At 32.5% G+C, this 72089-nt stretch overlaps 1 protein-coding gene across 1 annotated transcript; it reads right to left on the bottom strand.

Annotated features, from left to right (window-relative positions):
- Window positions 1-40022: 40022 nt before the first annotated feature.
- LOC134721060 (uncharacterized) lies at window positions 40023-69608 on the bottom strand. Its single transcript, XM_063583768.1, has 6 exons — window positions 69554-69608; window positions 55555-55806; window positions 51782-52905; window positions 45586-45740; window positions 44127-44445; window positions 40023-40611 (listed from the first exon to the last, which is right to left on the bottom strand). Exons 2-6 carry the CDS (start codon window positions 55791-55793, stop codon window positions 40418-40420), a joined length of 2031 nt encoding a protein of 676 aa, XP_063439838.1. The 5' UTR covers window positions 55794-55806; window positions 69554-69608; the 3' UTR covers window positions 40023-40417.
- Between the last annotated feature and the right edge of the window lie 2481 nt (window positions 69609-72089).

Raw genomic sequence — 72089 nt, 5'->3', positions numbered from 1 at the left:
TGCCTAAAATATAAGAGATTAAAAAGGGAATTGCAAACAGATATCAATGATAATTCAACAAAGTATCAAATCTTATGATATAGAACGAACAATAGATTCGTTTTGCGTGTTGTTATACGTTTCATATACACTGAAACATCTCTGTCTGTTTACCAATTCCTTTAAGACATCGTAAGTTGTAAAAGCGGACAATGCCGGGTCATACATGTTACCCGGACGTAACTGATCTGATTCTATGTCCCTAAAATATGTCACAAATACATCAGCTGTAAAATAAATAAAAGATGAGTTTTGTTGCATAAAACTTACTGTTAAACATATAAAATAAACTTGCTAATCAAAATACCTAGGTGTCATGCAGGAAGTTAATCGTTTTGGACAAAACAAAAAAAAGAACTGACCTCACATTAATGTTGTGTTGCACAGTAGATGCGCCAATACACAATATGATGTCTGCGACAGCGGCTGTACTTATATATGGCAAGAGGTCATCTACGAACTAGTTAAACGGTATTTTAAGGATTCTTTATCATATACGTGCACAGAGCTTAACTCTATGAATCTAAACAATTTACTAAGACGACGGTCCATTAAAATGGCAACATAATTATTGAAGGACTGATTAATGTAAACTGTATTATCGATGACGTGGGACGGCATCTTGGTTTATAATTATAGCTTCGAATGCTGGAAATAATGGGTTCGGATCTAGCCAGGATTCAGCTCAAAAGCTGATAGGCTCGAAATAAATTGGCGTGGTGGGGTGGCATGTCTTCCTGCGAGCTTTATAACAATATGGAGTCTGTTATGAATTTACTGAAATGCAGTCGACTTTAGCGTTTGATAGTTCATTGATAACACTCTGGCGTATCACAAACAAACAACTTGTGACGTCTCATTTTATTGGCCGAAAGATTTATATACAACAACAATGTAGTCAGTGTGCACGTGAATTGACACAGGTAACCGACAATGGAATTTACTATGTTACTACGAACGTGAAAACATTGATTTGTATAGTTTACAAACCTTTGGTCAAAATAAATAAATAAATGTTTTGTTACTTCAAATAGTGGGGTCGAAATATTATACTAATATTTTGTTTTAAGTAATATTCTAAGTTCTTTGCATGCAGCAACTCAATTATCTTGTACCCGACATGATGAGAAATATAAGGATAAAATAAATACATGTGCCGCTTTTATACGGATGAATATATGAACCACTTTTAATTTCTTTCATACTGACGATAGGTTATAATCCTAACAATGTCGTAGTCACTAATAATAAGTATCTCATAATACTGATCCATTACAATAATTAATCAGGGGTTGCCCTGACATTCCTCTTTTATAATTTCAGGCTATAAAACATACACACAGTACAAAAAATAGTTATAAGCGTACCATAAACGAAGGGAATTGTCCCCCAAAGATAGAAACAAAATAACTTAAATCGTATCATTGGTGCACCTGAATGAATTCAGTGAAGGCAGGTTGTTGTAATAAATTGAAATGTTACATCGGCGAAGATTATTTCTTATGCATGTGTAGAACTAAATAATAAATTAATAAATCGTGGTTTATAAGGAACAATTCTCTTGTTGGAATTCGGGGCCTTTTATAGCTGACTATGTGGTATGGGCTTTGCTCATTATTGAAAGCCGTACGGTTACCTATAGTTGTTAATTTTTGTGTCATTTTTGGTCTCTTGTGGAGAGTTGTCTTATTGGTAATCATACCACATCTTCTTTTTTTAAATATAAATGTACTATTTTTTATTTCAAATGGATGAACATTTATCTTTCAATTTAATACTGTAAGAATAGAGTTGCATAACATTGTGGAACTATCCGTTAAAGTATATGTAGTATGTATTCGTATTTAAAATGAAATACAAAACGAAACGAAAAGAATAAACTGATAAACAAAATATCAAGAACTTAAGGATGACTAAATGCATGTAGAAGAAGAAACTCACCTTTTTATCGATACATTTAAATGATTTAATAAATAAACACTTTTTAAAAAACTGTTTGTTTCTATTTACATATATATAGGTAGATGTGGTGTGAGTGCCAATTAGAAAACTCCCAACCCAAATAACAATTTATAAAAGTAAACCATCATAGGTCAATGTACGACCTTCAATACGGAGCCACTGAACATTAAGCTATAATGGTCCCCAAAATATATCGTTGGAGTTGATAAACTACATTTAATCATCCCTTGTGCCATACTTGGCCATTTCCGTTTTTTCTTAACAAAGCTTGGTTGGTTACAACTTATAAAGTTACTTACAATTTCGGGATTTTTTTTCTTCTTTAAGTAAACGGAATCAGAAAAAAAATTGCTATCCTATGTCGAATACACAAAACTTGGAAAAGAATATGAAGGTGTTTGTAGTAAAGTACGGTTTCATTTTCAAGTACAACGTTAATGTTAATTCATAGAGTCCATTGAGTAAAAGAAAATGCAGGATAGGCAACTTGGGGGTGGGGTGGGGTTAAATGAAAAAAATATGTGAATTGAGGTTTTTTTTATCCTACATTGAACTTTTGATGTCGTCCCTTGATCTAGAGGAGACATTTAAATTGAAAATTTAGATGTGAAAACTGTTAAGATTTTAAAGTTTAAACTTGACTACCAATTGCAGACAACTATAAAACCAATGAATTTCACATGCACATTTATAAAAGCTAGAATTGTGATTGGAATCATGTACGAGAATACGTCGATCGAAGCTTTAAACCACCTTGACCAGATACGTGAATATTAATCAGTCCATTCAACGTCATAGAATGTGTGTTCTATTTTCGAAGGTGTGAGGTCGAAGGTTTGAATTGACCAATGGAAACGATCGTTTCTTAGAGAGTTAATCTAATAAAGTTTGTTTGACTGATTACATCGCACTTCCTTTCGCTAAGCTAAGCCGCATTTGAGTATAATTCGTTCCTATATATGTTGGCGTTTGTTTTTGTACCAGTTCTGTTTTTCTTGTGTTTCGTTGTTTTCCTTTTATACTTGATGTATTGGGGGTTTTTTTTCAGATTTGTTTCAGTTAAATTTATTTATAAATATCGGACAGCGGTATACTACTAATAGTCTTCTATTGCCTGTATGTTCAATTGTTTTATGTGAAAGACTTACAACCAAGTTTCTGAGCAGCTTTTACAGTCACGAGCTTCTTTTGGCCTAAGTCCGATGGATTCTCTAAGATCACATTGCGGCTATTGAAGTCGACAAATACAAAAATGTATCTTGCAGGTGGAATAGTTAGGATATCTTCATCTCTCTCGATCAGATTCTGGATAACTTCTAGGTTGTTTCCTCTTCTGCTTGTTGCTAGAGCCGATTCTACCAATTCTTTGTGCAATTTCATAGTTTTAGAGTGAAAGCTCAATACACATACTTTGTTATCTAAGACCGGCACTCTGTGAATCATATCCAGTATACTAGAAGGCTTCTAAAAAAATAACGAGAAAACTCCATTCAAACAGGTTGTATGTTAAAACTTTTAAGTAAAAGAGGGCCGAAAAATACCAGAGGGACAGTCAAACTCAAAGATGAAAATAAAACTGACAATGCCATGGCTAAAAAATAAAAAGACAAACAGACAAATAATAATACAGAAGACACAACATTGAAAACTAAAGACTTGGCAACACGAATCCCACTTTTATTGTTTATATGTTGAGCTTTATGTTACAGATTAGAACTAACAGATTTTCTGTTGCAATTAGTTTGAGTCAGTTTAATCCTTAGTTTGACTTTACTATATTCTATTTTAATACTAAGCACAAACATAAAACGTGTAATCCTGCTGCAAATGTTTGCACCTGTCCTAAGTCAGGAATCTGATGTACAGTAGTTGTCGTTTGATTATGTAATTTATACGTGTTTCTCGTGTCTCGTTTTTTATATAGACCAGACCGTTGGTTTTTCCCGTTTGAATGGTTTTACACTAGTACTTCTGTGGCCCTGTATAGCTTGTTGTTTGGTGTGAGCCAAGGCTCCGTGTTGAAAGCCGTACATTCATTGACCTATAATGGTTTACTTTTATAAATTGTTATTTAGATGGAGAGTTGTCTCATTGGCACGCACCCCACATCTTCCTATATTTATTGTATGCATTCATCAAAAGAATACACCAGGCTGGTATTGTCTGATTGACTAAATACTATAAGGACCATTGAACAATAAAATGTATTAGTGATACACGCATGAATGAAAATAATATCTGTGAAATTGTGCTTTTGTATGTTGTTATATACACATATTCATATATTTAGCATCTTCATATATTTCTTAAGACATTTATAGACCATGAGACTTGCTGATATTTTATCAAGAAATGATTTGTATGTAAAAGTCTTTCTTATTGGTAATTTGAATCAATACTACTTTTTTTTAGCAAATATCGTGTGTACGCGGTTAGAAATTACTCATCTTTTCATTAAACATAAAAAGTGCACACGAAGCTTTGATACTGTAATCTTAATCATTAAAATATTTTTTTAAATAGATGTTAGATAAGGTTCTCTCTCGTTTAAAAAAACCCACATGTAAACATTCTCATATGATAAAAAAAATATATGTCTACAACAGCAAATTGTTCACAATGGATTGAATTTTAACAGCCCTTTTTGACGTAAGTGCATTGATGTCTATATAGTTTATGAAGCTAAAGTGAAATTAAAATACAGTCAAAATGACAATTTTAAACATAGTGCACCGTCGAAAATAAACTGTATTTCAAAGAATATTTATAAAGCCAGTAGAATACAAAACATGAACGAAAACAAAACAAAATATTCACTTTTCTGATGATTGAAATCCAATAATAAAACAATGCCGGTGACGATACACAGCAAAAGTTGTTTCGTGATTATAATTGTACATTCTAAAGAAATTATTTGTTAAACTGTGGTATTTGAAATATACAAGCAAATACCTGATGTTTGATGTTCAGAATTTTTCGAGATAATTGCATTTGAAGTCTGTGAAATTGAAATTTAACAAATGCCAATATTTGCTGTAAAAGAAATATGGAACAAAAAATTATATATATACAAAATTTAAAGATATTTCAGGTCACCAATTTTTAAAAAAGAACATCACATGTTACAATTTTTCAAAATATACTTGTTTTCTACATTCTAAGTTTTCGAGTACACCGGTCTTAAAGTCATAAGAAACGAGTGAACGGTGAAAAATAATGTTCTTCCAATTTTTAAACCAATGCATACAAACATCATAAACTTAGTCTTCTGTGCTCGAATTTATCATTTTTTTCGTGTAAATTTCGTATAATCGTCAATTTTTTTTTCAATCGGTCAGTGTTGTTGTGAAAATATGGCAGGTAATTAAAGTTCGTGTTTTGAAGCCGAAATTTAACGATTGTCACCTGTTTGTCAACAATTGACGAAAAATAAACAAAAAAGCATGGACATTGAGCACGTGTTTAACATGTAAATTCAGATAATAGTTTATTTTAAGGACATCCATGCGTATTGCGGTCACCGGATTTTTACGAGATGGGTCACACTGAGGTCACCTTGCATACGGAAAATCTATCGGGGGAATTGCTTGCTGGAAGGAAGCAATTCAAATAAAGTAAACTTCTTCTAAATATGAATAAATTAAAGAATTTTCTTCAGAAAAAAGTATTTGTACATAAGTTTTACAATGAAAACTATCCATTAAGTTATAAAAAAACATAAGCATTATTTTTTTTGATTTGAGGTTTCTTATGACTTTAACTTGTCACGTTAAAATTTCATATAAAAATATTGTCTTTTATGGATATAACAATATAAAAGTCTGTCTATGCAGGTTAAAAAATTCAAAGGTAAATCTTCTATAGTTTGTTCAATTTTAAGAAAAGGTTGTCTCTATTGTTTCACAAGCATTTGCTGTCTTTTCCCCTGACTTTCATTAATCTAGCTGCATATAGATACGGACATAGGCATATTTGAGAAAGTAATAGAGCCCGTAAAGTAATAAATTAAAGTTTTTACAACAGGAACTCATTCACATCGCAACATTTTTTAAACCAATATTCCACGAAGCTTTTTATATCTGCTGTACTTTAAAAAGAAGGAAATGATAACATTAAATGGAAGTTTTATCTTTATTTCAACTTATTTCTATTTTCATTATTCAACATAACGTTTTCCTGTGAAATTATAATTGATAGCGGTCTTGTTTAAAAGGGGTCACACATTAAAAAGATTAAGTTTTTACAGGGTATGTAATATTCTAATGCAATTTGGATGTAACATATGTTTTCATTGGCTAAAAGTTTCCGTCAAATCCACAATTGACCAAGCTTTACTAAGGAGGGACCCGCCATTTTGAATTGATTGAATCAACAAATGTTTGATAACTACTATATAATCGAAAATGAACAACACCTTCCTCGAATTCGCCGTTTAATGTAATTTTATCCGAATTTGAAGAGTTCAGGTAACGTAATAACCTCCAGATTTTAAGTTTTCATTTGTACGACGTCGCGTTTAGCCATGACATCTTTGTGCTAAAATCTTTCATGAAGTTTCGCGTTTTTTTTTCTTTTTGTCAAATTTAGACATTTTTTCAAGTTTTATCGTATTTTTCTCTGTTGGAATACGCGTCGCCAGTAAAACTGCATTTGAGACCGTCAAATCTACAATTGACGGAGTCAACTCTTCAACTGCAGTACTGTTATGACTTAATTTTGTCACTAGATTTCCAACTGTAGTCTCATCTATATCTGAATTATCACTATTTAGTTTTTAAAGAATGTAGTAGGTCAAAGCATATTTGTAAATGTTTATTTACCGATAGAAACACTAATACTAAATGACATATTTTAACTATATTTAGACTGGCACGGCACAAGGTTCAGGAAATGATTTTTTCACTTCATACATAGGAGATGTACATATAGGCATCTTTTTTCTGGGAAATCGTAATTTATCAATGAGATATAGGAAGATGTGGTGTGAGTGCAAATGATACAACTCCCCATCCAAATAACAATTTAAAAAAAAAGTAAACCGTTATAGGTCAATGTACGGCCTTCAACACGGAGCCTTGGCTCACACTGAACAAGCTATACAGGGCCCCAAAATTACTAGTGTTAAACCATTCAAACGGGAAAACCAACGGTCTAATCTATATATAAAAAAACGTATAAATTACATAAACAAACTACTGTACATCAGATTCCTGACTATGAGTCGATAAAAAAAGCACTCAAATAAAATTTCTGTTCATTAGATTAATTTTAAACTCAACATTGTCTAAATTTGTTTATGGTATTTAACTATTGTAACAAACTTACCTGTGGCATAAAGGGTGGAGTCGAATGCGATTCTGTTCTCTGATGCGTTCCATCATTATCATAGCGATAATATGTCAAATAAAAAAGCACAGCAATCAATATGAATGCCAAAACTACACATATATTGATGGGTTGAAACAGTCCTACAATTAAACGTTTCTTAAATTAGAAGTATTTGACATTCTGCCACGTTTTTCTGATATGACCTTTTCAAAATTGAATTCGATTCAATAAATCTTCGAGTTATTCTCTGTCTTGTAAATGATAAATCAAATGAGGAATACTTGCGAAATGAGTGCATGAAGATTTCAAACCGATTTTACGATGCGTTCTAACTCACTTTTGGAAATTTTAAATATGCATGCAAAAGTTAAAACGATAAAAATGTATAATTCATTCCTGCATTGCATGTCCAACTTTAAAAAAAAACCTGTTTGATTATTGTTACATTTCAACGTAATCGTATATAGTGTCTACTGACAACATGGTTTCATGGTTATTCATGAAATTCAATATAAATATAAATACTTTTAAATGATAACAGAATGGGAACAATATGATTGATCACCCTTTTTTTAGATTTCAACTGTTCTATTTATCCTTGCATTTCTGACGCAAAATTTATACAGATAAAACAAAAAGGACGCACGAAAGAATGTTGCTATTGATAAATGATGACTGCAGCAGTTCATTTTAAAAGTTCTTTATAAATTCTAAAAAAAATCAGTGGGCAGTTAAAGAGAGATGAAAGATACCAGAGGAACAGTCAAAGTCATAGATAGAAAATAAACTGACAATGCCATGGCTAAAAATGAAAAAGACAAACGGACGAATAATAGTAACCAAGACATAACATAAAAAAATAAGATTGAGCAACACGAACCCCACAAAAAAACTTAAGATTATCTCAGGTGCTCCAGAAAAGTACCAAGATCCTTCTCCACATGCGGCACCCGTCGTGTTGTGATTAGAAACCCGGTAATTAGTCTAATTCGATAGGTCACATTCTTGAAAAGGGAAAGGGATTTAGTTACAGGAACATATCCGATATCCTAGCCCTAAAATATTATGATCAACTTGAACAGCTTCCATCTGACAGATTGCTTAGTGAAATATATAATATAGATCATTCATTATATGCTGATGGACACAGATCTTGGCACAAATTTATCTCGAACTATATTGAAAAATATAATTTTAATTAATCTAAAAAAATACGTTCTTTTGCACAAGACAATATTTACAATTGTATGCAAAAACTTAGTCAAAACAATTTAAATTGCAAAATTATCTATCGTATAAATGTTCTCCTAATGTAACAAGAAATCTTACAAAATTAAGAACTAATTCCCACCCTCTTTTGATTGAAAAAAGTAGATATTTCAGACCAAAAATTAAGAGAGAAAACAGAATATGCTTGAACTGCAATCAAATAGAGGATGAAAAACATTTCCTTATTTATTGCAATAAAAATATAGAATACAACTATTCAATAAACTAAGTAAGTATTTATTCACAAGATCTGTGACCTAAAAAAGTTATCAAATCAGTTATTAACCTATTGATGATACAAAAAATATATGCCATTACATACAATCATGCTTTGTGTCTTTGTAATTTTATTTATTCAAGCTTAATGTGATATTTTGTCATACATAATATATATATTTTTTTATCTGATACAACGGGTTTTTTTTAATGGACCTTTTATATTATGGAAGGCATTTTTGTTTAATATTTAATGTTAATACTTGAATCTTATACAGTGTATGTTTTATGTTTTTGTCTTTGAATTGTTTTATTACCATGCAGAATGTACAGCGCCTTAGAATAATTTGTATTTAATACAAAGGGCGCTCTATAAATTATTATTATTATATTATGTTAATGCGGAGGAAGACATCATTAAACTTGTATTGATTTTCCTGATTTAATAAAAACTTGAAACTTGAAACTCGATATCATCTGTGAAACGTTTATTCCATAACGGTCAACCAACTCGTGATGTCGTCCGTAAACTTTACGAAGGGATGATTTCAACTTCACCATTTAGAACTCTTGGTTTAATAGCTTCCTTGTAAGCAGCAATCCTCTATCAAGGAATCATGATAGGAAATACAAGCCCAGGAATATCGTATCAATTGGGAGTTTTATACTCCGTATACAGGTGCTGCTGGAATGTTGCTACGTCGAAATAGAAAAATCACAATTGGGAAGCTTAAATCATATCTTTTGTCATAAAGTTTTGTTTTCAACCGACCCTCATTGTCAATTTTTAGATGTATGTTAAGAAATGAGGAACACATGACTTTATCTGTTGCAACCTTTATCTCTAGTTCGATGGGATAGATGCATTCAACATAGTCAACAAATTATTAATTATTTCGTGAGAAAACATCATCTTTATAGCGGCAGGTAAATTTAAAGGATATTGCTAACTTCTTATCTTTCTTCTTAAGAAAATCGTGTATGAAGTCAGCCTCGTATTTATAAAGAAACAATTCGGCAAGGAAAAGGGCACAATTGGATTCCCTTGAAATGTCGACAGTCTGTTGAAAACACGTCCTCCAAATGTAACAAATAAATAATAAGTTGCCAATCAAGAAATCAAGCATCTTGCTAATGTCAGTTTCAGAGAATCTTTTTTTTCAACCAGAGTGATATTTTACAAAGTAGGACTTATCCCTCTCTAAGACAACATACTGGTATCTACGTTGGTCATTCTTTTTTAATGAACAATAGCAATACTAAGTCTTTAAATTTGTCTTTTAGTTTAGAATAAAGAAAACTTTACGTGTAGAAAAGTAAAAAGTGTTAATAGTATTGGAAAATGCAAGAGTCTTAGATAGAATTGAACTATAAAATTATTCCTGAGAAAAATAATACTTATATAACTGAATAATGAAATATTCAATTTTTCATAATACCACAATTTAGCAGTTATATTTTCGGTACGAATTCCAAGGTAAAAAGGGTAAATTCATTCAGATATGCTGGTGCTACATTGTAAATTATGCATTATCAACAAACAACATTTATTGTTAAAATTACCTATGTAAGGGGCAAAATCCTTTTTTTTTAACACTTGAATAGAAATGTATAGCACTAAAGCTAAAGGGGCAAAATCCTAATCGGCGACAACTTACAAAACATGCTCTGCCAACCGTTGCTTTCCCTGCTGATCATTTTTACTTTGAAATTTTCTCTTTATGATATCTTTAATAGGTCTTGTCTATTTAAAACAGTTTTAGAGATAAGTGACACAACTTTAATTTACCTCTTTGTCCCATTTTAAGCAATTTTGGTTGGTAGTCGAGGTCATAGGATACATTTTCAAATCCAATTAGCAAAATGACGAAAGTGGCCAAGTTTAATTGAAATTGGCCTAGCATTTTTTAAAGAAGGCCATTTTTTAAAGTTAACATACGAAGAAAGACTTCTTATTACATGAATGTGACCTAGACTTATTACCGGGATGTACAATAATGAGTACCATGTCGGGGTGCAATATATGGAACAGGATCTGACTACCGCTGGTATCTTTCGCCTCAGTTTAACTGTATAAAGAACGGTAGATAGAATCCAAAAAACTATGTTCAGTGGAACATCCAAACAAATCTGCTATACATCGTTTCAATCAAGCGTTTAATCCACCAATTTCTACATTTGAAAATGCCTGTACCAAGTCAGGAATATGACAGTTCTTGTCCATTCGTTTTTGATGCGTTTTGTTATTTGATTTTGCCATGTGATTATGGACTTTCCAAATTGATTTTCCTCTGAGTTCAGTATTTTTGTGATTTTACTTTTTTCAAAAGAGAAAGTTTTGAAGTTTGAATCCAATATCGGAAAGAACATAAGTCAAGTTTGGATAATTTTCAGAGATATAAAGGGGGGTCACAAGTTTGCTTCTGTGTGAAATTATAAGTATCATAAAAGTAATGAGGGTTTGCCAATCTAACCCCCTTTTTTAAAATCCTACTATAAACATCATTAATTTAAGAATGATTAATGCAGACAAAACAATTATAAGTTAATTGGTAATTAATGCTAAATATTTGAACGACCAAAAGCAGTTTAATAAGAACTGAAATGTAGATTGTTAAAACGACATGGGTACTAGCTTCACTGTTTTTACACAATCTATGCATTTTTTTCATTGATCATAGTTGCATATTTTTTTAATTTTGAAAATGAAAATGCCATTGTGACGATTTATTCCACCTTCATAACGCTTATTTATATTCACTTACAACAAAACTCATTTAGATGCATAAAAACATCATATGTTATAACATGGTACAAATGAGATAAAAACATACCCGTATTTTGTGACTGTAGATTTGTAACGACTATTTCAAGTTCCCGGACTTTAGAGCCAGCATAATCGACAATAGGTTGCATCTTACTAACATCAGCGCTGAGAGAATCCACATTACTTTTAAAATGACCTAGCTTCCCACTGTAGTTCTCTACTTTGACAACCATGCTTCCTATTTTAACTTCTGTTGTGGAAAGGGCAGTATTCAATTGACTTGTCGTATCTAAAATTTTACCTTCTGATGTTTGCAAATCTTCTGCTAATTTTGTCAAACTATTCTTTATGTTTTCGCCTGTGTTTGACATGGTTTCTTTTAGCCTTGTTATATTTTCATTAAACAGCTTTATTTCCTCTTCAATATTTGTCTGTTGTTCCACAGCAAGATAAACTGCTTTACTTACACTTACTGAAGATTCCTTCAAATCATTTAATCTTGATTCAGTTTTATTTACTCCCACTTCTAATTCATGAACATGAACTTTATTTTCCTCAAGGCTCCTTTGCATTAGAGGTAAAAGGTGATAACTGCTCATAATCAAAGAAACAGATTTGTTCATATTTTCTAAAGTGGGCAAATGTTTATTAATTTCAGTCAATACTATATGGACTACAGAGACAGTTGTATTGACATAATCAGCTTTAGCAATTGTTTTGTCAAGCAAATCAGCAAGACTTGTATGATTTTCAAATGCAATTTTAAGTTTGCTTTTAATATCGTTGGTTTCATTGCTGATAGAGTTAATATTTTTAAATATATTGGAAATGTCAATATCCGTTTTTTGAAGGTTTTCTGTAATGTCAGTGATTTTTTGCTGCTGTATTGGTAAATCGATTTCAAGTTTACTACTGGTACCCGATATTGAGTGTATTCTCATTTCTACATTTGTTAAGTTATCGTTTGCTGTATTTATTTCCCTTTGCATATCATCTATACGTTCATTAATTGGTTTTAATCGTTCTTTGATTTCAGATAATTGGTTATCTAAGGAAGGAACTTTTTCTGACAGTGTCTTCAATTTTTCCAAATAATTTTCATATTTCATTAACTCTGCAAATTTGTGTTCATAATGGTTTTCAACATTCCTTATATAGACTCCCAAAGCTATAATCAACACTACTGCAGGTCTGAAAAGAGAATTTGTAAAATATATCGCAAACCATTCTTATATTTCAAAAGCATTTACAATTTCCAGGTAAATATATTTATCGTACCTCCTATACATTTCAAGGAATGTGATTGGTTACACATCCGTGTAAAGACCGTGTATATTCCATACTTGGATAGTAGGGAGGCGGGTGTCGTTTGTTTTCTCTTATTTTGGAGTATGAATTCACATTGCTATAAGACGTGTCACTGTACTAATCTATCCAAAATTTCATGTATTTGGTTTTGATGTTATATTTGTTATTCTCATATAATTTTGTCTAACGCTTAGTCCGTTTCTGTGTGTGTTACAATTTAATGGTGTGTCGTTGTACTTTTCTTATATTCAATGCGTTTTCCTCAGTTTTAGTTTGTTACCCTGATTTTGTTTTTTGTCCATGGATTTATGAGTTTTGAACAGCGGTATACTACTGTTGCCTTTATTTATTTAATACACGGTTAGTAGTGGAGTTACGAATTTGGCACTGTTTGATATTCAAAAGGAATGGAAGTTCTGTTTAATATTGTTAAATCAAGGTTGTTGATGATAAAAAGTTTTTTAACATTAGTTTTTTATGGCAGACGAACTGAAGGAGGTTCATCAAAGTAAACACTTTACGGCTGTTGTTTTTTCTATTGTCGGGTTGTTGTCTCTTTGACATATTCCCCATTTCCATTTTCAATTTTGCTTCAACACTTTAATATAGAAATAAGAAGATGTGTTGTGATAGCAAATGATCCAACTATAATCTAAATTCAACAAGTAAGATTAGTCGGTAAGATAAATTTGTTACATAGTGACATAATATGATATATATGGGCCAGTCAATTCAATGTTGATTTCGAGCTTTGCTCTCATCCCATATGAAATTTACTGACCCAGTTTATATCATTTTGGGTCACTAACACACTATGTAACTAATAATATTTTCTATACTCTAGTTCGGGGAAACGACCCTATTAGAAATGCAACTGACATCGAAAAAGATGCTAAGTCAACGAGTTTAATGGTCCGGAATAACACACGGCTGCAAATTGTTTTAAATGATAGAATAATATCTATATTTTAATTTCCGTCGGGTCGTAAAAAGTTTCTATGGTCACATTTTTGTATTTTATCTCTTTAATTCGGGTACCCCTCAATTTACGGTTTTGGGTAGTTACCTTAAAATCCAAAAATATATTTCTTGGTTAAATTTCCCTCGATTTTCGTAAATACTATTTATGCACATACCATCAAGGATCATCGGAATGATAAAGACATAAATATAATACCATCTCCAAGTAAAACTTTCAAACTTAAAGTGGGATGTTTTTTAGATAGTAATTTAACGCGTTTTTTCTTTAAAAACGAGAAAACGTATAATTCAAAAACAGTATTTGACTTTTGGAAGTCAAAACATATTATTGAGATACTGCATGTAAATTTTGTTGGGCAAATTCCAAATAATTTGTTCAAAAACTCAAGAATAAAAACCTCATTTGTACCTTTTTTAATTACGGAAATTTTCTATCCGTCAATCAACTCCAGCATTTATTTTTTCCTTTACAATCAATTTAATAGTTTCGATGTGATTATGTAGATTTTGTAGGAGAAGTTAATTTATTTTTGAGTGATTTGAATATATATAGTAGTTCTTTCGTGTATTTTCTGTAAATAAGTTATATTTTTGTTAATAAAATTTTGTCTTTTCATAAAAGTTAACCAAATCCTTCGAATAAGAGTTTTTTTTTCCCGGATAATGACTATAGTTGATATTGTGTGAAAATACATTGTATGTTAATGTTTAACCTCAGAGCAATTAATATGCATGCAAGTGGTCGGGGGAAAAGTACAATAAGTTTCGCAGAGATTTGGTGTGTGACAAGGTGATGCTAAAACGAACTTTTCTTGATTTTCTGTTTTCCTTTGGCGAATCATCAGGGATGTTATGAGACTTGCACCAGAAGGCACAATTGGTGCGTCTTTAAATTAGATTGATTAATTGATTGATTGTTGGTTGCTTAACGTCCAGTGGCAAATATATCATGCGTGATCAGGACGAGAACAAGTTAACAATAAAAAAAATAATAAGTAGGTTTTGTCATAAAAGAGGCCATTCAGGATGATGGTCGGGAAAATTTAAACTGCCACTGGATAATTATGTATATAGGATTGGGACAGAAATTTTCTATTGCAACAGACCACCTACGGACCCCTCAAAGAGTTGTTGCAGGGATTTTTAACGTGCAAAGAACGTGAAACTCCCTTTACACGAGGCATCGGATTTAACGTCCCAACGAGACCGGCCGTGATACATCCCGCACAGCAAAATGGACGCCCCACTCCGGTTTCCTGCCGGTCGGGAGAATACAAAGTGACCATATTTCGTTTCCCCAGTCACCCATGGGGAACTTTAAATTAGAAACAACAGAATAGATATAGGAAGATGTGGTGTGAGTGCCAATGAGACAACTCTCCATCCAAACAACAATTCAAAAATTAAACCATTATAGGTAAAAGTACGGCCTTCAACACGGAGCCTTGGCTCACACCGAACAACAAGCTATAAAGGGCCCCAAAATAACTAGTGTAAAACCATTCAAACGGGAAAACCAACGGTCTAATCTATATAAACAAAACAAGAAACGAGAAACACGTATATATTACATAAACAAACGACAACTACTGTACATCAGATTCCTGACTTAGGACAGGTGCAAACATTTATATATGATTAAACCCATATATGTGATTAAACTGATCGACATATATCCTCACAACCTGACACTTTTATACGATCTCGCGCTCAGTTTCTTCCTTGTAGTTTGGATATGAAAACAGGGTTTTTGTGTAAAAGAAAATCCTTTACAAAAATCAGAAAACTATAAAAAAAAAAAACAAAAAAAAACAAAAAAAAAAAAAAAACAACAACAACAACAACAACAACAACAACAACAACAACAACAACAACAACAACAACACCTGAGTCCTCTAAACATGTTGACAGTCTTTTAAGTTGTGCTTATTAATGTGAGTATTACGTAAAATAGTTACTGAAAAATTGAATTTGAACTAGCTGTCAGTTCATTTATAACGATTGTTAGTGATGTGATTTGTTTTTCCATAAAATAAAGCCGTTCTCATGTAGCACATACTCTACATATACCGATCACTTTTACCCAAGTTTGTCTCTGATGCTTACCAAACTGCAACTCCAGAACAAACTTGATATTGTGACACCTTACAATTCAGACACAGGGGGGCCAAGGGATATAAAATATAGAGTTTAGCTCTGAATTCAAAATAGGGGATGCCATATCTGCTGCAGGAAAATTGAAGTCTATGCAAGTCAGGAGCCTGTAATTCAGTGGTTGTCGTTTGTTTATGTGTTACATATTTGTTTTTCGTTCATTTTTGTACTTAAATAAGGCCGTTAGTTTTCTCGTTAGAATTGTTTTACATTGTGTTATCGGGGCCTTTTATACCTGACTATGCGGTATGGGCTTTGCTCATTGTTGAAGGCCGTATAGTGACCTATAGTTGCTAATGTTTGTGTCATTTTGGTCTTTTGTGGATAGTTATCTCATTGGCAATCATACCACATCTTCTTTTTTATAAGACTTTCAGAATTACACCAAGGTATGTCTGAAAAAAATCAATGATACATTAAACGAAGAATAATTACCTCACCCTGCCACCATGTTCTTATGAGCTATGTCCTCGTTTTTGGTATTTCTATGGAAATTATGCCCACATAGCTTCTTTATATATATAGGAAGATGTGCCAATGATACAACACACCATGCAAGTCACAATTTATAAAAGTAAACCATTATAGATCACGGTCCGGTCTTCAACACGGAGCTTAGGCTCAAAAGATCATTTGTTAGTTAATTGATGAAAAAAACACAAAGGCGCGTCTAAACCGCGTATAATGTCCCTAAAGATAACCAAAATTCGTAAATGTATGGCTATTATAAAATTAATCGTTTCTGTAGCAAAAAATCGCCCCATTACATTTGGGATTGGCAGTGCAGATATATCATGCATATGTATATGGGGATATGTGTCACGAACATGGATCGAAACTTTGCACTCACATTGCTTTTGTATTTCCTATGCAAAGGTAAGACTGTATATGACGAGTTTAACCGAATCATGACGGTATTTACGCTCCAGATAACATTTGTACTCAAAAACTGTGTTTGCTTTGAACAAACTCTGTCCTGCACCGAACTTGATCTTGTAAAAAAAGGGAAGTGTCTTGTAATGCTTATACTTGTACTAAATCACTAAGAGATTGATTCATGTTTCTATTTAATAAATACTTGCGCTATTGTGTGTCGCTTTTTATATAAGGATCATGACTGATTTTGAACACTAGAAAATTGGCATTGCATTGCATAATTTTTCATCCTTCCCTTAAAAAAATAATGAGTTAACTTTTTTACCAGGATTATCCCACTAAAAAAATGTTCATGCATTAAACTGACTTTGTTTTAAACTCTTTTTTTTTAAACCTCGCATTCGCCTCGGGTGACTATAGTATATTTTGTGTTATACCTGCTCTGTCCAGGTTTGCAAAGCCACAATATATCAGCGCTTGAATTTTGATTTTTTCAAAGATAGAAAAAATATTGAAATAACTGGTGTTTTATAATTTAGAAAATAATTCTATAATATACTATAGTGAAACACCATACACAATATTAAAGTTTATAGATGTGAAGAGGTCAAGGCCACTTCTTCTTTTGCTATGCCTTAAATGGAAAAAAATCAGAAGGTTCAAAATCAACGTTATTTTGTAATTGCAGCTCTTCATAAAAGTAGTCAAATTTGTCGTTTTAACATCGTTTATAGCATATGCTTATAATTGAATCGTTTTTGTAGCATTCTACTGAATAAATATCAGAATTTTTCTCCTTTTAGTCCTTGTGGTTGAAATATTGATATTTTTCGGTCTGAACTTTGACCTCAATTTCACAAAATTGTGACCGGTCTGGATTTTTACGACCCATTTTTTCTTAGTGTACACGTTTTCCTCTTTCCGTCGATATATAATTTAGGTGTGTGTTCTTCCGGACCATTAAAGTTTTAAAAAATGAACTCTGGTTGCAGTACTTTATAGCAGTGTATTATCATTTTTATGCAACAACTATTTGATTTGAATTTTCGAGTTGGGATTGTAAACGAGGGACGAAAGATACCAAAGGGACAGTCAGACTCATAAATCTAAAACAAACTGACAACGCCATGGTTAAAAAAGAAAACAGACAAACAATAGTACACATGACACAACATAGAAAACTGAAGAATAAACAACACCAACCTAACCAAAAACTAGGGGTGATCTCAGGTGCTCCGGACGAAAGGGTAAGTAGATCCTTCTCCACATATGTGGCACCCATCGTACACACTTTGAAGTGATGAGTTATAAATAATCAATTGGGATGTCCTTCTCCTTGTATGCTACCATATACGGTATCTAAGTTTGGTTCCAGTCTATCTTAAGTCCCGGACATATGATCGATAAACGCATTTTTCTGTAAGTGATTATTGCAATATAGAGACTATCGCCTTTATATATCGACCTCGGAATCAATAGCAATCTTCCAAACATATGACCCGAACATATGTTTAGTGCGAACTAATTATTTTTCATAGCACTGGACCATCACGATTGGCAATTACGTGGTTCAAGTAATAGCGTGTCACATCCCAACTTATTCATGATCAGAAAATTAAAATGGACGACACAATTGGAGAAATATATATAAAATTGAGAATGGAAATGAGGAATGTGTCAAAGAGACAACAACCCGACCAAATAAAAAAACAACAGCAGAAGGTCACCAACAGGTCTTCAATGTAGCCAGAAATTCCCGCACCCGGAGGCGTCCTTCAGCGGCACCTAAACAAATAAACACTAGTTCAGTGATAAAGAACGCCATACTAATTTCCAAATTGTACACAAGAAACTAAAATAAAAATAATACAAGACTAACAAAGGCAAGAGGCTCCTGACTTGGGACAGGCGCAAAAATGCGGCGGGGTTAAACATGTTTGTGAGATGCCTTGTGTAATAACAACAGAAGATATATTTTCCGTTATAGACAGTTTTTCTCCTTTCACGATCATATATAAAGTGTATGCACTGTGTACAATATATCGGGTGATTTGTAATATAAAAAGTGGTATGAAATAAGTTTTTGATTTGCATTATCTATGCCTGTTGGTTTTTTTTTTTTTAATTTCATATGTTTTGACAATATTTATTTCGTTTGATCCAAATTGCGCAATCTCGTAATCACTGACAAAAATATCATAGTAAGGTGTTATTAAATTAAAAAAAATAAGAAACATTGGCTCCTGTATTCCTGAAATAACTTTGTAAATGAACAGGTTCTTTGCTACAGACAATTCCCATCAACGAACATGTTTATTTTTAAACAAGTTTTCCGTTGTATATGTTTTCAACTATAAATGAAACAAATTTCGAAGTTTCGATATTTGATATTTATTTTTTTTTAAAGAAAAATCTAATTTATCTACTGAAAACTCACACTTAAAAATAGCATTGAATTGAATCAAAATGAACCTAAGCATACTTTCTACTTGAACAGTTTAAACAAGGAATATTCTAGTGTTGACATTTGGGAAAACGGATTACAATATTCCTATGTAAAAAAAGTCAATCGAAAGTAAGAATATTGATATACATGTAGTTTTAAATGAACGAGAACACACATTACATCCCAGCTCCTTTGTTGTAACAGGGGTGATCTGAGCCGGATCGCCCCATCCAGATCACCCAGCTTGAGTTTCCTTGTTTAGCATGCTTCCTTTTGTTTTATATCTACTCATCGTGTTCGGGTGTGATAAGGGATATACATTATATACTAATATATAAAGTATATTAGAATGGTAGTATGGCGTCCTAAATAAAATTGAGAAAGGAAATGGCAAATATGTCAAAGCGACAACCACCCGACCATAGAGCAGACAACAGCCGAAGGCAACCAATGGGTCTTCAATGTAGCGAGAATTCCAGCACCCGTAGGTGTCCTTCAGCTGGCCCCTAAAAATATGCATAATAGTACAGTGATGATGGACGTCATACTAAACTCCGAATTATACACAAGAATATTATACAAGACTAACAAAGGCCAGGGGCTCCTGACTTGGGACAGGCGCAAAATTGCGGCGGGGTTAAACATGTTTATTAGATCTCAACCCTCCCCCTATACCTCTAGCCAATGTAGAAAAGTAAAAGAATAACAATACGCACATTAAAATTCAGTTCAAGAGAAGTCCGAGTCCGATGTCAAAAGATGTAACAAAAGAAAATAAATAAAATGACAATAATACATAAATAACAACAGACTACTAGCAATTAATTGACATGCCAGCTCCAGACCTCAATTAAACTGATTGAAAGATTATGTCTTCATCATATGAATATCAGGTACAATCCCTCCCGTTAGGGGTTTACTATCATACTATCATAAAATATATGAGAAGAACATAACCCGTGTCATGCCAACAACTGTTTTTTTTTTTTTTTTTGTTGGTTTTTTTTTTAACAATATTTATGATTTGTTTAAGGGGTTTTCGTCTAGTCTAAAACAGATGGGATATAAAATAGTTATCCCATTCGGACTGGGTGTGTCAGTGTTAGGTCACCCTGTTGCCTCCGACCATCGGGGTGAGCTTACACTGACACACCGCGTCCTCGTTGGATAACTATTACTTATAACGTCATTGAATAGCTAAATATGCGTTTTGAGTCTTGTATTAAGATAAAAAAAATCCTGATTGGTGGTACACATTTGTCACTATTCGCTACCTATTTAACTGTTACTTGAAAACATATTAACTTGTGTCATTTCCAAAAACTTTTATTCTGGAACATAAACATAAACATAACACATCACAATCTAGCTAACGAAACTGCTAGTTCACGTGAAAGTACAGAACAATAGTCTATCTTACTGTATTAGGATATCAAAGTTTGAAAATATTGTAATCTAAATCATGATATAGAGTTTAATAATTAATACACTTAGATACATTAACTGAATTTAGCTCGTTTAGTTTTATTTATATAAATAACATTTCTACAAATCAACTTACAACGATAATTTTAAGGTAAATACGTCTGATGCTCGGCCCAAAATCTGCTCTCCTCCTAACCTTCTCTGATCTTCGTCCATATTTCGGTTCATTTTTCTAGTTCTGTGTTTTGACGATGTCTAAAAATAAAGGCTACAGTAGTATACCGCTGTTCAAAATTCATAAATCGATAGAGAGAAAAAAACAAAACCGGGTTACAAACTAAAACTGAGGGAAACGTATCAAATATAAGAGAACTACGACACAAAAGAGACACAACAGAGACACAACACCGAAACTTTACACACAGAGAAACAAACTATAATATGACAATGGTTGTAAAACAGTTGGACTGTTTTCTTCATAATCGAATAACTCATTGCCCTGACTTAATTCTGAGTCGTTTGATGTAGGCATTCTGGTTTTACCCTTTTTTTCTCCTTTAAGGGTTGTCATACTTTCAGATTCACTACACAAAATATATAATGACACAAAATATAACAAAATATATAATGACACAATACACTAAATATATAATGACACAAAATTTATAATGACACAAAATATATACAAAATAGTATAGCGAGGTCCTATAAAACAAACGTACAAGTTGAATTTTATCAAATTGGTTAACGTAGCAACTTTATCTCAAGTCTTGGATGTTTTTTGTATATATTTTTTTATGTAAAAGCGTTCACAGAAGCACATTTAATTTGAAAATTTAACGCAATTTCACACCTATAACTTCTTTACAAAATGCCTTAAATTCTATATGTTTTTTACAACTATAATGCAACGAGATAATCCAAGCCATTTACGTTTGTTTTATGTCCATTGTTTTAACTTTTTGATTGAAAGCATATCTAAGATAATAAATGTAAAATTCCCATGTGGACGAAGAAAATTACTTTATCGGCGAATCCCTGTGCGGCAGTGTCTATTTAATATATTGTTCATCGTGTTTTTAATATAAAAAAGAAGATGTGGTATGATTGCCAATGAGACAACTATCCTCAAAAGATCAAAATGACACAAACATTTACAACTATAGGTCACCGTACGGCCTTAACAATGAACAAAGTCCATAACGCATAGTCAGCTATAAAAGGCCCTGATAAGACCATGTAAAACAATTAAAACGAGAAAACTAACGGCCTTATTTAGGTAAAATAAATGAACGAAAAACAAATATGTAACACATAAACAAATGACAACCACTGAATTACAGGCTCCTGACTTGGGACAGGTACATACAAAAATAATGTGGCTGGGTTAAACATGTTAGCGGGATCCCAACCCTCCCCTAATATAACATGGGAGTTAAATAATAGTCTGTCATTTCTCTTGAGATATTTCTTGGATGTTGAACATTGATTTTCCCAATTCGCTATTTATATCTGGTTGACTTTAGTGTTGGCTTCAGATGTCTGGTTAATATTTATCAAGACATAGATTCCTTTGTTTGATATTCCATACCTCGTTGTGATTGTAGGTGTGTGTCATTTCTTGTTGTTATGGTGAAATCGCTGATGGTTGCTTCTTCTATCCAGTACTTTTTTTACTAGTTTATCGATATCCGTTGTGGGAATAGTTAAGTGAAGGAAACCACACTTCTCATCTTTGCTGTATTAAGTTTATCACTCAAGCTGTTAAACTATTCAAGGTTGCATTTTAATAACCATAAACATGACAAAAAAATTAAAGTAGGCCTCCAAAGGTAAACACTCCATAACGAATCAACTGCAGATTTCGGCCTACTAACCTTTATTGTTTAAGCTATTATTATTTTTCTCTATCTTTTATAACATATGTTTACACGGGCTGTAAGAGTGTGTTCACGTATCTCTAAATGTTGATGAATTTACCTAATGGAAATTGATATTTCTGTTCTAAAACATACCCTAATCTTACAGTGCCAAACAAAATGTACAGCCTATTTAGTAATTAGTAATTGTATAAACTATTATTTTTCTCTCTTCCTGAATGTGCATGCAATATTTGGCAATGTAATTTATATACATGAAACAATCCATCGCTCTAATTAACATGGATATATATGGTGTAGACTACCAAGCAATTATATATCTACGCGGTAAAGCTATTCCTAAAACAATAGCAAGATCAGAACTTGTTTAAGCATAACACTCTATTAATACAGAAAAATCAGGTATTTTTATCTTTCAATTAAACGCATAGTATTTGTAAGGAGACTCACTGGGTATATGCTATCATTGGTTACTACCTACGTGCATAATAAATTTATACCTGAATTCAATCAATTTGAAATAAGGATTATTATTTCTAACAAAGGAAGTAAGACCCAAATAACTATAAAAATAATTGTTGTGTTAATCATTTTATGTGAAGTCATTGAACGCATCGTTAGAATAGACTTTAGACTAAAAAAATTATCGAGAATACAATGACGGTATTATTTCTTTATATTAAGCATTCCTCGATGCTTTATCAGAATTTGATGATGTCAAAGACTGTACGAACGATTGTATGCTTGAATGACATCTCAATAGCAGTCATAATCCATATGAGTTCCAAATATGTGTAAACCATGCCTTACCACGGCCGACACTCGGCTAACCGAGAGATAGGTCGGTTAATCTATATTGAGTATGCGGCTATATCGGCGGTGGGTCTGTTAATCGGGTTGGCTAAAGTCTGTTAATCAGGTGTTATCGTAAAATCAGTACAAGGTCAGCATGTTTCATTGTATAACTTTTTAATTATATTTATATCATAAAAACTATTCATGTCTGACAAAATGATTTGGAGTACTGAATCCAGTGGTGTAATTATTTTTTTTCTAGATTCAATAAACGATCTATAAAATGATAAGGCGAGTTACTCATCAGTAAATTTATACACATTTTACACACACAAAATGTACACAAAAATGATAAGTTGGTTGAGTTTACTTGCATGTAATCTTTTGAACATCAAAAAAAGACTGGCATTATGTTTGTTTACCATATTAACATCAATATGTGAAAAATCTACACGAAAAAATGTATTTTGGTGACATAAATCAATTTTTGATAAAAAAATATGGTCTGTTAATGGGTCGGATGTATAAAACTCGGTCTGTTAATGGGTCTGTTAAGAGTTATGAATGACATTTACAAGTATATTTTAATTGCTATATGGGGTGTTACTGTATTTGAATAAAGAGATAGGTCCAAGATTAGTGGCTAGAATAAATGGAAACAACACATAAACAATGAAACATAAGTTAGGACAATGGAATCTGAAAATTGATAGAAATGATTTTAAAAAGTGTAAAATCAAAGTAATATTTATTTCATCAAAGAATGGTCGCATATATCATGTGGACTCTGTCTCATTGATATGAATGGCACTTGTTTGTCATTTACACAGTTAACAATAGATATAGGAAGATGTGGTGTGAGTGCCAATGAGACAACTCTCCATCCAAATAACAATTTAAAAATTAAACCATTATAGGTTAAAGTACGGCCTTCAACACGGAGCCTTGGCTCACACCGAACAACAAGCTATAAAGGGCCCCAAAATTACTAGTGTGTAAAACCATTCAAACGGGAAAACCAACGGTCTAATCTATATAAACAAAACGAGAAACGAGAAACACGTATATCTTACATAAACAAACGACAACTACTGTACATCAGATTCCTGACTTAGGACAGGTGCAAACATTTGCAGCGGGATTAAACGTTTTAATGGGCCCAAACCTTCTCCCTTTTTCTGAAACAATAGCATAACATCACAACATATAAAAACATACGATAAAATATCAATTAGCAGACTTAACTCAATCAAAAAACGTATGATTACGCAAAGAACGAATAAATTTGATCTGCGATATCTGAATACAAATGCACAGTTAATTAAATATTAGAGACAAACAGTCATGACCAAAAGGCTATCAAACAAATTCAAACACACTGAGAAATATTTAACCAATCAATGTTCACTTTAGAAAAAAAACCGGTTTTTTATAATCTTGAAGTTTATACAAATGTTGTAAGAATAAGTGAAAAATAGAAGATATTACAAATAATCAAAGCTGGTATACAGCCAAGATCCATATAAATAAAAAATGACAAAAAAGCATTATAAACAGTATCAACAGGTCGAATTAACAAGAAAATACGATTTGAGAGTACTCGCAGTTACTGACAGCTAGTTAAAAGCCAAAACCAATTACTAGTAAAAAATCATGCATCCGAGACTAAAATCGACTAAAACACATCACAGGGATTTAGTATTTTAACGTCATTAATAGTCAAAGAAGACATGACTTGTGCAATGCCAAAAATAAATGTATCGACAGGTAGTAGTATAGTGAAGAGCGACTTCTATAGAAATAACAGTTAACGTGGCTGTGTCCCCTATACATCTCGCCTCAAAAGATAATGAAATTTAGTTATGTTTTAATTTGCTAATGACAAAATCAATATTAGTGCCAATGTGAACTATATTCAGAGATCTAATTACAATATTGGTACGATAACCCTTACTTATAAGTATGTTTAAAGGTTCGATGAGTTTACAAGGATCACATAGTGATTTCCTCGCTTTAAGTACAATATTACCATAAAATTTAGGATGAGAAATACCATCTTTAATAAGCTTTCTACAGGTATAGCCAAATTTACTAATCAAATCTTTGTATCTATGAAAGAATTTAGTAAAAGTTTTAAGTAATTTGTGGTATCGAAATCCCTGACACAACATCTAAAATCTATGACATCAGAACACACACGGGCAAACCGAACGAGTTGCGATATATAAACACCGTATGATGGAGCCAAAGGCACATCGCCGTCTAAAAAAGGAAAATTAACAATAGGAAATGAAAAATCGTCTCTTTTGTCGTAAATTTTAGTGTGAAGTTTCCCGTTTGAAATTGAAATGTCTAAATCTAGAAAAGGACAACTGCTGCTGTTTATGTTAGATTTAGTTAAAGTAAGTTCGTTTGGGTAAATTTCTGAAGTATATTTAGAGAACTCTGGATTATTCAACGAAAAAATATCATCCAGATAACGGTAGGTATTTTTGAATGTATCAACCAAATGTAACAATGATGGGTCTTTACTGAGTTTGGTCATAAACTGAGATTCATAGCAATATAGAAATAAATCTGCTATTAAAGGGGCACAGTTGGTGTCCATAGGAATACCTACTACCTGACGATACACTTTATCGCCGAAACGTACATAAATGTTATCAAGCAGAAAGTTTAAAGCTTCAATCATATCCTCACATTTCCAGTAAGTGTATCTAGCATACTTTCCTTTTTCGTTACAGAAAAAGGCCTTTCTCACAGGCAAACAACCAATAACTGAAATATATAAGGGCATAAATCAGAGATAAACTTTCTAATGTTTTGATTTTTTTTATCAAATGAACTGAAATATGTTTATAATGCAAACAAATATAGACAAACATTTCAACATCAACCTTTCTCTACACCACCTTGAAGGTCACTCGATAGAAAACAAGCACGTTTGCGGACTGCGAGTCGGCTAAATGACTTACGATATCATAGGAATACATCATTACTGGTTATGCATTTTTTGTGATTAACAGGAATATAAAATTGTCTTGTTTTTTCACATTAAATCAGCACCCAACACTAATATAAAACAAAAACTAACTAATGTCTTTTTCTTGTTTAGAACCACGGTTTACAACTTGGTACACACATTTCCTTAGGCGTCAGAAAATGAGAATGATGACTCGGTACAAAGGAAAATACATACCGGAAATAAACTCCTCATAGATACCAGGATTGAAATGTGATATTTGCGCCTTATATTTATGTCTACGAAAAACTCATCAGTGACGCTCGAAAAAAAATGTTTTAAAGGCCAAAATGAAAGTTGAAAAGCATTGAGGAAATACAACTAATACCGGCGTCACACATCAGCGTATAGCTCCGGCGTGTTGAAATAATTTACGCTGCCAATATGCTTTGAGCGTGTATTGGGCGTACTAGAAGCGTACCTTAGGCTAAGCGTTTATCCAGCTGCATAAAAGCTGCATAAAAATTTCCTCGGGTTGTAGCGTTCAACAAGCGTATTTACTTTCCTTCAGTGGCTAGAGGTATAGGCGGAGGGTTGATATCTCATAAACATGTTTATCCCCTCCGCAATTTTGCGCCTGTTCCAAGTCAGGAGCCTCTGTCCTTTGTTAGTCTTATATGATTTTTAATTTTAGTTTCTTGTGTATAATTCGGAGTTTATTATGACGTCCATTATCACTGTACTAGTATGCAATTTTTTTAAGGGGCCAGCTAAAGGACGCCTACGGGTGAGGGAGTTTATCTCTACATTGAAGACCCGTTGGTGGCCTATGTATGTTGACTGGTCTATGGTCGGGTTGTTGTCGCTTTGACACATTCCCCATTTTCTTTCTCAATTTTACCTTTGTATTTCGACGTACTTCAAACTGATGCAACGCGCTTTTAACGATTGCTAAGCGTTCCTATGGCGTGCAACGAACGTATACCGACTTTGTCAGTTTTCTCTGAGTGTTTGGTGCACGCTGGTCTATCCGCCAATGTGTGACGCCGGCATAAGGTTATCTATTCCTAAAGTAGAAAAGCCTTAGTATTCCAAACAAAACGCATTGAATTTAACCAGCTGAATTGCAACATATGACAGATTCATAGATGTTACAGACTTTGAACAGACAAAAAAATAAGGCTGATTTATAACATGGCGTAAATAATAAATTCATGCGAATTCGAGAGGCCAATCAGTCCATAAAACGCTAATTTGAAGTGACACACCCTTTTAATGAAATGCAGAGAAAAAAAAATTAAAATAAAAGTGCTCTTTCTATAAGGATACTGTTGCACCGTATTGTAATTTTTTCGTCATTAGTACATCTCATTTTTTTCGATGTGAAAATATAAACTCAAGGTACATGTAGTAGGACAATTGTCGTGGCTAAATAACTCTTAACTGACACGATTTAAATTGTGCAACCCATTAACAGACTGTATTCCCCTAATATTCATTAAAATGTGTAATAACTCAACTTTATATAACAATTATGAAATATTTATCATTGACAATTGATTTTTTAGAACCAAAGTACTACTTTGTGTCCTTTAAATCATATCTAAAAATGTTTTTTGACCTTTTATCTAAAATATTGCTATGCGTACAAGCATAAATACCACATACATGCTGGACGCCTTTTCGTTTTACCTAAAATTGCGCAGGCTATGCTTTTTTTTTAATGGTGGAAAATGTTCCATGATAGATATCATTTTGTCAGACACTTTTTTTTTTTTGATGTGATTCTCATAATGTGCGAAAAATTCTGTATATTTAACAGAGTTTAACATTAAATTGTGAGTTTAACTCTTAACAGACGTATAACCAACCCGATTAACAGAACCACCGCCGATATAGCCGCATTATCAATATAGATTAACCGATATATCTCTCGATTAGCCGAGTGTCGGCCGTGCTTACAATACATTTAACTTAACCAGTATACACTACAACCCATCACTTAAGCAAATAGCAACATAAAGAAAGCAGACAACCAAAACTGGAGGTTTGATCTATTAACAAAGAATGCTAAATGAAAGCAAATCAACACATTCAGAAATAATTCTTCCTGCAACTAAATCAAATTCACATATACTCTATATAAAACTAAAATCACAAATACTCGTAGAATAGTATGTAGTTTACTAGCAGCATGTTTTTATGGGAATTACGATCCTTATCAAGTAAAATCTATATCAATATATATAAAAGACAAATATTCGACCTCTCCTACCAGTAGTTAACCCAAATTCAACAAACATATATCTATAAATCTAATATAATTCCTATAGAGGAAAAAATGATTCAAAAATTTAAATATTGTTCAATAACATGTACAGACAAAGCAATAATTCAATAGGAAGGCAACGTATATATGGGTGTTTTTCGCCATCTTGGATTGTATAAAACATATAATCTAAGGTCCAGATTTGCAATCAAGATTACAAAATCTAATGCAGTAATGCAATAAAACTCATATTATAATTTTTTTTTATATGAATATTTTTCCAAGTGCAGCTTATATTTGCTTAATTTTTTAAATGTTTTAAAATTGGCATTTTAAGGGGAGATAACTCTGAAATGGAATTTTGCTATTTTGTAGTTTAGCAAAAAAACGCACAATGACCTTATCTTTTCATTTGATATTCTCAAAAACATTTTATGAAAGCTTCTAATCACATAATGAAGCTTTTTCCTGTATAATTTATACAAAATATGTCATTTTGTCAAAACCTGTAGCTTGAGAAAATGCACGGTGACCTTTTATTTTTATTAAATTTTTGGACATGTATCAATAAATTAATACTACGTTTTGGCAAAGTAGGGACACATTCTATCATTTTAATTAAGACTCCTTTACCACCTTAACAGTCTGGTTTATTAAGCCAACCAACTTGAAGTGGTCATATAGCAGTATAGAAAAAGACCGAATTCAAAAGAAAATTCAAATACAAAAAAGGCTATACAAATCTGATTTTTATAATATCATTCACTTTTGATTAACCCAGAAAAAATGGCAAACCACAGTTCAAAGAGAGATTCAGAGGTATCATAAGGTATTATCAATGCAATTATGTGACTTGGAAAGTTCTATGGCATTTCATTATAAACTACCTTATATTAGAAACATGACATTTTAGGTTCGTAGTCTTGTGGTTTAAACCGATAGCTACGATGTTGAAGGTGCCGGGCACCATTCTGACTCGGGACGCTGGTAATCTCTGTACACCACAATGGTCATTTTCACCCAACCACCCAATTAAACGGTACCAAGACCAGAGTTTAAACCTAAATGAGAATTTGATGGCCTCTGTTTCTCAAAGTCCACCTTCTTTGACCTGGTGATCAATCTTCTGATATCTGTCAGGTTTGTTTGTTCCCGTAGAGTGTCCCAGTGGTTCTTTCCAAGTACTTCGGCTTCCTCCACCATAAGAGCAGGATTCACATTGCCCCGGCATCCCCATGATCCCCTTTGTGTTGGGATGGGGATTGACCTTGTACATATTGTTGTGAATACGTTAGTAACATACTTATATTACTCTTCGAATAACGGAGGATGCAATCCAACAGTCCATACGTAATACGAAATAAAAACATCAGTACTTAACTGAGGTACTTTATAATTCATTCCGAAGGGGAGCAATGTGGACACTGCATTGCTACAACATACAGATATTTGACATAATGTAAGATGATTTAAAAAAAAAATCGACTTAGTTTAAAGGTAACTGTTATTAAATTTTTTATGACTAGTGACAACATTTGAAAGAAATGGATGCAAAAATAAATTATCGCATGTTGTATCAGTCATTCATACCTGTTGACTGTTGGTTACAATGTACCAAATAAAATGACATGGGCGCAGCCATTTTATGAAGGGAACATGACATAGAGATAAAAATAGATGGCTCTCTGTGATTGGTTGTTATATCTTTTATAAATTTTTCTTCTGGAAAGCATTATGAATGAAGTTTCATGCAAGCACAAATTTGTCCTAAAATGTATAGTATGAAATGCCGAAAATAATTTTTTTATGTTGCTCAAAATTAGGGAAAATTTTCTGCGAAATCGTCAGGTATCGTGAAAAACCCCAAAATTCACCAAGAAAAGCCATGGGACCATATATATTTGAGTGCGGTAAAATCACAAATAGATATAGAGCTTCAATTAGACAACAACAGATTTCCCATAATTAGTTTAATGAAAACGCCTTATTAGGAGATAATTGCTAAAAATAGCATTGCCGGCAACGGGGCCACCATTTAGTTCTTTATATCCTATAATGGTCTCAAAATATGTCAAAAATTGTATTTACAGAAAGATTTAGACATCAAAAACGCTTTACTAGTGTTGTGATTAGTGTGAATAATTCCGTTTTCATGCTATAGTCTGTTTCTTATTTGCTTTCAAAATACGGGTAGGTACAGGATTGCATCGCCTTGGTGTGTCTTTTCTGTTTTTATCCAAAATTTGTCTTACAGGCTTGATAGCCATACATAGGCCTAACTTTTGGCGATACTTGTTTGATCTTGTCACATCACATGACACAGAAATCTTCGGATTTAACCCTCCCCCTTTTTTGGTAAAAACGGCTCCAAGGGTATTTGCATACGCTTAACGATTTCGCATCATTCAAAACATTTACCATACTACTTGTATAGCTAATATAGACCACCAGAAGATGTTTTTTACGAAAAGAAGCTAAAATGTGCACATGTATCCGATTTATAAAGCTATAGTCCGTTTCAAAATAGTGAATTTATTTCATATTGAACTGGTCCGAATTTTTTATTTGTTTTTCAGTACAGTGTCACTCAAATTAAATTTTCTGTTGATCAATATCAGAAGCACATGATTACTTCGAAAAGGCAATACTAACAAAGAGGCAAAATATTACACCTGCAACAAACAGTACCGTAATGTCTATAAAAATCAGTGTCATTTTTTACCAATTTTTAAACAGGGGTAGGCTCCAGAAATTAATTCCTGTGTATTATACAGTTAACAATGAAATATTTTGCATAGTAGAATGAAGTCAAGCCATGTTCAAGTAACTAATGCGGCAAAAAAAATCAAATTTCAAAAATTGTTTATTACCGTATAGGTTACAATGTACCAAATAAAATGACATGGGCGCAGCCATTTTATGAAGGGAACATGACATAGAGATAAAAATAGATGGCTCTCTGTGATTGGTTGTTATATCTTTTATAAATTTTTCTTCTGGAAAGCATTATGAATGAAGTTTCATGCAAGCACAAATTTGTCCTAAAATGTATAGTATGAAATGCCGAAAATAATTTTTTTATGTTGCTCAAAATTAGGGAAAATTTTCTGCGAAATCGTCAGGTATCGTGAAAACCCCCAAAATTCACCAAGAAAAGCCATGGGACCATATATATTTGAGTGCGGTAAAATCACAAATAGATATAGAGCTTCAATTAGACAACAACAGATTTCCCATAATTAGTTTAATGAAAACGCCTTATTAGGAGATAATTGCTAAAAATAGCATTGCCGGCAACGGGGCCACCATTTAGTTCTTTATATCCTTTGTTGTCAAGTGCGTTAACGACGAAAGTGAAAGTAGAATAAGCGGAAATCCGGAATACTTTTAAATAGCAATTATGAATAAATTATGTTCAACCGATCCGGTATCATACAGTAGCCACCTAGGGAAAACTTGATTTGTGATAATCGCATTTTAAAAAAAAATATTATTCAATACACCGATGTTTTATAAATAATTAAAGAATATTTGAAAATAGATTGATAATCAGCAGAAAAATATAACTATTATTAGCTCTTTTTGGATCGTCTCCTCTATTTTCAACCGTGTCGGAATATTGAAACAATTTTTACTAGTTATAATGTTTATTACAATCTGTATAATTATATTATGGGATCTGGAAACAAGCTAGACAAACATTATAAAACTTTATGTTCATACGGTTATTTGTACAGCTATTAAATGTTATGCATTAAGAGTGTACGATGAGTATTTATCATACTTTAAAAAAAATCCTAAAATATATGATCTATAATAATAATTATGTAGTCTAAAATATGGTAAAATTAGTCTTACCATTGATTGATTATGCTAACGCCACTATCAACATTATTGGCTGTTTCGTGGCAGTCAATATTTATTGGCGAAGGAAGCCGGAATGTCCGAAAAAAAAACACCGACATCCGGCAGGGAAAATTGACATTCCTTGTAAATTCAGATTTCTTGCCACTGTCTTTGATAAGGAAGTATATATATTTTGTGTCTAAATTTTTTTTGACAAATTTGTAAATTACTTGTATTCATCTCGAACAAAGATTTGATTCTTTTGTTTATTTTTACAGACATAATAATGGTTTCCAGGTAAGGGGATTAAACGATACAAGTAATTCATATAACAACAAATCACAAAAGTGACACAGAATTTAACACCGTATTGCCTTCAACAATGAGCATTTACATACCGCATAGTCAGCTTTAAAAGCGTCAAAACAAACTACCGGCCTAATTTATGTACAAAATAATGAACAAAAATAAATGTGAAACACCAATACAAACGCCAACGATTGAGTTACAGAATCCCGACATGACGGACAGGCACATACATAATGTTGGGATAAACTCGTTTGCTACCAGCCTAGCCCCCCTAACCAGGAACAGTAGTGTAGCAGTACAACATCATAAGAACAAACTATAAAAATCAGTTAGAATAGTCTTAACTAATCAAATCGATAGAAATAGAAATACATCAAAAAACAGAGTGGACGAGGACTCCCAAGGGCACTTATGCATACATACACTACCAAAAGACACTAAGTACAGATCTGATTGTAATCGCAGTTACTGGGAGCTATTTCCGAGCCGATAAAAACTAAAACAAATCATGCATTTAAGACTCAAATATCAACCAGTACACATCGAACATCCATTTGATTTAGTATTAAGACGTCGTTACCTGTCAGAGAAAACCATGACCTTGTGTAATGTCATTTATATGAGATACAGGTATCGACAGATTGAAGAGCCATTAATGTGCATGTATGTTTATAAAAATGTTATACTTTATTAGTTTGATTTTAATTTATTGATATTAAAATCAAACTTAGTATTTATACAAATAAAAAACAGTATACAAATATCTAATTACAATGTTAAATTAGAAACATTTTGGAATAATAAGTTTATTTGAAGGATCGAAAAGTTTTGACGGATCGTTTCTAAATTTCAGGGCTACGCTAACAACCTTTTTGTAAATATGCGGATGTGGTATCCCGTTTGAAATTAGTTTTGACAGGTACAACCAAACTACAAAAACAAATATTTCTATTTATGGAAGAATTTAAACAAGAGGCTCTCAAGAGCCTGAATCGCTCACCTTAATTTTTTTGGTTAAATCTCTCATCAATGATTATTTTGGCTTTTCAATTTATTTAAATGTTCGTTGAATCGTCCTATTTTCTTCAAAAGCAAAAAAGCAAAAAAAAATAATCATTTTCTTCTATGTTCTATTTAAGCCATAGGAGCTATGTTTCTTGACATACACGGAAATAAAATATAAAATTTATACTAGATACTCTGAAACTCATTTAGCCTAAGTTTGGCTGAAATTGATAGAGCAGTTTCAAAGGAGAAGATTTTTAAAAGTAAGTCAACATGATGAACAAATTGTGAAAAAAGTCTTTAAAGGGCAATAACTCCTTAACCCTTTCCTCCATAATGACGCTTTTTGACGCCATCCCCTTTCCTCCATAATGACGCCTTTTGACGCCTGTGTAGTACCTCAATTGAAACGCTTTGAATACAAAATGTCTGCATCAGACTTTAAAAAATTTGTATCCAATATGAAAAGGACATTCATAGCAATATCTGACTTGAATTTCATTGATTAAATATTCGTTTTCACAATGCATTAATACTTTAAACCTGATGATTTTTTTTTATTGAAAAAATCCTATGCGAATCAAGTACCGGTATGTGAGAAAAAAAATTCCATGGAGGAAAGGGTTAAGGGGTCAATTGACAATTTTGGTCAAATTGACTTATTTGTAGATCTTACTTTGCGTAAAACTTTTGCTATTAACAGTTTATCTGTATCTATAATAATATTCAAGATAATGACCAAAAACTGCAAAATTTCTTTAAAATCATCAATTCAGGGGCATTATACCTGCAAAACCAGTTACCCAATTCGGCTGAAAATTTCAGGACAGGTAGACCTTGAACTAATAAATACTTTAACTTTTGTCTTATTTGCTCTAAATGCTGGAGTTTTTGTGATATAAGCCAAAAACTGCATTTTAACCTGTGTTAGCCATGACGGCCATGTTTTTTGACGAAATAGAAAATAAAACACAAACTTTATTTTATACACCCTACTGATCATTCAGTTGAAGTTCGGTTGAATTTGGTTGAGTAGTTTAAGAGGAGAAGATTTTTTAAAGTTAGCAAATATGATGAACAAATTGTGAAAAATTGTCATTAAAGGACAATAACCCCTTAAGGGGTCAATTGACAATTTTGGTCATATTAACTTATTTGTAGATCTTACTTTGCTGATCATTTTTGCTGTTTACAGTTTATCTTTATCTATAATAATTTTCAAGATAATGACCAAAAACTGCAAAATTTCCTTAAAATTACCAATTAAGTGGCAGCAACCCAAACATTGGTTGTTTGATTCATCTGAAAATTTCAGGGCTGATAGATCTTTACCTAATGAACATTTTTACCCCATGTCAGATTTGCTCTAAGTGCTTTCGTTTTTGAGATATAAGCAAAAAACTGCATTTGACCCTTATGTTCTATTTTTAGCAATGACGACCATGTTTGTTGATAGATCAAAACTTCGGATACAACTTATAAACAAGATACCCTAAGGAACATTCAGTTAAAGTTTGGAAGTATTTGGCCTAGTAGTTTCAGAGGAGAAGATTCTTGAAATAGTTTTCGACGACAGACGACGACAGAAGACGACGGACGACGACGGACGCCAAGTGATGGCATAAGCTCACATGGTTATGCCAGGTGAGCTAAAAAGTGTTTTAAAGATACTGTTATTTGTCGTATCGAAATCCTTGACTTGATAATTCACCAGTGGTAGATACAAATATTACGTTCATTGAAATCCAAAAAAGATACAACATACACTGGCATTGTGAAATAGTTGTGATATATAAACACTGTATGATGATGCTATGAGGAATATTATATATTGTCGATCCATAAATGAATTAAAGAGAAAATTAACATTTCCAATTATCTCATCACACTTCCAGTAAGTTTATCTAGCATATTTATCAAGATCAAAAGCAATTAATCAATCTAAAACTTCAAAAGAATTGTTTATAGTAATGTAATAAAATGGGGAAAAAAGATTATGTGAATATTAATATAAAATGTTGAAAAGTCAAAAGTCAAAATTCTCAACAGATTCAAAAGGACAATCAAAAGCAATCAATCTATATAAAACTTCAACAGAACTGTTTATAATCCGGAAATGGTTAACACTTTTGCATATATTATATGACAAAAGTTAAAAAATAAAAATTAAATTATTTGATATAAGTCAAGGAACTAGTTAAAAGCACTGAAAGATAGGTTTAACTGCACTTACTAGAGACTGAGATGAAACCATCATATTGTACTGCTGTTTTTATTTTGTGTAGTTATAGTAGTAGGGACCTTCAAATGTTCAGAAGAGGCCTTACGCTACTCTCTGTGGAGCGCAAAGACTTTAGTTTAAACAATATTTATTCAGATAAATCATTATATAAAATGAAATAACTATTAAGGATTCAAGAAACAAGTAAATTGCTTTTACAAACATAATATACTTATTGAAAAATATATAAATATTAATACTGGTATGCTCTGTAATAAATATATGAATATGAAAAAGGTGGAAAAAAATTAAGAGAAGAAAAAACATGACAAAAATAAACATGATGTTTTTGTAATGTATACAGTGTGAAAGGCTTTGGTGATGGAGCATTAACATCAAAGGTCAAAACGTTTACTACATAATATATATTTCTGAACCAAACTAAAAACTAAAGCAAAGTTCTTGTGTCGTCTTGGGCAGGAAGAACTGAAAAATAATCTAAATAGTTCATGTCTTAAATCAGTGAATATATGACAAGAAAACAGAAAGTGAGAATTTGTTAGTACATCACCACCATAACAAGTAGGAGAGTTAACTAAATTGCGAAGGAATAGGTTACAATTCAATGACCTATAATCCATTCTTATGAAGAACTAGATGAATTTGACAAAACGATATCATTTGTAATAAAGCGTTGGGCCTTACTATTTTGAGTACAATTTAATATTTAAATAATGATATAGATTTACATTTTCTTATGTTTAATTTTAGAGTGTTCCATAGTCTTCTTGTTGCTGGGGGAATATACTTTAATGTAGAAGAATTAAGAATATCATTCATAAGAACGTGTATGTGGTATTAAACGGCATACCACCACCCCATTATTGACTTCTTTGTCGGCCGTTTCAAAAACAAACCGCTTTGAAAATACTTGAAGTTTGTTTCTGTTTTAGAAATAGGCTTATTACATGTATGAACTAATTCATTTGTTTCTGAATAATTTTAAAATGTGATATTCGAATAATCTAAACTTAATCGATATTTGTAACTTGTTTATTTAAATGCTGTAACACCCGCTTTGATACAGGCTATGTTTACACAACATATTTTTCCATGTTTAAACAACATACAAAACTTAACTGTACTAATACAGCCCTTCATTCATTTTACTGTCATCCAAACGTATATCATATACTATCTATCTGTGCTATATAAAAAATGGTAATCTAAAGTATACAATATCTTTTGAAGGAGACATTTCTATGGAAAAGTCCTTGACTTAACAATTACAACCAACATACTGTCCAACCTTACTTTAAAAATGTACTGGATTCTTATTTAAATATGTATTTTGCAAGTCTATTTATCTTTTGTAAAAAAAAAAGGTAAAGATTTAACGAAACTGTAATACAAGTACATATACTAGTATACAGTTATGATATATTTCGTGTGTTTGCATGATAGTTTTATGTTCTTTTTGTTGTTTTTGTTATACATGTGTGTGTTTGTTTTATTTTGTCTTGATTACATTTACCCATTAGAATTGATTCACTTTGCTACAGATGAGTCTTAAACAAACGAAACGCGCGTCTGACGCATCAAATTGTACTTTTTATGAGCTTTTACATGCCACTGCTGATGGACATTTCGTCCCCTCGACTATCACAGTGATCATGTTCTATTTATTTTGCCTTTCCAAATGATTTGATGCGAGAACCGCTGGTATTTTTATGACTAACAACCACGCATCTGAATGACTTTTAGAACCCTTGCATCATTATTTTCAAAAATATTATCTGAATTAAGCGTTATTAGAAAACTGTTTTTTATGTTCCGAATAAAACTGATTCTAACCACTACCAAAGATAATTATCTATAAATGCACATTTATAATATAATCACATAGACACTATGTCTTATAAGTTATCAAAGGTACCAGGATTATAATTTAGTACGCCAGACGCACATTTCGTCAACATAAGACTCATCAGTGACGTTCAGATCAAAAAAGTTATAAAGCCAAACAAGTACAAAGTTGAAGAGCATTGAGGACCAAAAATTCCAAAATGTTTTGCCAAATCCTGGGATTCCTTATGATTGTCTGAGTTGGGTTTTTTGTGTAGGTGTTTTGGGGTCTATTTGATACATTCCCCGTTTCCATTCTCAATAAACTCATCATAGATTCCAGGAATAAATTCCATTCTCAATTTTAGCTCACTTTAGAGGTTAAGCGAGCTATAAAAGCAGGATTAATTAACCATTTCCTACATGTGACAATTCATGTATCAAGTCAGGAATATAAAGTTAATATCCATTTGTTTGATGTGTTTTAGCTTTTAATTTTGGAATTTGCTTATGAACGTAGTTTTGTTATTTTACTTTTGACATAGTTACAAAGTAATCCAAAGTATAATAGCACTAGCTGCCCATTATATAAATCTTTAAAATTTGATATACTTACTATATGTATATAGTGTTGATCGGGTATTTTAGAGTGTGAACACGAATATATGATCTCAATATTTTGTGGTAAGACGTAAAACAAAGACTTTGTTATTAATTTTTATCTTTCAAACACATTTTTTCACTTCAGGTTTATGTTTTATATATTGCATCGTTTATAATATAAGCCATTCAATTCAAATTTGAATGTCATCAAATCTTTTTTTACTCCTTCAAATCAACAGAAGAAATATCAACCACTTGACATCACGATCATTTTTCATGGTCCAAGTCATACTTGCTTTTGCTGTCAAGATATGAATTTTAAATAGTAGGAAAATATACATATTATTCATACATGTATCTGGGGTTGAAGTCATAAAACTTTGCTCATTGCTTGGAGCACAAAAATCATGCCCGAAACACGAAATCTAACATTTTGATTGGTTGATTTTTCGAGTACGAGTACAAAACAACGACTCGAAAGTTTTATGACCGCAAGGCCAGGTGTTTCTAAATTTAAAGTATGAAAACGTTACCTTCATTTAAATGGTGTAATGATTGTATTTGCATGAACAAAGACTTTTGACAATATTCAATTGTACCAAGTCAGGAAAATGGCCATTGTTGTATTATAGTTCGTTTCTGTGTGTGTTAAATTTGTATGTTGTGTTTCTGTTGTGTCGTTGTTCTTCTCTTATATTTGATGTGTGTCCCTCAGTTTTAGTTTGTATTACCAATGTTATTTCAACTGATCGAGCGGAGCTTACGTTTTAATTTGCACGAGGACAGTCTACTTGAAAATGTGTATGATTACGATGATTGCCGTTATAATTATTGCTGATTTCTAATCACCTATCAGTGACCTCAAAGGAATTGACAAAAGAATGACTGGACACTTCATTGATGAGTTTATCCTAAAACACATATCTATAGATTGACTGATTTATTATGAGCGAACTTGATAAACTCCGCCCAGTCAAGTGAAATAAATCGAGTAATAATCCAGATTTTTTTTTCTCAATCGATTTATGAATTTCGAACAGCGATATACTACTGCTGCCTTTATTATTCGACTGACATCGGTAAAAGTCATGTTTTGTTAAATGGGTGAAAAACTGTAAAGTATATTGATTTTCCATGTGATTTTCAAAGTCTTATCTAAATCTATAATTCATGGATTCAAAACTTCGAAATAAACATTTTGAATCTTTTAATATGAAAGTCAAAATCTATGAACACAGAACGCAAGCATACGTAGAAACTGCATAACATTAAGTAACAAACATGCACCCCCTCATAAGTTTTCATTTTCAAAACAATATTAAACTACAACAGCTACTCCTCTAAGCCAGGGTTTTGGAGAGATATGATTTGAATGATGCAACACATTGATATTTTATTGTTCACATTATGACGTAAAGATCCCCTTCATGTTCTATCAATTGATTATGCTTTAAAAAGAACATTTCAGTTACTTCACACACAAATCTTATGGACGTTTATCGAGAAACAATTGGCATATGAACTGACATCGGTATCATTTTTATTATAGTATCATTTTTACAATACAAGTTAGTACATTAATAGGATTCACGCATCAACTGAAATTAAAACTCACTTCATCAAAACACAACATAACGTAAGAAAACACAACTAAAATTCATGTTAAGAGTTTGTTATCTGATGATTCCTCGCCTTTAAAAATAAAATAAACGTAAAAGTAAAAAAAAGAACACCCAGTTGCCTAAAATATTAGAAAATGAAGTGTCAACACATGTCAATGACAATTCAATAAAGTATAAAGTCTCATGATATTGTTCAGACAATAGGTTCTTTTTGTGTGTTGTTAAATGTTTCATATACACTAAAACATCTCTGGTTGTTTCACAATCTCTTAAGGACATGATAATTGTCTTATGATATTGAACGGACAATAGAATCTTTTTGTGTGTTGTTAAATGTTTCATATACACTGAAACATCTTTGCTTGTTTTCCAATGTCCTCAAGACATGATGACTTGTGAAAGCTGACAATTCCTGGTTATACAAGTTACCTGGAACTAATTGGTTTGATCCTCTGTCCCTCACATATGTCACAAATACATCAGCTGTAATATAGATATTAGATAAGTTTTGTTGCATATCCCTTATTATTATATATGTATTCTTTAGTTTTCTATGTTGTGTCATGTGTACTATTATTTTTCTGTTTGTCTTTTTCATTTTTAGCCATGGCGTTGTCAGTTTGTTTTAGACTGTCCCTTTGGTATCTTTCGTCCCTCTTTTATTATACCTCAGTATGTTTTTTCTATACAAAAAGTATTGAAATAATTGTGCTATTTCATTCCACAGACTATTTGCCAGTCTATAGTTTCAAAAACTATTACCAGATTAATAGTTTCATCAATATATTTCCCGTACGTTGTCATAATTATTTTTTAGTGGAAAGTAATGATGTACCAAACTTTTTCATTTGGATTTTTGCGCTTGGCAACGTCCATATGATATCGTATTTTATTTTTATATCTGTGTGTGTCTGTTCTAGTTTAAAATTAATATATCACTAAATAAGATCTAAATATAGTAAATGGTATAATATGGGTCTGCGTACAGTACTTTAGCTAATCTAGTAGAATTTATTTTATGCATGGAAGATTTTCCTAGTGTTGAATCTTGATTACAGTAAACGAAATATTTATAAATATTACCAAAACTACATTAAAAAAAATATAGTACACCATGTGCATGTTTATATGACATTTTTTCTTTTCTTTCAGATGATTTATATGATTTTTTTATAAAGTTGATTTGTTCAGTATAATAAAACACATAATGACTGATTGTGTGGGTAATAGCAAGTTTGTTGTCCCTTCGCATACCAACTATTGCCCTCGACTTCGCCTCGAGCAATTGTTGGTATCTCATGGACAACAAACTTGTTATTACCCTCACACCCAGTCAATAGTTGTATACTGTTAAAAGATGAAATAACAAAATATTTCTAATCAAAATACCTAGGTGTCATGCAGGACACATGCATGTCTTAGACGCATTTTTTTTTTTTAAAGTCTTCACATCAATTTTGTGTTGCTCAGAGGATGCGTAATATATTTAGAACTAAGGTTAATTAGTCTCGCTCAAAATAAATTCAATTTTTATTTCTAGAATGTTTTAACTATTTTTTTTAATTTTTTTTTTTAAATATGATCATAATGATATCACAATAGTCTAATTCAGAAGGAGATTGCTGTAGCATATAAGCTATTATGTCGTCATTTCCAAAAATTTTAAATCAAACTAATGTACCACATTAAAGGATATAATTTCAAAATTAATTTTATAAAGTTGGTAATATCATCATTAAGAAGTAAAATAACAAAAATACAAAATTTGTCAGTTTAATAAATAATTTGATACTTCTTCTACTAAACCTAATTGAGATGCAAAAGTTTTAACCAAAGCACATTTTGTATAAAGGTTGAAGCGTTTCGTATTAAAAAATTAAAAAAAAAAAAAAAAAAAAACATATGCGCTAAATCGCCTCCTTACAACAATACAAAAACATAAAAGAAGATTTTCACAATTTTCTTTGCTCTAACCATTACATTAGGAGGTGCAGCAAGAAAATGCCTGAATGAAGTCAGAATATGACAGTTCGAGATTTTAATTTTGCCATTTGATAAGTGACTTTCCGATTTGAATTATCCTAGCAATTGTTTTGATTTTGTATTTTTTCGTTTGTTTTTCAGAGAAATATTTAAACATTTTCACAGAGAACACGTTCGGTCACAGCTGTTGTACTTTATATAGAATAAAGTGGTCAGCCAATCAAACTGGAGGATACCTGAAATTTATGTTTTTATACTATATGTATGTTTATGCTTGCATTAAAAATCGGAATAAAAAGTACAAAAACAAAATCATTTTTGAATATTTGCGATATACACGGTAATTTCAAACGAAAATAGATCCGGGCATTATAACGCAAAGGGAAAATTTGTGATAAAGCTGAGACATGATATCGAAAGTTGTATTGTGTTTGTTAATCAAAGCAGCTCTTTGATTCATTTTTATTAAGTACCTAAATTGTTCTCAGTAGATGCCAAAAAAAGCATTGTAAAAATTAAAATTACTCAAAATACTGAACTCAGAGGAAAATTTAAAACGAAATGTCTCTTATCAAATGACACAATCAATCGCTCAAACACATCAAACGAATAAATAACAACTTTCGTGTTCCTGACTTATTACAGGCATTTTCTTACAAACAAATTGCATGCATTTGCATAAAAGGCGTATGTAAAACCTTATGTATTAAAGTTTTATTTCAATGCCAGTTCATTCATTTGATTTTGAGTTTTGAGCAACTATATGCACAGATTTTTTTGTTTTTATAAGAATTCATTAAGAGGTGAAGACGACAAAGTAAAACAATACAAACAAGTTCATCATTACTTAAGGATGTACACCTCCGAAGAGTCAAAAATTTCTAGAATTAAACTTTTTTAGGGTTATATGACTTTAAAAAAAAATAGATGAAGAAAAAATATTCGTATTTGCTACGACCCTTTGACAGTACTTAATTTTGATGATTTTCCTATTTTTTAGCAATTTATACCTATTTTGGGCTATTATCGTGAAAAATATCACAGTTTCACAATTAAACTTTTTGTCATACTTTCAGTCAAGATAAAGTGAACCAGTTTGATTGATTTTGCATTAAAAAAAAACTATAGGTAGGTGTTAATATAAGAAAGTTTTATCATATTTCGATGCTTTTTTGTGTCAATGTTTCCCATGTTGTCAATTTTGTAAATTTGTGATTTTTCTCTATTTTAAGTACAAAATGCACATTTTTTCAACTTCTTTGTTATAAATAGTTGAAAAAATACATATCTAAGAAATCAGAGAAAAAAAAAGGGATGTGGAATATGCATGTTTTTGGTAAAACCATTTTGGTATTCTACGCCCATTTTCTCAAAATTTTGGCTAAAAAAAATGACTTCATGAGTAATAAAATTGGAAAAATTGATTACTCAAAAACTAGTAATTTGTCACAGAGTTAAGTTTGATCATAGCATTTTTTTTATTCATTGATATTTTCCACTTGTATCACATATTTTGGAAATAATTCCAGAACGAGATTTCAACGAGACTGAAACATCAGAAGAATACATCCTTAATTCCAAATTTATATTAAATTTCTTAAAGTTTACATGTGCTGTCTCTTTTTACTAGTTGACACATTCGTGTGACGCCCAGTTCATAATTCTATTGCACTGTACATTTGAACTGCCATAAATTTATTTAAGGTGTTCGTTATCATTTTGTGGTGTGCATTTTGAAATGTACTTAATGTCGTTTATTTGTGCATTTCTCTGTCCGGTGTGTTTATGCATTTATTTGTACTGTATTCCTGTCACGCAATATATATTGGCGTCTGAATTTCTAGCAGTTCAGTGTTTCTGTTGTTTCATTGCTTTCCTCTTATAGTTGATGTGGTACCCTCGGTTTTGTTTTTTTACCCACATTTAATTTGTTTCAGTTGAATTGATTTATAACTATCGAACAGCGGTATACATATATAGCCTTCATTTACAATTGTTTCATGTAGAGGACTTACCACCAATTTTCTGCGCAGCTTGTACAGTCACTAGTTTCTTATCGCCTAAGTCCTGTCCAGGATTCTCTAAGATCACATTGCGCTCATTGAAGTCGACAAATACAAAAATATATCTCGCAGGTGGAATACTGGAGATATCTTCATGTCTTCTGACCAGATGCTGGATAACTTCTATGTTGTTTCCTCTTCTGCTTGATGCTAGAGCCGATTTTACCAATTGTTTATGCAAATTCATAGTTTCAGAGTAAAAGCTCAATACACATACTTTGTTTTCAAAGACCGGAACTCTATGAATCCTATCCAGTATACTAGGAGCCCTCTGAAAAATGAACGAGTAAACTCCATTCACACAGGTTATTTTTTATAATTGTTAAGTAAGTATACATGACAGATTAGACACATTTCCGTTTTAAGCTTTCTTATTTTTCATTTTGTTTCTCCTTCTGTAGCGTTTTGGTAGGACCAATAAATCTTGTCTTTAATCGTACTTACATTATTTAATTTCAAAGCATTAGTAGTTTCAAACATATCTATCAAGTATTTTACGTAGTAAAAACACTAAGCGCTATATCTTGTCGATATCAAAATATAACATTGCGCCATGGTTAGGGTGTTAATAGGTAATGGAATCTTCTTTTCCTAAATCCATTGGAGGTGTGTAGATAAATATTTTTTGTCTCGGAAATCAATAAAACAAAAAGGATTCAAATAAAATGTATGTTACTTCGCTTAATTTCAGGTTTTACAATATCAAAAAGAAGATGTGGTATGGCCTTTCATAACAGACAACTAACGGGCTAATAAATGTAAAAAAAAAACAAAGTCAAACGTTAGGGTACCCACATTATACCTATTTTGGAAGTTGTGTCGCCTTCGTTTTTACCATTATGTGTTTATTTGATAGATGTATTCTTATTTACTATATAGTTATACCAGTTAAATCTTGTATATTGGGTCATAGAAAAATAGGTTCGAACTGAACAAATGATCCATGTTTCTGCATTGCAACCATGCTTTAATTCACATCCTTACAAATTAAATAACGGATGTTCTGTTTTATTTTTTTCAAATATTTAGAACATATTAAAATTTGTACAGGCTTAATATTCGCTTTTTTAGAAATAGATGCTTGTAAAATATCTCATTTCTTCATTTTTTAAAGATGATTTCTTGAGAACGTCGCGTGGCGGCGTTCCGTAGATTTTTCTTTCTCCAGTGTGCTTCATCTGTTGAAATATATAATGTGAACGTTTTTTTGTATATTTTAAGATAGTAACCTATGTTTAAAGACGACTACAGTGTATAATGTCTAATCATTAAAATTCAAATTATTTAGTCTCAAAGAAAACTTGTATTTTTCGCAGCGTTTTTGTTAAATATGTGCAATTTGGGTACCCGGTGCAATGCGGTACTGTAACGTTATATTTGTTTTAAAGATTTACTGGTGTACCAATATTACCTGTGATATAAAGGGTGGAGTCGAATGCGATTCTGTTCTCTGATGCTCTCTAAATTGCGTTCCATCATTCTCATAGCGGAAATATATCAGATAAAAAAGCACAGCAATCAATATAAATGCCAAAGCTACACATACATTGATGGGTTCGAACAGTCCTGCAATGAAACGTTTGTTAAATTAGATGTATTTGAAATTCTTGTGCGTTTTTTTATATAACCTTTTCCAAATTGGATTCGATACAAAATCTTCTTCTTATATCTGTCTTGTTAATGATAAATCAAATGAGGAGTAAATAAACTCATCATAGATACCAGGACTAAATTTAGTATACGCCAGACGCGCGTTTCGTCTACAAAAGACTCATCAGTGACGCTCGAATCCAAAAAAGTTAAAAAGGCCAAATAAAGTACAAAGTTGAAGAGCATTGAGGACCAAAATTCCTAAAAGTTTTGCCAAATACAGCTAAGGTAATCTATGCCTGAGGTAGAAAAGCCTTAGTATTAAATGTACTTGCGAAATAAATGCATTAAGAAATTGAATCGGTTTTTACAATGAGAGGGAACGTTTTCTAACTCACTTTTGGAATATATAAATATGCATGTATAAGTTAAACCGATAAACTTGATATAAATAAGTCCAACATTGCAATTCCAACGTAACAAATAAACTCTTTGATAATTGTTACGTTTCAACGTAATATTAGCTAGTGCTATTGACAACATGGTTTTGGGATTATTCATGAAATTCAAATAAATACTTTTTGGTATAAAACAGACTAGGAACAATAATGATTTGTAATTTTTTTGGTCAGCTGTTTTCTTATATCCTTGCATTTCTGAAGCAAAATTATTACAGACAAAATAAAATGGATGCACGAAAGAATGTTGCTATGAATCAATGATTACTGTAGTAGTTCATTCTAAGAGTTCTTACAGTGAGTTGATTATGGCCATGATGGGTATTACTGTAAAACTTTACCTATAGCTCAACCTGTTTTAAAAATTGACAATACAGTAGGGACATTTAAATTGACCAGTTGGTATTGTTAGATTTAAATACACCTTGATTCTACCTGTACATTTTTATTGACCAATTCCAACCTTACCTGCTTACAGCATGCTTTTTTCCTGAATTTTTTCTTTAACTCAGATTTTTTTTTTGTAAAATTGATAGGGAAGAAAATAGTTTTGGTTTTTATTGTTTTAATCCCCAATATATATCAAGTATATGATTTATCTAACTTTTATCAGTAAAAGATTTCATAATATTTGTTGAAAACTGATTTAAAAAAAAAATCACTATATTTGTTTTTCGTTTGAGAATCCTTTACAATTAAAGCAAATAAATATTGCAGTTACAATCTTTTAATCATTTAAATGAGTATAATTCTTATATCATTTGCATATCTATAAATACTTGAATTAGATTGGTCAATTAGAATTTTTCTCTTGGTTTACACTTCGATAAACCAGGCTTCCGAAACTACTTTTGTAATCTATTCATGCGCTATACACATTCTTGCAGGGATACTTGAATTTTCAGCAAGTTGGGATTATAAAACAATTGCATAACAGTTGTTTCTATTCTAATGCATATATAATATATAACAAACAAAAATAAATAAATAAATAAATGCACTAAAGCTTCGGAAATGTATAAAAATAAAATTCCGGGAAATTCAACGAATTATTTGGTGAATTTACGTCATGGCAAAACACGACGTCATACGATTGAAAACTTTTAGACGGAAGATTATTTCGTTACTTGTACGCTTCAAATTCGGATATTATCTAATTAAAATGAAGTTTTTGAGGTAGATGCTAGTTCATTTTAGATTCTGTTGCATTTATCGAACATTTTTAAAGTTTTTTATAAAGTCAAGATGGCGGCGTACTCCTTAGTTACGACATGCCATTGTGCTTCATATAGTAGCCATCAAAGTAATAATGTAAATTAATAATCGCGTGTGTTTGGCTGAAGAATTATAAGGATTAAACACATTTTTTCTAGAGGTTATTGATGTGTAAACCGGGTCTCTAACTCACAAACTTGACATAAAAGTCCTTCGGACTTTTATTCAGTTTGTGAGTTAACCGCCCCGGTTTACACATCAATAACCTCCAGAAAAAATGTGTTTAATCCTATAGTATTCCTAGAAATTGGTCATACAATTGCCAAAGAAACAATATTCAGAAGGAAATAGAGAGATTTCTATTTTACTGTCATTTAAAATATAGGAGTGATCAAGCCAAACAACATCTTCGCTAGCCAAGGGTTACGATCCACTCCCGCTCTCTTCACCCTTGGCGGATTGAGATAAAATTTCGGAGACACAAGGTAAGGATTTTTATTGGTTGCAGTCAAAACTCGCTGCATCTAATTAAAATGCGCCTAAAACATGATCACGTGTAAATGTAGAAAAATTTGTAAACAATTGCCACGTGTTTTTTGTGCAACAAGCCTTTACATCCCTAAACAAACGACTATATTTAGAGAAAACTTGAATGTTTTTAATCAACAAATAGATGTTCCTGTGTATGTTTCATGCACAAATGCATGAACGTTGACGTATGCTTTCATTTCCGGCTTTACCAAGTGTGTAGAATCTAGACGCTGCCGTGTTTTTACCTCCAAATTGAAAAGTTCAAGTGCTACCATTTGTCAAGACTAATGTTTTCGGAATTGGCGTGATTTTTATCTTCCGATAGATGGCGGAACATTGTTACCACAAATGTTGGCTCAATCCGCCAAGGGTGAAGAGAGCGGGAGTGGATCGTTACCCTTGGCTAGCGAAGATGGCCAAACAAGAATGTCTATATGTTATTTTCTTGCAGTGTATTTAAAATTGCATGGCCTAAAATGCACTACATTTCATCTAATGTTTTCATAGCCAGATTCTAGTTATGTTTAATATCCCAAATAATCCAGTTGTAAAACTCACTTTAATCGCTATATTATTTCATTTGTATTGTTAATTTAAATAATTCCCAATTTCATTCATTTTTCACTATGTCACTAGATTTTTTTTTTCTAAATCCATAGTATATATTCTGATTAACTTCCCATCATATACATCCCAATGAATCTTTACATAATTCAGAATCTTGTAAGTTTGTTTTATCACTTCCATTACTATATTCCAAATTCCTCACTTTACAAATATTTTGTAATATTTTATTTATATTTTTACTATAGCACTTGATTTTACTCTATCAACTGTATACATTTTTATTTCACTCCCTATGATAAATTTCCAAGTTAAACAATGTTTGATCCAGAATTTTATAATTGCTATTTCCAATTTCACATTTACTTAAAACTAATCCTCACATTACATGCATTAGGAATACTTTAGAATATATTACTTTCAATTTTACTTTTTATCACTCGATTAGACTATACACATGGAAAAAAGTATTGCAACACCAAATTGAAATTGAAATTACAAAAACACTTTTCATTTTTTTGGGATATAATTTGGTAAAATAGAAAAAGTTAAACATTATTTAAGTATCACCTGAGTTTAATCAATAAATATCGACACGATAATATTTTATCTGCACATGCAGCTACTGTACCCTTAAACAGCAAAACAGTTGTTTTATCCTCATTGTTTTCAACCCTTTAAATAACCAAATTTTTAAAGTTATGTGATTGATACTTTATAATGGGTTCTTGACAACTCTTAACTGCAGCAAGATGGCAGATTATCAGCATAATGGAAGCAGGGATGTCGCTGTAAAAACTGCACGTATTGTTGGTCATCACCATTTCACTATAAGTCGTTTTGAGAATAAATCAGGCTATACACGCTGTTAAAGACATTCCGAGATAATGAAGACCCCCTATACCATTTGCTAAGGAAAATCAAGCATAATGAAGGTTGGTCAGAAGGAAACCCATTGCATACAAGACAATCCTAAAAAGAGAGAGCTTTTTAACAAGAACTGTTCGAGGTCGACTCATTGCTACTGGTTATCGTGCGATAGGACCATTTCGGAGACCTTTGCTAACGAACAGACACACCGTTTTCAGTATCCAATGTAGTGCAGAGCTCGCCAAAGTTGGAAATTAATATCGTGGAGGAAGATCCAATGTTCAAATGGAATTCGGTTCATCTTCCTTGGCACGATCGAAGCCCGGTTTTCAACCATTTCGAGCATATTTGGGACACTTTTGGGCGGAAAGTGCGCGAAAGGACACCCCAGTTCAAACACATCATGAAATAAACAATGCCCTTCATCAGAAATGCTTGCTGGTACATTAGCAACAAATTAGTCGATTTATGGCACAAAGTACTAATTCTTTGGCGTATAACGATCAACCACGATATGAACAGTCATCTAAGGATTAATTTTGAAATGTCTGACATTGTAAAGTTCGATTACAGTAAAAGTTGTAAAATGCATTTTTTTGTACAAAAAAACTCCAATTTGGTAATTAAAATTGTGGTTATAAAAATCATTTTTTTTCAAACATTTTTTGTTCGTTTCAATGCCAATGTTATCATAAACTATGTTTCAATAATATTATACACATATTTTATTATATTTCATCCAAAAAAAAGGCTGATTGTTCAAGTTTTAAAAAAATCAAGGTGTTGCAATACTTTTTTCCATGTGTATATATCCACTGCATTAATACAACATTTTTATTCATTTCCAAGTTCCCATTTAAATGATGAATTATAGATCCCAAAATTAATAATGAATGTTTTTAAAATCACACTTAAAGCAACAGAAACATGGTGGATGTGCTCACACTATATCTTCTACTTGAATACCAATTTTGATTTTTTTTTAATCTTCAACATAACTTAATCCCATCTTGTGAAATTTAAATTTCCGAGAGTGAACACAGCATTTTATGCACAATAGTCCTACTAACAGACTATTATAATAGCAGATTTCAAAGAAAAAACACTGACAAGGTATACTCCAAAATTATTTGAAATTTACATGTACAAAATCATATGTAAGCCCCACAAAACAGTTTGAATGAATTATTTCCTCCTTGATACCTTCATGACAATGAATTCTTGAGAAGAAAAAAATCTCATTTTAAGAAACAAAATTACTTTAAAAAGTCTGAGTTGTGAATTCAAATAAAATAAATCCAATATTGTATGCACAATGATACCAATAGATATCAAACATTGCAAATAATAAAATAATAATCCAAAATGGAAATCTTGAAGGGTCATGTGAAGAAATGAACAACATATCCATCTGAAAATTTAAACTGTAAACACCTGAACAGCTATTTCTTGTTTCACTGGCAGCTGGACAATACTATGTATAAGGGTTAGAATTTTAAAGAAGCAATAAGTATGTAAAAAAGTTTAAATTTTCAAACATATTAACATGTAGTTGATTTAATCTTTTACTGATTTAGAATTTTAGGTAAAAATTATATAAATCATATAATCATGCATTTAAAACAATGAAAACCAATACTATTTTTTCCCTATCAATTTTTTAATAGAATAATCCAAGGTAAAGAATAAAATCAGGAAAAAAGCATGCTTTAAGGTTGGAATAGGTGAATAAAAAATCTATAGGTAGAATCAAGGTAGATTTAAATCTAACAATACCAACTGGTCAATTTAAATGTCCCTATTGTATTTTTTTTCAATTTTAAAAAACAGGTTGAGCTATAGGTAAAGTTTTACAGAAACACCCATTGTCAACTCACTGTAATAAAATCTAAAAAGCTTTCAGTGGACATTTCTGAAATTAAAAGTATCATAAAAGAAACCGAATTCGAGATTTAAATTCAGGATACAAACAAAAGCAATAAAGGTTTGCCAATTTTACCCCAAATCTTTAAACCCTACTAAAACATCTTAAATTCATGAATGATAAATGCAGACAAAAAAATAGTTATGTGGTAAATTTTGTTAAATATTTAAACGACCAAAAGCAATTTAATAAGATTTGTTATGTCGATTGAAATCTGTATTTGATCGATTTTCAAAAAGACATAGGTACAAGATTCATTGCTTTCAGACAGTCTATGTAATTTTTTCATTGATACGAGTTGCATATTATTCGATTTTGAAAATGAAAATGCAACTGTGACGATTCATTATACCTTCATAACACTTATTTATATTTGCTATAAATAACAAAACTCATTTAGTTGCAATAAAAACATTAAATGTTATTACATGGTACAAATGAGACAAAAACCATACCCGTATTTTGTGACTGCAGATTTCTAACGTCTATATCAAGTTCCGGTAACTTAAGGTCAGCATAATCAACAATTGGTTTCATCTTATTAACATCAGCGCTGAGGGAATCCACATAACTTTCAAACTTTCCTAGTTTCCCCATGTAATCGTCTACTTTGACAATCATGGTACCTATTTTAACTTCTGTTGAGGAAATGTCAGTATCTAATTGACTTGTCCTCTTTAAAATTTTACCATTAGATGTTTCCAAATCTTCTTCTAATTTTGTCAGTCTATTCTTAAAGATGTTTCCTGTGTTCGACATGCCTTGTTTTAGCTGAAATAGATCGTCTTGAGACAGCTTTACTTTCGTTTCAATATCTGTCAGTGTATCCCTAACATGATTAACAGTTTTGCCTACACTTTCTGATGTTAACTTTAAAGCATTAAATCTTGGCTCAGTATTATTAACCTCCAGCTCTAAACCATGGATTCGAATTTTATTTCCACGAAGGCGCCTTTGAAGTTGAGGAAGATGTTGATGAATTGTCATTATCACGGTAACAGATTTGTTGATTTTCTCTATAATAGGCAAATGAACCTGTATTTCAGAATACATATTTTGTATTTTAGATACATGTTTGTGGACATTTTCGGCTTTTTCAACTGTTATGTTAAGCAAACCTTTCAGAGATGTCTGATTTTTTTCTGTCATTGTAATTTGCTCCTTAACAGCATTTAATTGATCTTCAAATGAGGTAATATTTTTTGATATATCGGAAATATTAATGCCCATTTTATTGAGTTTATATTCCATTTCATCAAATCTTTTCCTTTGTATTGGTAAATCGTGTTCTAGTTTGCTACTGGTATCCGATATTGAACTAACTCTTGATTCTACGTTTGTTAATTTATCGTTTGCTGTACGTATTTCTCTTTGCATACCAATCACACGTTCATCAATTTGTATTAATCCTTCCTGGAACTTGGATAATCGGTCTTCTAAAGACGGAACTTTTTCAGAAAGTGTCTTTATTTTTTTCAAATTATCTCCATATTGCATTAACTCTTCGAATTTATGTTCATAGTGGTTTTCGACAATCTTTATGTAATATCCTACAGCTATTGCTAACATTAAAGCTGGTCTGAAAAGATGATTGAAGAAATATCATATAACATTTGCAATTCTTAAATTTTAAACAAAATTTCCAGTTCCAGGTCAATATATTTGTATATATATTGTATACGGCAGAAACACCGGGCCTCATTGTCATTGGTGAGCTCGGATGGGCTATTTAAATATAAAATTTGAGACAAATTTCATTTAATGAATGTTGACATCCACTTAGGTTTTATGTTGTTTTTACCTAAACAGTAGTTTTGTAAAACTTTTCAATTTGGGGGCTGTGTGTAGGACTGTATCCTCGGTAAACCGTCCTCGAGTTATACAATGATAGAAAAATAGGCTCTATTCCTTTAAAAACTTTGTTAGTGCATCGGTTCTTTGTTACAAATAATTATTCTACCATCGAACAGTTTTGTCTTGAAACATGGTTTCTTTTGTGGTAATGCTGTGTGTTTATACATGTTATACTAGTTATCAACTTATTCAAGTTTTGATATTATGGGTGTTTTTATTTAAAAAAAAGAAGGACTTGAATTAACCCACAAAGTAAGTATGTCACATTAAATTTTAACTGATCAATGCTGGTCTCCTATCCTAAGGTGTAGTGATTACCTACACGTATTGTATTGTTTTAAATATACTTTGAATTGAATCAAAATGCAGCCTACGCATACTTTATACTATAACGTTTCCACAAGTAATCATAATGTTCCAAATTAGTATATCTTAATATTATGAGCCTCACTTCATACAGGAACTTCTTAGGAAGCGAAAGAGGGACGAAAGATACCAGAGGGCCCCCGGATTGTCAAACTCACAACTGACAACGCCATGGCTAAAAATAAAAAGACGAACCAGACAAATAATAGTACAGAAGACACAACATAGAAAAATCAAGACTACGCAACACGATCCCCTACAAAAACTTGGGGTGATCTCATGTGCTCCGGAAGGGTCAGTATATCCTGCTCCACATGTGGTACCCGTCGTGTTACTAATGTTATAAATATACGGTACATAGTCTTATTTGGTAAATCAAATTTGTAACAAGGGAAGGGTATTGTAGTTACGGCATAAGGAACATATCCGATATAATATGTGTAACGTTTATTCCATAACGGTCAACCAACTCGTGATGGCGTCCGGAAAATTTACGAAGGGATAATTTCTACTTCACCATTTGGAACTCTTTGTTTAATAGCTTCCTTGTGAATAGCAATCCCCTATCAAGGAGTATATATCTCCCAATTGATACGATATTACCGGGCTTGTATATCCTATCAATTTCCTTAATAGAGGGTTGCTGCTCACAAGCTCTGCTCACAAGGATATTAAACCAAGATTTTCAAATGGTAAAGTTGAAGTTATCCCTTCGTGAATTTAACGGACGCCATCACGAATTGGTTGACCATTATGGAAAAACGTTCCAAAATAATATCGGATGTGTTCCTTTTGTCGTAACTACAATCCCTTCCCTTTTCTCGAATGTGACCTACCGAATGAGAAGGTCCAAGACCACAATTAATGACCCCGCTTTTCGTTGTCCAATATAGTTCCTTTTAATTATAGTGTATTTTTCATTATTTTTTTTCTTTCCCTTCCTCACTCATTTTAAGATTTTTTGGGGTGCAAATGAAAGAAGAGAGGTGACATAAATATTTGGATGTTGTATTTAAACTGATTTTGATATGGAATGAGTGATTAGGCCAAGTGCAAAAAGGTTATATTTACAGTATTCGGAACATCTCTTGACTTGTCAATAGGGGTATGGATGTGTATTGGCTAAATTTTCAAAGTGATTGCTTCAATCTTTCTGAATTTTGGATATATATTTGGACTAGCACTATACATTACACACACACACAAAAATGACAAAAGTGCATGGTGCAATTTTGTTAATGATACAAAACGTTATAAAGAACTGATAGAGGAATTAATTATGGTATGTGGCCAGAACATTTCCCGGGTTTATATAATAACATGAGCAACACGACATATGTTATATGTGGAGCAGGATCAGTCTGCTTACTCTTCCAGAGCATCTGAGATCACCCCCGGTTTTTGGTGGGGTTTGTGTTGCTCAGTCTTTAGTTTTCTATATTGTGTCTTATAAACTATTGTTTGTCTGTTTCTTTGTTAGCCCATGGCGATGTCAGTTTATTTTCGATCTATAAGTTTGACTGTCCCTCTTATATCTTTCACCCCTCTTTTATGTAAAATAAATAAATCACAAGTTAAAATGTTGATATAGGTTCCAAAAAACGAGAGCACACGTAATGACGTCTTGCTCAGAACAATTTGTATGTTGAGACCAGGATATCCTTATTTGAAGCCTTTAATTTGGATTATGTTACCATGGTGGTACACATTCGTCAGTATTTGTTGACTATGTGGTAAACACATTGTGCCTTTTTTAAGGGTTATTGTAAATCAGCATTACAATGTCTTCAAGGATCTAAGAATTAAAAAAGATGAACTTGCAACTTTTTCAGTTTTAACTCGGGAAGAAAGCATAATGGTATTTTCTCTCTATATAATAAAGTTTGCGTGATTAAATTTATTATCACCTGAATCAAGACAAAGAGTTTCTATTACGCCTCGATGTTAAATAAAAATTTAACTTTTAGTCTTAATAAACCATTTTATAAATTATACAAATCATACTTACAGAGATACTTTAAAGGTAAATACTCCTGATGCTGATCCCAAAATCTTTCCTTCCCAATTCCTCAATTTGTCTTCGTCAATGGAGTTTGGCAAGTCTCTAGTTCTGTCTATTGATGGCGTCTGTGAACTTGTTGAACTATCTTCATCCTCTTCGATCTCATAATCCAGCTTTGCTTTCTGGTACTTAGGTGGTGGTCTGATGTTTACATGACTTTTTCTCTGTTTAGCCATTGTCGCCATATCATCAGCTTCTCTAAAACACATATATATTAATACACAGAATAAAACATTTAGCAATATAAACCAATCAAGTGGTCTTATAAAATAAAATGGTCCACAGGGCGCAGCTTGATACAACCACAGAGGTAGAACTCTGAATAATTGAGGTCAGTATGGACACAACATTCAAGCTTGATTCATCTGTGATTTGGGATTGTGATTAAATATTTGACACAGCATAGGTTTCTGACACAGAATGAATGTGGTCTTACTAACTTTAAAATATAAAATTTACCTATTATGGTCCAATATCCAAAATCTAAATATATGGGTTGATTTAGCGTATCAAAGAATCCCAATAATTCATTTTTTTATGAAATCAAAGAAAGTTCAAATTTATACCATTTTCAATGTCATCAATCTGATAACGGGGCTTAAAAATCAAAAATCTAAATACTTGGTTAGATTTAGCATATCAAAAAGTAAAAACACAAAAATACTGAACTCCGAGGAAAATTCAAAAAGGAAAATCAAAAATCAAAAGGCAAAATCAAAAGTCCAAACACATCAAACGAATGGATAACAACCCGATATATTCATGTTTTGTCAAGAACCCCATATATTCATTTTTTTGTTAAAATCAAACAAAGTTTTATTTTAGACCCCAGGTGGACCAGTTAAAAACGGGGACTAAATTCCAAAAACCTAATTCACGGTTATATTCAGCATATTAAAAAACCAGATGCTCCGTTGGGCGCAGCTTTATACGACCGCAGAGGCCGAACCCTGAACAGTTGGGGCAAGTATCGACACAACATTCAAGCTTGATACAGCTCTAAATTTGGATTGTGATTATATAATTGACACAGCAAAGGTTCCTGACACAGAATGAATGTGGTCTAATGAACTTAAAAAATTTTTTTTTTGCTTTTGAGCAATTTACTATGCTGTTGAATATAAATCCCCTCAAAAAAAAATGTTTGAAGAAAAATATTTTTAATTTCTGAAATCAGAAATGAGAAAAATTTCCCCCTGCTCCTCTACATTTTTTCATCTCCCCCAATCCTTAATTCCAAAAATAATCTAAATTAAAATTTCTAATTAAGTTGGCAACAATAACTACTCATTTCAATACATCATATTAAAAGTATTAAAATATAAAATAACTTACAGTCATGGTTAAAATTAATATTAATTAACAGTAACTTCTAAAAAAACATACAGCTACACATCTCAAGACAATTGTCACTTCCTTTAACATAATTTTCAAGCAGTGTCAGGGAGTTAATCAAGTAATCAGACATATATATAACAGGGTTCTTTGAATTTTAATATGAATTGGATTACCTCCCTTACACTGCTTTAAATTGTCTAAATTTTTCTTGAACCAGAAAAAACTTGTTTCCCCTTTTTTGCCCCTAATTGTTAAATGATTTGATCCATTACACCTATAGCCATCACTTTGTAGTATGGAAACTTATGGTATAATTTCAGAGAGATGTATACACTTTAACACAAGCTATTGACTGAAAACTACAAAAAATGTTTATTGTGGCCCCTTGTTTGGCCCCTCACTTATTGAAACCTCCCTTGGAGCAAGAACCCCAAAACTCAATTCCAGCCTTTTCTTTGTATTAAGAAACCTTTTAGTATAATTTCATAGAGATCCATACACTCAAGCACATGTTATTATCTGTAAACTAGATAAATGCTTCTTTTTGGCCCCTTTTTCCTAAATGTTCAAGGATATAAACCTCAAACTAACTCCAAGCCTTCCCTTTATTATATGGAACCTTTTGGTACAATGTCAGAGAGATTAATACAGTTGAACATAAGTTATTGTCCCGAAACTTCAAAAATGCTTGTTTTGGTCCCTTGTTTGCCCCTTATTCCTAGACTGTTTGCCCCGAAACATTAAAATAAATCCCAACCTTCTACTTAATGGTATGAACATTGTGGTACAATTTCAGAGTTATTAAACACCTAAACATAGCTTATTGTCCTGAAACTAGATAAATGTATTTTTGGGCCCCTTAACCGATGGGACCATAACCCCCAAAATCAATCCCAACCTTCCTTATGTGGTAAAAAATATAAAAAGAAGATGTGGTATGATTGCCAATGAGACAACTATCCACAAAAGACCAACAATTTCCCCGGGAAACAATGTAATTTTTAAAACCACCGGTAGCCGATGGAAAACCATACGCACAAAATAATGCACCGTACTTCTATTTTAGCAGACACTGTATAGTGATTACATTACGTAACACAGATGACAAATAATTTATTAATAATGTTTAAATTTTAAAAAAAAAGGGGGGCTATATTCATTTTTCATAGATTGATTAATTATTTTCTATTTATGATTCTAGTAGATAGTAGGGGAAACATTGTTTATGTCAAACTGAGACTACAATAATAGTGGTAATGGTTGTAGTAGTCTCAGTGTCAAACAAGTTTGCATTATGTCCGCCTATTCACTAGTGATCACTAGTTTGTTTGTCATTCTGTCCGTTAGGACAATTTTCCAAACAATTTATCCTCATGTTTGAATATATTTATTGATGGTATGATACTAAACCCCTAACGGGAAGGATTGTGCCTGATGTTCATATGATGAAATCATAATCTTCCAGTCAGTGTAATTGAAGTCCGGAGCTGGCATGTCAGTTAACTGCTAGTAGTCTGTTGTTATTTATGTATTATTGTCATTTTGTTTATTTTCTTTGGTTACATCTTCTGACATCAGACTCGGACTTCTCTTGAACTGAATTTTAATGTGCGTATTGTTATGCGTTTACTTTTCTACATTGGTTAGAGGTATAGGGGGAGGGTTGAGATCTCACAAACATGTTTAACCCCGCCGCATTTTTGCGCCTGTCCCAAGTCAGGAGCATCTGGCCTTTGTTAGTCTTGTATTATTTTAATTTTAGTTTCTTGTGTACAATTTGGAAATTAGTATGGCGTTCATTATCACTGAACTAGTATATATTTGTTTAGGGGCCAGCTGAGGGACGCCTCCGGGTGCGGGAGTTTCTCGCTGCATTGAAGACCTGTTGGTGACCTTCTGCTGTTGTGTTTTTTTATTTGGTCGGGTTGTTGTCTCTTTGACACATCCCCCATTTCCATTCTCAATTTTAATGTTTCCCCTACTATATACTAGAATCATTAAGAAAATAATTAATCACTCTATGAAAAATGATAATCACCCCTTTTCTTAAAATTTAAAAATTATTAATAAATTATCTGTGATTTGTGTTACGTAATGTAATCAGTATACAGAGTCTGCGAAAACAGAAGTACGGTGCGTATGGTTTTCCATCGGCTACCAGTTTTACAATTACATTGTTTCCCGGTGAAATTTTTTCTCAGGAAAATAAATTGACGAGAACATAAGTCAGCTGATATACGACCACAAACTTTTTGCGGTCGTATAAAAACAAGAATTCACGAATAAAACCCCATTGAAATTGCTCAAGAAATAAGCAAGGTATACAAAGTATTAGAAAAGTATTGTTTTGGTCCTTTTTTAATCCTAACTCCTAAACAGCATGGGTGATTACCCAAAAATTCAATCCCGACCTTCCTTTTTGGGTATAGAACCTTGTGGTACAATTTCAGAAAGATCCATACACTAACACACAAGTAATTGTCTGGAAACTAGAAATAACTCATTTCGACTCCTTTTGGCCCCCTTATTTCTAAACTGTTGGGACCATAACCCCCAAAATTAATCCCAACTTTCCTTCAAACCTTGTGTTTAAATCTCATAGAGATCCATTCATTATAACTAAGTTATTGTCCGGGTAACTTAGTGTCTTCGGACTACGCTAACGACGACGACGATGACACGTGATACCAAATTTACGACGCAAATGATTTGGCGGTCGTATAATAAAAGCAGTTCAAAGGAATCCGAATTCGATATTAGAATAGGTTACAAAAGTGACAAAGAAAAAATGCCAATGAAAAACATGCATTAACAAAGGACTATACTAGCAGGAACTGACATACAGTAATACCAGTAACCGCTTTAAAGAAGCTTTTATTTGGAAGCTCCCTATTAAAATTCGATATTGATGTTTATTATAACCAAAGCAAATTTAGTTTGAGACTTTCAAAGCTTTATGTTTCAAGTCATATAACAACATTTAGATAATTCAGTCATCATACTTCAAGGTAATAAAACCCTTTTTTGTTTAATGTATTGTTTGAACATTGGCAAGGAAAAAAACAAGTAGTCACATATGTTGTATTTCATATGGGCATAACATATAGTTTTTGAAATACATAGATCAATGTAAAGAGAGGCAAAAGATATCAAAGGTATATTCATCAGTCGAAAACAAACTGGCCATGTCATGATCCAACAAAACTAAAAAAACACGACCAAATAACAAAACAATAGTTGCTGCATAGAGAACGCAGCGAAGAGCTATAGAAGTGTATGAAACTTCTATGTAATGTTTTTATAAACAAAAATGTTTTGATTTTTATTTCAACACATGCTGTAATGGTATATTCACTTTTGTCAAAGACTTCAGGTCGCAGTACCAGAATTGCACCGAGTACACAAATTGTACCTATTCAACAACAAGAGTGCACACACTGAAATGTCTCGCCTTCTTTACTTATAATTGATTTTATGTTGATAGTCCTAAGTATAAAGCTTTATTAAAAACTGGCACATGCACTTAACATTAACAAAGATAACTAAACAAAGGCCAATGAACCATTCAAATGAGGTCAAGGTCAGATAAACCATGCCAAGCAGACATGTACTGTAACAGCTAACAATGCTTCCATACACCAAATATAGTTGACCTATAGCATATAGTATTAGATAAATTGACCAAAACTTAAAAACTTAACTGACCATTCAACCATGAAAATGCGGTCAAGGTCAGATGACATCTGCCCGCTAGACATGTACACCTTATAATCATTCCATACAACAAATATAGTAGATCTATTGCATAAAGTATGAGAAAAACAGACCAAAACACAAAAACTTAACTATAACCACTGAAACATGAAAATGAGGTCAAGGTCAGATGACATCTGCCAGTTGGACATGTACACCTTACAGTCCTTCCATACACCGAAGACACTAGCCCTATTGCTATTAGGTGCTACGTCTATATGCCTTTTTGTGTTTCTTTTTACATATGACGTGGCTCTGTACTTAAACATCACGTCATTGTGTTATTGTACTATGGTAATTGTTTGTATTCTTGTCTTTTATTTTTGCTAATGTGCTTTGTCTATATACATTTTTGTGCTTCTTTTAATATATTGTTTCTTTGTAGTAATTATGATCATAACACAATGTTGACCGCTGTACCCCTATTTTTTGACATTTTTACAATAATGTATGTTTAAATTTTTTACAAATCGATGTCAAAATAGTGGAAATTTTATACAACTGTCATACAAGTGAGAGGTATATCTAGCTATACATCCCAAGTTTAATCCACCTCGGTTGCAATCTAATTATAAAAAACATTAATCTCTGATTACGTTATACTACATATACTAAAATGACTTGTTTAGTGAGGGTAAAAGACCAACATATAATGTAATTATATTAAATTTCCCATGGCTTGCCGAAGTTTTGTACCATCGGGCTATCTCGTGATGGATTCGTGGCAACGTTCGATCGCATTTTACTATCAAACGTCAGTGTATAGTCATCGTACTGTTTTCGTGTCTCATTGCACTATCAAAACGTCAGTGTATAGTCATCGTACTGTTTTCGTGTCTCATTGCACTATCAAAACGTCAGTGTATAGTCATCGTACTGTTTTCGTGTCTCATTGCACTATCAAAACGTCAGTGTATAGTCATCGTACTGTTTTCGTGTCTCATTGCACTATCAAAACGTCAGTGTATAGTCATCGTACTGTTTTCGTGTCTCATTGCACTATCAAAACGTCAGTGTATAGTCATCGTACTGTTTTCGTGTCTCATTGCACTATCAAAACGTCAGTGTATAGTCATCGTACTGTTTTCGTGTCTCATTGCACTATCAAAACGTCAGTGTATAGTCATCGTACTGTTTTCGTGTCTCATTGCACTATCAAAACGTCAGTGTATAGTCATCGTACTGTTTTCGTGTCTCATTGCACTATCAAAACGTCAGTGTATAGTCATCGTACTGTTTTCGTGTCTCATTGCACTATCAAAACGTCAGTGTATAGTCATCGTACTGTTTTCGTGTCTCATTGCACTATCAAAACGTCAGTGTATAGTCATCGTACTGTTTTCGTGTCTCATTGCACTATCAAAACGTCAGTGTATAGTCATCGTACTGTTTTCGTGTCTCATTGCACTATCAAAACGTCAGTGTATAGTCATCGTACTGTTTTCGTGTCTCATTGCACTATCAAAACGTCAGTGTATAGTCATCGTACTGTTTTCGTGTCTCATTGCACTATCAAAACGTCAGTGTATAGTCATCGTACTGTTTTCGTGTCTCATTGCACTATCAAAACGTCAGTGTATAGTCATCGTACTGTTTTCGTGTCTCATTGCACTATCAAAACGTCAGTGTATAGTCATCGTACTGTTTTCGTGTCTCATTGCACTATCAAAACGTCAGTGTATAGTCATCGTACTGTTTTCGTGTCTCATTGCACTATCAAAACGTCAGTGTATAGTCATCGTACTGTTTTCGTGTCTCATTGCACTATCAAAACGTCAGTGTATAGTCATCGTACTGTTTTCGTGTCTCATTGCACTATCAAAACGTCAGTGTATAGTCATCGTACTGTTTTCGTGTCTCATTGCACTATCAAAACGTCAGTGTATAGTCATCGTACTGTTTTCGTGTCTCATTGCACTATCAAAACGTCAGTGTATAGTCATCGTACTGTTTTCGTGTCTCATTGCACTATCAAAACGTCAGTGTATAGTCATCGTACTGTTTTCGTGTCTCATTGCACTATCAAAACGTCAGTGTATAGTCATCGTACTGTTTTCGTGTCTCATTGCACTATCAAAACGTCAGTGTATAGTCATCGTACTGTTTTCGTGTCTCATTGCACTATCAAAACGTCAGTGTATAGTCATCGTACTGTTTTCGTGTCTCATTGCACTATCAAAACGTCAGTGTATAGTCATCGTACTGTTTTCGTGTCTCATTGCACTATCAAAACGTCAGTGTATAGTCATCGTACTGTTTTCGTGTCTCATTGCACTATCAAAACGTCAGTGTATAGTCATCGTACTGTTTTCGTGTCTCATTGCACTATCAAAACGTCAGTGTATAGTCATCGTACTGTTTTCGTGTCTCATTGCACTATCAAAACGTCAGTGTATAGTCATCGTACTGTTTTCGTGTCTCATTGCACTATCAAAACGTCAGTGTATAGTCATCGTACTGTTTTCGTGTCTCATTGCACTATCAAAACGTCAGTGTATAGTCATCGTACTGTTTTCGTGTCTCATTGCACTATCAAAACGTCAGTGTATAGTCATCGTACTGTTTTCGTGTCTCATTGCACTATCAAAACGTCAGTGTATAGTCATCGTACTGTTTTCGTGTCTCATTGCACTATCAAAACGTCAGTGTATAGTCATCATACTGTTTTCGTGTCTCATTGCACTATCAAAACGTCAGTGTATAGTCATCGTACTGTTTTCGTGTCTCATTGCACTATCAAAACGTCAGTGTATAGTCATCGTACTGTTTTCGTGTCTCATTGCACTATCAAAACGTCAGTGTATAGTCATCGTACTGTTTTCGTGTCTCATTGCACTATCAAAACGTCAGTGTATAGTCATCGTACTGTTTTCGTGTCTCATTGCACTATCAAAACGTCAGTGTATAGTCATCGTACTGTTTTCGTGTCTCATTGCACTATCAAAACGTCAGTGTATAGTCATCGTACTGTTTTCGTGTCTCATTGCACTATCAAAACGTCAGTGTATAGTCATCGTACTGTTTTCGTGTCTCATTGCACTATCAAAACGTCAGTGTATAGTCATCGTACTGTTTTCGTGTCTCATTGCACTATCAAAACGTCAGTGTATAGTCATCGTACTGTTTTCGTGTCTCATTGTACTATCAAAACGTCAGTGTATAGTGATCGTACTGTTTTCGTGTCTCCTGCGTATACACATCGTTATAAAAATTCACATATTTTCATTGTTTTCGTGTATGGTTCGGGTGCAATCGTGTGATCTTTTGTATGCTTACCTCGGCTAGTGATTGAATTTTAAACAATTTCTAATACAACATCGCAAGAAAAAAAAATCATATGTGTATGGCCATCTGGTGCAATTTTCGGGATAGTGACTCAGTAAGTGACGCCTGTAATATTAACATCTTTATTATAGATGACATCACAAAATACATAAAATCATTAAAGATGAAGTCCTAAATGCCGACTAGTGACCTTCAAATCACTAAATGAGAAATTATACAAAATAATTTATATAAACTAACTTGTTTAGGACACGCATTCCAAAATAATACTTATTCAACAACTCACGTAATTCTAATGGACCAACCATGTAACTAAAGACAACAGTAGTATAACGTTAATGGTTTTGAATTTTACCTGTTCAAGCTGAGAAATAAACATTGCATTGATTTCGATTGACAAACAAAAGATCTGACAGCAGCGTCCCTAACGAAGGCAAGTACATCGTTAAATGATCCCAAAAACCAGATAGGGTATGGCCTTGCACCTAATTACAGAAGACAACTCTTTATCAACAATCTTTATGACACCTATGTACACAAAAAATTATACTGATGCTTCAAATCAAGAAAAACTTCATACAATGCATCAGCAGGAGGGTTAGCCAAAATAAGCCTGTTGATTCTGAGAATACTCACCTGCCAGACATTCCTATGTACCTCTTTACCAAATGATCTCACAAAGGGTGATTTAAAACAGATAGAACAAAAACTTAAGAAAAGAAAAGAAATATTGAAGATAAGAAAAAACTGAAAGAAAATATACAAATACGAATTTGTGTGTTTATAATCAAAACCAATGAAATAAAAAATCAAATCCTCTTTTCAAATTGACCGTAATATATTGACTTCATAGGAGATCAACTCAGCTAGCATGATGCAAACACAAATACACATCAATGTTCCTCACAAAGAGATATTGAACAAACAGTAGCATGAGAGAGTATCAGGATTCTTTCTTCAACAAATGAGACTAATTCATGTGAATGCCAATGAATCTGGACGTAATAAGAAACAAGATCGCACTTCGTTGTCAGTTTGTAAAGAAAGATATACTTCAATGGAACGTGCAATCAAGAATTAGATGGGACAAACAACTTGAAAGCAACACGATAAAAAATTTAATTTATGTCCTTGATTTAACAAACAATGAACACAGTGGAAGTACTTTCAAATACATTGAACAAAGAAATACTCTGCTAAAAACGTATGAAAAAAGACTGAAGATTAAATTACCCGTAACACCCATCGGTTGTTAATAAAAAGGAAACTGGAAAACTATTTAGAACTAAATTATGAACAGAAAAGACACCAAACGTAAACATATAATATAGAAAGACAGAAAGGTAGCTGCAAACACACATACTAAAAGGCTAATATATACCAACTAAGAAATAACAAAAAAACAGGCGCGGATCCAGTGGTGGGGGGGACGATCAATGCGTTTGAATGGGGACATGTAATTGGAACCCCCCCCCCTTTTGTCTAGGGTTAGGAACCCCCTTTTTAAAATGGCTGGATCCGCTACTGAAAAAAACGTCTTTATCAGTGATCTGCATCTCTAGATCTGCATGTATCAGATAAAACATATAATTATACTGTTATCACAAAGATATGTCTCGCCTTTTTAGAAATTTTGATTATGCAAATGTTGAAATCAAAATAGCAATTTACTTTAACATCTTACACAACTTATGCAAATATTCAAAGTCAATGTGGAACAAACTTGAAAATGTCAATAAATTTGCATAACAAATATTAAATAGTGACTTAAAAGAGGGACGAAAGATACCAAATGGACAGTCAAACTCATAAATCTACAATAAACTGACAACACCATGGCTAAAAATGAAAAAGACAAACAGACAAGCAATTATTATAGTACACATGACACGACATAGAAAACAAAAGAATAAACAACACGAACCCCACCAAAAACTAGACGTGATCTCAGGCGCTCCGGAAGGGTAAGCAGATCCTGCTCCACATGTGGCACCAGTCGTGTTGTTTATGTGATAACAAACCCTGTAAATAGTCCAATTCGGTAGGTCACTTTCATGAAAGGGAAGGGGATTGTAGTTACGACGTAAGGAACATATCCGATATCATTTGTGAAACGGTTATTCCATAACGGTCAACCAACTCGTAATGGCGTCCGTAAAATTTACGAAGGGATGATTTCAACTTCACCATTTGGAACTCTGGGACTTAAAATTAGCAGTTCATCTTAAACTGATCTAATTACAAACTAATACAAGTAAACTACGATAAGTGTCAAAGTAATTGGACTGACTGAGGGACGAGGCCAAATATTCTCCATAGAAATTAGATGTGCCAATGCTTATACAACTGAATACCAATTAACTTTAGCCTACCACTAATTGTTCCCTTTGAACTGACCTAATCAAAAACTTAAACATGATTACTTAGAAAAAATTCCAGGTTAATAGACCATGACTAAGGACAATGAAGGAGGCGGAGCCAGTTTATCTCCATGGAATTGAGATATGCATATGCTTATACAACTGCATACCAAATATCATTGACCTTGTGGCTTCCCATAAACTGACCTAATCACAAACTAATACATGTAAAATAAGCAAAAGTTTCCAAGTCAATAGACCATGATTGAGAAGGCAGGGCCAAATAATTTCCATGGAAATAAGATATGTCAATGCTTATACAACTGCATACAAAGTATGATTGATGCACCACTTTTGGTTGACCTTAAACTAGACCTAATCACAAACTAATACATTTAAAGTAAGCAAACCATTCAAAGTCAATAGATCATGAATGAAGGGCGGAGCCAAATAATCTCCATGTGAATGAGATATTGCAATGGTAGTACATCTGCATACTAAATTATCATTGACTTACCACCAGTGGTTCCCCATAAAACTGAGCTAATCACAAACTAATAAATTGTTGACGCCATCGCCGCCGCCGACACCGGAAACAGCATACATATGTCTCGCTTTTTGACTCCGTCAAGGCGAGACAAAAATGAGGAAGTGGTAAAAGGTTGTCACGAATATTTTAAAAAAACAAACCTAACTGAACTAATTCAGAATACTACATACGATTTATAGCACCAGAAACATATGTGGTGTAGATTACCAAGCAATAACGTATCTACACGATCAAGTTTCAAACAGAACAATAGTAAGATGAGAACTTGTTGAAGCATTAAAATCTATTACTAATACAGAAACATCATATGGTAGTTTTGATCTATCAATTGAACACATAGTACATGCAGGAGAAAACTTCACGTATTATTTACTATCCTGTGTGAATATCATCATACATAGTATATCAATACCAGAATATTTTATTATTATATCTAACAAAGGAAGTAAGACAGACTCCAAGAACTATAGAGCAACTGTGCTATCCATGTTCTGTGAAAACACATAACACATGCCCCAAATAGACTTTATACAAAAAAATGAGAAACAATCCCCACTATGTACAGAGAGGATTTACCCCCAATGGTGACTGGAGAATTGAAATATGGTCACTTGGTCTTCTTTCGATCGGCAGTAAACCGCTTGCCAAAGTGTGGAGTCAGTTTGGCAGTGCACAACGTCCGGTCAGAATTGGGATTAAATCCGATGCCTCGGGTGTAAAAAGAGTACCATGCTCTTAACACGTTACGAACCCTGTCAACAACTCTTTGTGGTGTATGTTTCACGCTTGATTGACATGATAACAAGTCATTATCCATATAATTTACAAATTTTGGTAAACCATGCCTTACAATACAGTTAACTAAACCATTAAACTTTACAACCAAAGAAAAGTGTCATCACAAAAGCAAAGATCTAAACAAACAAACAAAAAATCAGACAACCACAACTGGACGTTTAATCTTAATAACAAAGAAATGCTAAATGTAGACAAGTAACAGTATCAGAATATATATATATATAAGACACATATCCAACTTGTTCTGTTAACGTATTATCTCAAAGTATAAAACCAAATTCAACAAATACCAAAGATCGAACAGTCTACCTTCATCTGATATGTTTCCTTTAAAGGCTTAAATTGATTCAAAAAGTTTTATTTTGTTCAATAACATGTACAGACAAAGCAATAATTCAGTAGAAAACAAACGTACATATGCTATATCGACAGTCTCTAATCAAATCAAACAAAACAATAGATATTATAGTCATAAGCGGGTATATTATAGCAGTAAAATTACAAAAAATACCGAACTCCCAAGGAAGATTCAACACAGTAGTTCCAATTAACATATGATTTCTGTAATATCATTCCATTTTTGGCTAAACACAAAAAAGTAAGAACACCCCACTATTGACTACAGTGTGATAAATATATATTCCACTACTGCAACAAGTGTATTACGATATTTCTCCACTCGAGACAGTTTAATTATAATATTCACAACGTCCAAAGTTGAACTTTTATGTAAATGTGGTACATAAAATTATACTAAGACACACTTGAAAGGCAGCTACTGTGTCAAAATAGATATACAGATCAAAAATGTGAAGTGATATCTAGAAAATTGTGATATAAACAATTGCACACTTTATAATAGCTAGAACCACTGATTTGCACAATTAAACAATCAAAAATAAAATAAATAGCATAAACAGATGAATATACATTACCTCGACAAGTTACTTCAGTTGAAAATTTTGATAAATAAAGATTAAGATAACATATATGCAGAAATGTAATTTAAATGTACAAGTTGTATATATGATATTCAGGATGATGGAGAATTTGTAATTTTACAGTCTTTTATTCGGAATAAGAGCTTCAAAGTTGTGCTGAAGGACAGGAAAATATTTGGTGGTATTATAAGATTAATATTTCAGTGGAATTAAGTTTGGAAAGTTCTATGGTATTCCATTATAAATGAACATATATCAGATGCATACCAGTATGGGTTATTAGTTTCTATGGTTTTGTGGTTAATATACCGATGACTACAGTGCTGAAGGTGCCAGGTTCGCTCCTGATTCGGGACGCTGGATATTTCAGTTCGTCACAAAGGTTGTTTTCACCCACCACACTTCTCTGGTACCGAGTTTAAACTTGAATGATTACATTGCGGGCCTCGACTGGTCAAAGTCCATATCATAAGCCTACTTTGACCTGGAGATCAATCTTCAGCTATCTCTGTGGTGTCTCGGTAGTTCTTTCTGAGTTTTTAGGCTTCCTCCAACAATAATAATATGCTTCTTGGTGTCCTAGCTAGCACTTCCTTTGTGTTCAGATTGGGATTGTCATTTTAAATCTGATCGTTTTAAATACGTTAGTAACACAGCTTCCTAATAACGGAGCAATCTACCAGTTTGCATACATAATATTAAATAAAAACATCATCACCTTATAATTTATTTCGAAGGGGAGAGATGTGGACAACAAACGGACAAATTGTAGATATTTGACATATGATACTAGCAAGGACGTAAATCTTAGATGTTAAAAATAAATTCGACTTAAATAAATTGTCATTGTTATACAGTGATAATACTGAAAGAAATGGATGCAGAAATATAATATCGCACATTGTTACATTAATTCATACCTGTTGACTTGTCGTCTAGGTGTGACGTGCGCTAACGACGATAGTGAAAGTAGAATAATCGGAAATCCCGAATACTTTAAAAATAGCAATTATGTATAAATTATGTTCGACAGATCCGGTATCAGACCGCAGTCACCTAGGAAAAACTTACTTGTGCAAATCAAATTTTGGTTTCTTTTACATTATGATATGGATCAACCAAAATAATTAATAAATTATTAGAAAAAAGAATTGCACACAGCAGAGAGATATATGTCCAATTATTTCTTTTTCGAGAGCCTCCTCTATTTGAGGGTTTGGATGGGGTTAAATGATTAGAGAATAATGCCCTTAAAAAATGAAGATAAGAGAATAATGGGCAAAAAAATAAAGATTAGAGAAATTCGTGGTCTAAAAATATAATGAATATTGAATGATTAATAAAAGAAAACGCTAATAATTAACTGTTAACAGAATTTTTCCTTCTTAAAATTTAAAGAAAATTATCAAAATTATCATTGTAAAAATATGATAAAAGTGAAAACAAACTTGATAAACCATTTTGGTTTCGTGATAACAGACAATAGGATTCAGTCAATGTGAACTGGTTTTCGATATTTCTACTCGGACTTTTAATTCAGTGGGGGATCCAAAGGGGGGCGAAGAGGGCGTACGCCCCCTCCTTTTGCCCGGAATTTTTTTTTTTTTATAAATGATTAATCAGACTAGACTTTGTGAACATGGTGAACTTTGCCATTTCCCGTGTACTGCTCTTTAATTTTTATACGACAATTCTTGACTTATAACTGAGATATTTTTCGCTGGAATTTACTGATTATCAAAGTCATGTGATTCGATATGGTGGAGTTGACCTCCAGTACGTCGAATAAAACGTCTCTCAGTCATTTTGAAATTCGAATTACAGTAACACATTAATAATTGCGTAGGCTGTAGACGATTATTAAATCATGGCACATGCAGGATTAAGCAAGAACATATTGACTTCTTTTTCACTATTCTACCAAACAGAAAGTAATGCTCTATAGGCTATTACACTCTCATGAAAAAAGTTCCACAGCAATAGTATCTAACTACGGAAATTTGTTTAACCCCAAACGCCCCAGTCTATTTTAAAATAATATAGCTGAATAAAAATTCCCAGTCAGTATAAGCTCTATATAGATTTAAAGTCGTAAGTACGAACCATTTAATTTGAGGAAACAGTCTTAGATATTTGAGAGAGAAAAAAATAACTCTGATTTTTGCCTTAAACAAAAATTCTAGACCCAAAACAAAATTCTTGTCCACTTTTTTGCTATTAGAAACGAAAATTCCCAGCAGAATTATTAAGCATTAAATGAACATGATGAATAAAAGCGGGCATATTTTTTTGTGGCAGGGGTTTTCATGTCTGACCGTAATGTCTGTTTCGCCGAACTGATATATATATGGAATACTTTTTTTCAAGACCAGACTGCAACCTGCCTGCTGGATGTGGCCTTTATGTCTTCATTTGTCGGCCTGCATTCATAAATTCATTGTCATTTCAGACTCATTATTAGCCTTTGATTGAGTTGGAACCCTTTACTTCCCTTAATGTTGTTGGATGAAACATATCAACCAAACATTTGGATAAGAATTGCTTGTTTGTCTTTTTTTTTAACTTGTGTCGGTCGTATTTCAAATTCAATCGAATAGCCCAACGTATATCTTGTTAACAACAAGAACTCTGTGAGGTTATTTTAACTTAGCTTACAACAAACGTGCGAGAATTTTCCATGCCTATGTTTTACTGACAAATCACACATTAAATGTATCAGTACATAGTTCTTGGATCCAAACTATCATTCAATGATAGAAATTGATAGGGAGATACATCATCTTAAATGTCAAACCCTTACACCTTACCAGCAACTACAAAATACGCATGCCCCACGCCAGGAACTGTTTAAAAAGTGCATTTTTCACTTATTTTATGTTTTAAGTCCTAAATAGGCCCAAAATAATTTACAGCCCCTCTTCGAAAAACCTGAATCCGCCCCTGTTTATAGCTGACTATGCAGTTGGCTTTTGCTCATTGTTGAATTCCGTACAGTGACCTATAGTTGTTAGTTTCTGCGTCATTTGGTCTCTTTGAAGAGTTGTCTCATTGGCAATTACACCACATCTTCTTATGTGTAGTCAAAATCACTGGAAAGAACTGATAAGAACTTGGACTTGTTACTTCGAGAAACTAGCACTTTAATTATGCAGAACAATACACATCAACACGTCATTGTTGAGAAACAAATGAAAGCCTTACTGTTGTTTCGAAATCACCGTTCTCATTCATTTAAAAGAATGTTTTTTACTTTTTTTTAAGATTAAATAAAACTGGGGAAAAAATTTGAGAATAATGCGTAAAACATAAAGAATAGGCTAATTTTTTTAAGAATATTGAAAAAAGGGGTGAAGATTAAATGTTTACAGAATAACAGACCCCCCCTTCAGACCCTCCTATTTGCAACTGACGGCTATATAACAATTCTTTGGAAGCAAAAGTCTGTGGTTACTAGTT

This window comes from Mytilus trossulus, chromosome 6 (assembly GCF_036588685.1).
Source record: "Mytilus trossulus isolate FHL-02 chromosome 6, PNRI_Mtr1.1.1.hap1, whole genome shotgun sequence".
NCBI classification, from domain to species: Eukaryota; Metazoa; Mollusca; class Bivalvia; order Mytilida; family Mytilidae; genus Mytilus; species Mytilus trossulus.
This window is presented reverse-complemented; position numbering and strand designations above follow the sequence as displayed.

Excerpts from the sequence above, each read along its gene's own strand:
- LOC134721060 (XM_063583768.1), bottom strand. The coding sequence starts at position 55,793 with ATGGCGACAATGGCTAAACAGAGAAAAAGTCATGTAAACATCAGACCA. Across the intron at positions 52,906-55,554 it reads TTTACCTTTAAAGTATCTCT|ACCAGCTTTAATGTTAGCAA; the intron begins GTAAGTATGATT and ends TCATCTTTTCAG. Across the intron at positions 45,741-51,781 it reads TCTGCAGTCACAAAATACGG|GACTGTTCGAACCCATCAAT; the intron begins GTATGGTTTTTG and ends GTTTCATTGCAG.